The sequence below is a fragment of the Microtus pennsylvanicus genome, chromosome X (genome assembly GCF_037038515.1).
Source record: "Microtus pennsylvanicus isolate mMicPen1 chromosome X, mMicPen1.hap1, whole genome shotgun sequence".
Taxonomy (NCBI): Eukaryota; Metazoa; Chordata; class Mammalia; order Rodentia; family Cricetidae; genus Microtus; species Microtus pennsylvanicus.
In genome coordinates, this window is record NC_134601.1 from 126,528,632 (window position 1) to 126,600,720 (window position 72,089).

The 72,089-nt window shown below is 40.3% G+C and overlaps 1 protein-coding gene and 1 pseudogene across 1 annotated transcript; one reads left to right on the forward strand and one right to left on the reverse strand.

Annotated features, from left to right (window-relative positions):
• Positions 1–32,260: 32,260 nt before the first annotated feature.
• On the forward strand, positions 32,261–34,200 carry LOC142840533 (uncharacterized). Its single transcript, XM_075957009.1, has 2 exons — positions 32,261–32,289; positions 33,528–34,200. Exons 1-2 carry the CDS (start codon positions 32,261–32,263, stop codon positions 34,198–34,200), a joined length of 702 nt encoding a protein of 233 aa, XP_075813124.1.
• A 20,286-nt stretch (positions 34,201–54,486) lies between these two features.
• Positions 54,487–55,164, reverse strand: LOC142840782 (cytochrome c oxidase subunit 5A, mitochondrial pseudogene; annotated as a pseudogene).
• Between the last annotated feature and the right edge of the window lie 16,925 nt (positions 55,165–72,089).

Sequence of the window (72,089 nt, forward strand, 5' to 3'; positions counted from 1 at the left end):
ATTCAATAAAAATTTGATGGGTAACCTCCTTCAGCCAAAGGCCTTTGAAAGGCTGGACCAGGTTGAGGCAAGACTTTGTGTACAAAAAGGCCACAGTCCCACCCACTCACCCTCTTCTTCCCATGTGCCACACCTGGGTATTTCATTGCAGTTATCCATGAGTTCCCTTTTAGTAAACAAACACCTCAATACACCCTATTCAGAACTAGTGTGGGATTCCTTTATTTACTCCATCTGGTGCCCCCAATATGGGAACAAGTCTACACTTATTGGGACAGCCCCCACTCCTGTGGCACTCCTTGTTCACCAGCCTGTCTGCCGCTGCTTAGTTATCTGACTTTCCCTACCCATGGCTCACGACTCACATGCCATTCCTTTTATAGCCAGTGATCCCTGTGGTGTTTCTTCTGCCAGTAGTACATAGTTCATGACTCACAACTGAATGAAAGCTTTGGGCTTCCTTCTTATTCTGACCACTAAATCTCAGAATCACTTTAATTGTCCTTAATAACTGCTATTAATTTGTTAAACAAAGCATATTTATCAGTATCAAAGAAATGATGTCCCTCTACTAGATGGCTACAACCATGACACCTTCTGGTCAATACAGATTATTACACGTATTCCAATTCACCATAATTACCTAAGGCAGATTAAGATTTGAGAATTAAATGATGACTAACAATATTACTATTCACGAATTTACTAACCAAATTTTACTTATGCTATTCTGCAAGGCTTATGTGATTTTCGTGATACATCCATTTATTTGATTTTGGGAAATAGTTTTGTTTTTCGTATTATATCACTAAGAATATAGTTTCATAACAGAGCCAAGAATGAGACACTTTTAGAAATGGTAGAGTCTTTACATACTAATAATAAACGGCTAGTTGAAAAATTTATACTATCGAAAAGGATAACATTAATTTAACAGACAAAATCCAGTCAATGTTGAAGGGTGCTGAGATAATATCTGAAAGAAGTCATGATGTTGAACTTACCAATAGGAATCTGTTGAAAAGTTATCATAGGTTAATGGATAAGTTATCTCTCCAGGAGGGAAATACGTACACCATCACAATTACGTCCAAGGATGAGATGTTATCTTTACTGGACAAATTTCATAACTTGGATTCATCAATAAGAGCATTTAGAACAAAACACTGGACATGAGATTCAAACTTCACAAAAGGCACTGGTAAAATAATTTGTATACATTTTTTTGATATTTATTGATCACTACATTTTCTCTGCTCCCCTCCCTGCCTCTTCCCTCCCCCTTCAATCCTTCCCCAAGGTCCCATGCTCCCAATTTACTCAGGGGATCTTGTCTTTTTCTACTTTCTACTTCTCATGTAAATTATATCTATGTAAGTCTCTCTTAGTGTCCACATTGTTGTCTAACTTCTCTGGGATTGTGGTTGGTAGGCTGGCTTTCTTTGCTTTATGTTTAAAAACCACCTATGAGTGAGTACATGTGATAATTATCTTTCTGTGCCAAATAATTTGAAAATATTGAGGAATCAGGAACAAGACAGGCTGTCCACTCTCTCCATATCTTTTCAATATAGTTCTTGAGGTTTTAGCAATAGCAGTAAGACAACATAAGGAGATCAAGAGGATTCAAGTTGGAAAGGAAGAAGTCAAACTTTTGTTATTTGCAGATGATATGATAGTGTACATAAGTGACCCACAAAACTCTACCAGAGAACTCCTATAGCTGATAAATACCATCCCCACTGCCTGCCCTCGTGTCTCCAGGAATCTGCCCTCACGTACCCATGGTCCACCTCTGGCCTCTGTGCACACTTGAACTCCCATGAGCACAGCCCCTCTGTTCTTGGCAGGCACTTGTTCACTGCCTACTGACCATTACAGGCACTTGCATTCACATCCCACTTCCCCACTGTCCTCTGCAATTATCTGCACTCACATGCCAACTGCCTGTGGGCCTCTTTAGACCCCTGTCCTCACAAGTTCACTGGCACAGTCAGACCTCTTTAGGCACCTTCAGTCACTTGCCTACCACCCGAAGGGGTTAAGTTCTCCCACATTTTACAACTGAATTTAAGTTTCAGTTGTCTGAGAAGGACACACAGGTGTCTTTTCCAACAAAGGATCCTTTATCTTCAAGGCCCTTATACTCAGGGTTGAGAGAGAGAGCAAACACAGAGGGTCTAAGTCAGCCTCACAATATCTCAAGGACAAACACAGCAGCCCATTTCTGAGTGACCTCCAAGCTTGTGCAGATGTGTCCAAAAAAGATAAGACTAACATAACTGATGCTTGCTTAGTCAGTTAAGTTTGCGATGACCTAACTCCTCCTGAAATGCCCCTTAGCTATGCGTAAAAGGAGCCTATAAGTTTCTCTCAGGATTTCTTGCCATTTTGTACAGGTGAATGAGCCCATGTGCATGTGGTATAACTGACACTCTTTGCTGATACATACTATTTGAGTCTCGGGTCTTCCTTCAGCATTTTCTAGATCCTACATACCCTACTCTGTCTTCTGTAGGAGCATAGGAGCCCGCACTCACATGTCCACTGCATTCCTGGCCTCTGCAGATTTCAGCACTCACTTTCTCTCTTCTTCACTCTTTCCTCAGAAGGAATCTTCTCTAACATGCCAAATTTACCCATCTACCCTCTTCAAAGCCCTCTGCACTCATATCCATTGCTCTGCTCTTGCAACTTCAGGAAAATGTACTCACATGCTCGCTGACCTCCATGCTCTGCAGGCGAGTACACGTGCATGCCCCCTGACCTATGCAGGGATTCATAGACCCATTGCAACCTCTCTGTTCTCCTCAAGCACCTGCACTGTCATGCCAACCTCCCAACTCTGGCCTCTGTAGGCACCTTCATGCACATGCCCACTGCCCCAAACTGGTTTTGCAGGCACCTCCACTCACATGCCTGTTAGGGGTGTACTTTTGGGGGTGACTTCTGCCATGATCCTAGCTACAACCAGCTTGCAATTTCCAGATTAGAAGCTGAGGATTAGAAATGTTAGGTAGGAGGAACAGAGATAAGAAAGAATTACAGAGACACAGGATAGAAATGGGAGAGCAACTCAGCACTGAATGCTGAATTCTTTTTCTGACTTCTTATTTCTGAGTTTGCCCACATTTAATTTTCCATACATCTATATAGCCCAATACAATAAGAGGAAAGAAGGCAAAAGACTGCTTTAACATGACACAAAGGACTACCAGAACTGTTATTTGCCTCAACACTCGAGACATCAAGTCATTATTTCTTGAGAAAAACATTCTGTTGTTTAGGCAGTGAACCCACCCTTGATCAAATATCCTAAGAGCAGTCACTACCTAGGTCAAACCTCCTAACTCAAAAGAAGGAGCAGAACTAGGCTTGAATTCTCTGACTTTTGGTCAGGGTGGAGTGAATCTACCTCTTTGGGCCATCTTGATGTCCAAACACCAAATAAGCACACGCTAGGTCAGGGTGTGTAGTCACACTGGTTGTTAATAACTTTGAGAAAGCTGAAACTCTCTGACCTTCAGGTAAGTTGGAATAGGCTCACATTTTGGGGCCTCCACACATGCTCACTGCCGGACCATGAGTCTGCAAGAACCTGCACTCACATGTCAATGCTCTGGTCTATATGCGCCTGAACTCTTCAGCACCATTTTCACTGGCCGTGGTAGGCACTTACACTCATATGACAACTGTCCCTGGTCTCAGCAGGCAGCATCAATCGCATGGCCACTGCCCACTTGGTCTTTGTAGGAAGCTGTATATGCACCCTGTCAGCTTTTTGCCTTTGTGTGCACCTACACAAACATGTTTACTGCACCCTGGGCTCTGCATAAAACTGCACTCATATGTCAATTGCACCCCCAGAGTTGTAGTAATAAGGAGCGGAGGCGGGGCTGCGTCCCCAACACCCCAGCCGCCTGCTCGGCTAGCTTTTGCCCCAAAATAACAACACACAAACTGTATTCATTTAAACACTGCTTTGGCCCATTCCTATCTAGCCTCTTCTAGGCTAATTCTCACATCCCGATCAACCCATCTCTAATAATCTGTGAGCACCGGTCTTACCGGGAAGATTCTAGCCTAAGTCCATCCTGGGTCGGAGCTGGGGCATGGCGTCTCTCTGAAGCGTCTGCTCTGGAGAGGAGAGCTGCGGAGTCTGACCTCACTTCCTCTTCCTCCCAGAGTTTTGTTCTGTCTACTCCTCCCACCTATCTTCTAACCAATGAAATGGGCCGAGGCAGTTCCTTTATTGCTTAGCCAATGAAATCAACAGATTGATATATGACACTCCCACATCACAGAGTTTTAATTCTTGGTTTTTTTTTTTGAGCCATAGTTTCCCTGTGTAGTCCTGGCTGTCCTGGAAAATGCCCTGTAAATCAAGGTGTTTTCAAAATCAGAGACCAACATGCCTCTGCATCACAAGTTGAGGGACTGAAGGTGTGCAGTAAAAGTACATTCCAACTGTGTCCTTTGCAGGCATCTCACACATGTGACCACTGCCCCTTTGGGTTCTGCAGGCATCTGAATTCACATACCCACTGCCCAACTGATCATTGCTGACACCTGCATTCACATGACTACTTTCTTACTGACCCTCTCTGCCCTTTGGCGCCACCTGTACTCAGATGTTCCTGGTCCCCACTCGGCCTTTTGTAAACATGCCTACAAATCCCTTCTGATCTGCAGGGACCTGTACTCATAGCCACCCTCTCCTCTGGACTTGGCAGACACCAGCACTCACTTCTTGTCTGCCTCTCTCTTTCCTTCAGAGCAACCTTAAGTTAATATAACAAATTTACCAATATACACTCTTCATAACTCTACACTCAGATGCCCAAAGCCCTGCTCTGGCCTCTGCAGGCAAATACTCTCACATGCCGGCCACCATAATACACTCACATACCCACTGTCCTCTGGCCGATCCAGGCACTTGCATTCACCCTATCCACTGTCCCTGTCTGCTTTCTGCAGGCACCTGCACTCACAAGCCCGCTGCCCTACTTTGATATCTCCAAGCACCCGTATTCACATGCCAACAGTCCAACTCTGGCCTCTTTAGGCACCTTCACTCATGTGGACACACTTTGGTCTATGTGCACACCTTCACTCTAATGCATTAGCTCCACTGGACTTTGCAGGCACCTACAGGCACCTGCATTACCTGCACTCCTTTTACCTCTGCAGACAAAGGTACTCACATGCTGGCCTTCATAGGCAAGTACAGCCACATACTGTACCCTATAGTGGTACATTGTATTTTAATAGATAAGTTTGCCTGAAGATCAGAGGGCAAAGCAGCCACACTAGTCAGCCATACATTTCTATAGTCTGAGGACTCAGGAGACAGAGGCAGGTAAATCTCCATGAGTTCAAGAGTACCCAGAAACAAAATCAATTCAGAAACATATCCAGATGGTGATGGCTCACATCTTTAATGCCAGTATCCTATGGAGGTAGAGGAGCACTATCTAAGTGGAGACAAGAGCAATATGGCTGGTAGTGTGGAAGGACCTTCTGTGTCTGTGTTCCTTTTATTGGTTATTGAATAATGAAACTGCCTTGGCCTGTGGATAGGGCAGAACTTAAGTAGGCAGGGAAAACTGGACTGAATGCTGGAAGAAAGAAGGCAGAGAGAGAAACACCATGTAGCCCTGCTGGAAACAGACACTGCAACTTCAGCCAGTAAGCCACAGCTAAGTGGAGATACACAGATTAATAGAAATGCTTTAAATTAATATGTAAGAGTTAGCCAATAAGAAACTAGAGCTAACGAGTCAAGCAGTGATTTGATTAATATAGTGTCTGTGTGATTATTTCGGGTCTATGCTAGCCAGGTGGCCGGGAACCAACAAGCTTCCCTTCTCCAACAGGCTGGGTGAAAAGAAGAATATAAAGGGAACAGGAAAGGAACTCACTGGAGTATGGAGTCTATGAATTCGTGGACACAGGAAGACTTAGTAAAGGTAAAGAGTTTCTCTTGTATTTGGCTGATTTGTTTTTATAATCTTCCACTTGAACTGCAAAATCTCTCTCTGGGTTTTCATTAATTGTGCTGCATTTGGTGACCAGTGTTTGGTATACTAATTCATAAGAAAACCATTGGCCTGCTGCTTTACAGCCACTGTCATAGGTGAGAGCTACATGTGGCTAACGTCACTACCTTACCAGTTAGGTTTTGCTTTCTTCTCTCCTGAAGGGCTGCTGCCAAACTAAGTAGCTGCCTTGAAATTCAGTCATGTTTTTATTGTTCTATTCTGCAGCAATAAGCCTCACATCTTCATAAACATCAAAGGCAGATTTGTTAAGACAATGGGAGATTTATTTATTTATTTATTAAAGATTTCTGTCTCTTCCCTGCCACCGCCTCCCATTTCCCTCCCCCTCGCCCAATCAAGTCCCCCTCCCTCGTCAGCCCAAAGATCAATCAGGGTCCCTGCCCTGTGGGAAGGCCAAGGACCATCCACCTCCATCCAGGTCTAGTAAGGTGAGCATCCAAAATGCCTAGGCTCCCACAAAGCCAGTACGTGCAGTAGGATCAAAACCCATTGCCATTGTTCTTGAGTTCTCAGTAGTCCTCATTGTCCTCTATGTTCAGCGATGCCGGTTTTATCCCAGGCTTTTTCAGACCCAGGCCAGCTGGCCTTGGTGAATTCCCGAGAGAACATCCCCATTCTCTCAGTGTGTGGGTGCACCCCTCGCGGTCCTGAGTTCCTTGATCGTGCTCTCTCTCCTTCTGCTCCTCATTTGGACCTTGAGATTTCTGTCTGGTGCTCCAATGTGGGTCTCTGTCTCTATCTCCTTTCATTGCCAGATGAAGGTTAATATTCAGCAGGATGCCTATATATTTTTCTTTGGGTACACCTTCGTATTTGCTTCTCTAGGATCACAAATTACAGGTTCAATGTCCTTTATTTATGGCTAGAAACCAAATATGAGTGAGTACATCCCATGTTCCTCTTTTTGGTTCTGGATTATTTCACTCAGGATAGTGTTTTCTATTTCCATCCATTTGTATGCAAAATTCAAGAAGTCATTGTTTTTTTACTGCTGAGTAGTACTCTACTATGTATATATTCCATACTTTCTTCATCCATTCTTCCATTGAAGGGCATCTAGGTTGTTTCCAGGTTCTTGCTATTACAAACAATGCTGCTATGAACATAGTTGAGCATATACTTTTGTTATATGATAGGGCCTCTCTTGGGTATATTCCCAAGAGTGGTATTGCTGGGTACAGGGGTAGGTTGATCCCGAATTTCCTGAGAAACCGCCACACTGCTTTCCAAAGTGGTTGCACAAGTTTGCATTCCCACCAACAATGGATGAGTGTACCCCTTTCTCCACAACCTCTCCAGCAAAGGCTATCATTGGTGTTTTTGATTTTAGCCATTCTGAAAGGTGTAAGATGGTATCTTAAAGTTGTCTTGATTTGCATTTCCCTGATCGCTAAGGAAGTTGAGCATGACCTTAAGTGTCTTTGGGCCATTTGAACTTCTGTTGAGAGTTCTCTGTTCAGTTCAGTGCCCCATTTTATAATTGGGTTAATTAGCATTTTAAAGTCTAGTTTCTTGAGTTCTTTATATATTTTGGAGATCAGACCTTTGTCTGTTGCGGGGTTGGTGAAGATCTTCTTCCAGTCAGTGGGTTGCCTTTCTGTCTTAGTGACAGTGTCCTTTGCTTTACAGAAGCTTCTCAGTCTCAGGAGGTCCCATTTATTCAATGAGGCCCTTAATGTCTGTGCGGCTGGGGTTATATGTAGGAAGTGGTCTCCTGTGCGCACGTGTTGTAGGGTACTTCCCACTTTCTCTTCTATCAGGTTCAGTGAGTTCTGACTGATATTGGTTTCTTTAATCCACTTGGACTTGAGTTTTGTGCATGGTGATAGATATGGATCTATTTTCATTCTTCTACAGATTGACATCCAGTTTTGCCAGCACAATTTGTTGAAGATGCTCTCTTTTTTCCATTGTATATACTTTTAGCTCCTTTATCGAAAATCAGGTGTCCATAGGTTTGTGGGTTAAAGTCAGGGTCTTCTATTCGATTCCTTTGGTTGACTTCTCTGTTTTTATGCCAATACCACACTGTTTTCATTACTGTAGCTCTGTAATAGAGTTTGAAGCCAGGGATGGTAATGCCTCCAGAAGATCCTTTATTGTATAAGATTGTTTTGTCTATCCTGGGTTTTTTGTTTTTCCATATAAAGTTGATTATTGTCTTCTCCAGATCTGTGAAGAATTTTGATGGGACCTTGATGGGGATTGCATTGAATCTATAGATTGCTTTTGGTAGAATTGCCATTTTTACTATGTTGATCCTCCCAATCCAAGAGCAAGGGAGATCCTTCCATTTTCTGGTATCCTCTTCAATTTCTTTCTTCAATGCCTTAAAGTTCTTGTCAAATAGATCTTTTACTTCCTTGGTCAGAGTTACCCCAAGATATTTTATGCTATTTGTGGCTATCGTGAAAAGTGATTCTTCTCTGATTTCCCTCTCTGCTTCCTTATCCTTAGTGTATAGGAAGGCAACTGATTTTTTTGGAATTGATCTTGTATCCTGACACATTACTAAAGGTGTTTATAAGCTGTAGGAGTTCTTTTGTAGAGGTTTTGGGGTCGCTTATGTATACTATCATATCGTCTGCAAATAACGAAAGCTTAACTTCTTCCTTTCCAATACGAATCCCCTTGATCCCCTTATGTTGTCTTATTGCTATTGCTAGAACTTCAAGCACTATATTGAAGAGGTATGGAGAGAGTAGACATCCTTGTTGTGTTCTTGATTTTAGTGGGATGGCTTTGAGTTTTTCTCTGTTTAATTTAATGTTAGCTGTGGGCTTGCTTTAAATAGCTTTTATTATATTTAGATATGAACCTTGTATCCTTAATCTCTCCAAGACCTTTATCATAAAGGGGTGTTGAATTTTGTCAAATGCTTTTTAGCATCTAATGAAATGATCATATGGTTTTTTTCTTTCAGTTTATTTATATGGTGGATTACATGGAAAGATTTGCATATGTTGAACCAGTCCTGCATCTCTGGGATGAAGCCTACTTGATCATAATGGATAATTTTTTTTTTTGGTTTTTCGAGACAGGGTTTCTCTGTGGCTTTTTGGAGCCTGTCCTGGAACTAGCTCTGTAGACCAGGCTGGTCTCGAACTCACAGAGATCCGCGTGCCTCTGCCTCCCGAGTGCTGGGATTAAAGGCGTGCGCCACCACCGCCCGGCTTGGATAATTTTTTAATGTGTTCTTGGATTCGGTTTGCCAGTATTTTATTGAGAATTTTTGCGTCTATATTCATGAGTGATTTATGCCTGTAATTCTCTTTCTTGGTTGAGTCTTTGTGTGGTTTTGGTATCAGAGTAACTGTAGCTTCATAAAAGGAATTTGGCAATGACTCTTCTGTATCTATATTGTGAAATACATTAAGGAGTATAGGTATTAGGTCTTCGTGGAAGTTTTGGTAGAATTCCGCATTGAAACCATCTGGTCCTGGGCTTTTTTTGGTAGGGAGGTTTTTGATAACATCTTCTAATTCTTCACGACTATTTAGATTAGGTCTATTTAGATTGTTCACCTTGTCCTGGTTTAACTTTGGTATATGGTATTTATCTAAAAAAATGTCCATTTCTTTTGCATTTTCCAGTTTTGTGGCATACAGGCTTTTGTAGTAAGATCTAATGATTCTCTGATTTTCCTCTGTGTCTGTGGTTATGTCTCCCTTTTCATTTCTGATCTTATTTATTTGCATGTTCTCTCTCTGTTGTTTAATTAGTTTGAATAGGGGTTTGTCGATCTTGTTGATTTTCTCCAAGAACCAATTTTTTTGTTTCATTGATTCTTTGGATTGTTTTCTGTGTTTCTATTTTGTTGATTTCAGCCATCAGTTTGATTATTTCCAGTCTTCTACTCCTCCTGGGTGTGCCTGCTTCTTTTTTTTCTAGAGTTTTCAGGTGTGCTGTTAAGTCCCCAATGTATGCTTTCTCTGTTTTCTTTAAGTGGGCACTTAGTGCTATGAACTTTCCTCTTAGCACTGCTTTCATCGTGTTCCATAGGTTTGAGTATGTTGTCTCTTCGTTAAATTCAAGGAAGACTTTAATTTCTTTCTTAATTTCTTCCTTGACCCAGGTGTGGTTTAGTAGTTGACTGTTCAGTTTCCATGAGTTTGTCGGCTTTCTGTGGGTAGCATTGTTATTGCCTTCTAACTTTAATCCGTGGTGATCAGATAGGACACAGGTGGACACTGATATTTTTTTCTATCTGTGGAGGTTTCCTTTGTTTCCGAGTATGTGGTCAATTTTTGAGAAGGTTCCATGAGCTGCAGAGAAGAAGGTATATTCTTTCCTATTTGGGTGGAATGTTCTATAGATGTCTGTTAAGTCCATTTGCTTCATTACCTCCAATAATTCTCTTAATTCTCTATTAGGTTTCTGTCTGATTGACCTGTCCCTTGGAGAGAGAGATGTGTTGAAGTCTCTTACTACTAGTGTGTGTGGTTTGATGTCTGCCTTGAGTTCTAGTAATATTTCTTTTACATAAGTAGGTGCTTTTATATTGGGGGCATAGATATTCAGGATTGAGACGTCATCCTGATGAATTGTTCCTGTTATGAGTATAAAGTGACCATCTCGGTCTCTTCTGATTGATTTAAGTTTGAAGTCAACTTTGTTAGAGATTAGTATGGCCACACCTGCTTTTTCTTAGGACCATTTGCTTGAAAGACCTTTTCCCAACCCTTTACTCTGAGTAGGTGCCTGTCTTTGTGGTTGAGCTGTGTTTCTTGCAAACAGCAGAATGTTGGATCCTGTTTTTGTATCCAATCTGTGCCTGTGCCTTTTTATAGGTGAATTGAGACCACTAATATTAAATGATATTAATGACCGGTGGTTGTTTACTCCGGTCATTTTTTCTTTCCTTTTTTTTTGGTAGTAGATTAAATCTAACTTTCGAGAAGGAATGTGGCTCTTTCGTTCTATGTACCCAAGCACGCTTGTTAAGGTAAAACCCAAAATCTCTGTCTCATGTCAGAATATTCACCTGATATGGGACAGAAGAAAACAAAAATTTAAGGATTATTTAATTGCCGTTAATGTCATAATCTTTTGGTTTTATATTCAACCTTTATCAGCATTTATTAGGTTATAAATTTTATAAGATTAATAAATATATGTATTCAATTTTTTGTCATGATATTGATGATCTTACAGAGTACTAACTAATTCTAGAAAAAGGTTTCATCCACCTTCCTGTACATGATCTTGTGTTTGAGTCCCTATCAGTTTTCAACAGTGAACCATGAGCATGCCTAATAGGGATCTTTGAAGGATCCAAAAGGAGAATGGGACTCACAATGATGATTCCTCCAGGACTATGTTAACACCACTGAGCTGAAAAACACCACCTAAAGATTGGCTTTGGACTACAAATGCTCAGAACAATTTCTAGGTGGCTAGTTGCCATGATCCAGCCCAACAGACTACTCTAACTAGGACTTGAGACAAGCCCTGCGCTTTCCCATTATGCAGACATTTGGCAACAAATGACACTGCAACCTCTATCAGGACTTGCCAATTAACCCAAACTCTTTTTTCAGGATGCCCTAAAGATTCTGATGCCTCCAGACAGCAGGAATAAATTTAATAAAACAATGCTCACATTCCCAAGAGGTGGGGTGGGTAGTTTTTGTCTTTTATTGTGTTATGGATATTTGTCATTGCTTATGGTGATTGGCTCTTTTGTCTATGACAATGAGACACATCTGCCCCTCACAGGAGCAATCTACTTCAAAGAAGATGATGGGCATCAAGGAAATTCCATATGAACTTACTTTCTTTGTGGCAAAAGTAAGCCACTGGGAAAGAAAGTGCCCTTGTCTTGAGTACTGACAGTCTGCTTCCCTAATTGGACAAGCAGGACATACAAAAACGTGTCTACTAAACATTTTCAAGACAAGGTGGGACAGCCATTTAGAGTATCCTGCTTCCCAGAAATGTCTGTTAAATATTGTAGGTCTGTAGGCCAAAGATGAATGCCTCAACATTGAAGAGGAACTTTGGGTGACTGTCCAGGCAACCAGTCGTTTCTGTCATTTCTCACATTTTTTGGAAGTTGCTTGCTTGACCTTCCTGCTTATTTAATTAATGTTATTTCCTTCTTGACCTCTGAAGGAGTTGAAGACTAGATAATTATAGTTTTCCTTGTTTACCAGACACAGAAAGTAAGCCATATTAGAAAGTAAATTAAAAACAATACATTGGATTCACCAGATAGGATAGATAATGGAGTATTTTCTCTGAATTTTCAAATACAAATGGAATAGACACTGTTGATGTATTTATTCCCTTATTTATTGTTTGTAGTTATAGTACTTATTGTATATATAGTTTTCTTAAATTAATTATAGACTTCTTTTTTATTTTAGATCAAAGGGGAAATATAGTGGTATATTATTTGTATATTGATGAATAAAACTTGCCTGAAGATCTGAGGACAAAGGATCCACCCTAGCCCACTCTACATGTCAGGGAGTGGTGGCACACTTCTTTAATGCCTGGACTCAGAAGAGAGATGCAAATGGATCTCTGTGAGTTTAGGGATACCCTGGGCTACACAACATCAATCCAGAAACAATTCCAGGTGGTGGTGACTCACCACTTTAATCCCAGCATTCTAGAACTAAGGAGCTGGAGATGGTAGTGATATGGTTGGGCAGAGAGGGAATTATAAAGGGGAAGAGGCAGGAATTCACTGGAATCTAGAGTCTGAGGAATTGTGGAGACAAACTCTTGCCCTTTCTATCTGAAGATTTGGTAGAGGTAAAATGTCTCTCTAGTGGTTGGCTGCTTTTCTTTTTCTGATCTTCTGTTTGAACCCCAGTTTCTGTCTCTGAATTTTTATTATTCATGTTACAGCCCTCTGGCCTATGCAGGCAAGGACACTCACATGCCAACTGCCCCATTATGGCTAATGCAGGAATTTCCATACCCTCTGAAGGCACCTGCAGTCACAAGTCTACTGCCTCCCTCTGGCCTCCTCAAGCACCTGAACTCACATGTCAACTTTCCAACTCAAGCTTCTGTAGGCACCTGCACGCACATGCCCACTGCCCAAGTCTAGTTTTGCAGGTGCCTCTACTCACATGCTCACTGCCCAAACATGACTCCGAAGAACCTAAATTCACATGCCTGCACTCTTTTCTTTGTGCACACCTGAACTCTCATGGGCACAGTCCCACTGAAGGCACTTGCACTCAGATGCTCACTGACTACTGTCCTAGACATCAACAATCATCACATGCTCACCACCACCTTGGTCTCTGTGGGAAAGTTCATGTCCATGCAATCTGTCATTTCCTTGCCTTTGTGTACCTTGTACTCACATTTCCACTGCCGCCTTGGCTCTGCAGCCACTGGCATTAGCTGCATACTACCCAACTCTGGCCTCTGCAGGCACCTTCAATCACATACCTGCTGGCCCCATCAGACCTCTGCACTCATATGCTCACTGCCTTCCTGGCCTCTGCAGGCCCCTGCAGGCCCATGCACTCATGGCCACCCCTCATCTCTGGCATCTACAGATACCAGTACTCATTTGTTCAATGTCTCTGTTTCCTCACAACAACATGCCATAACATGCCAATAATTTATCAAACGATACACTCCATATCTCTTATTTTCATGCTCAATGCCCTTCTCTTGCCTCTTCAGTCAATGTACTCACATACTCACTGACCTCATAGACAAGTATACTCACATGGCCACTTTCCCCTGGCCCATTTGAGTACTCCCATTCATATATCCTCTCTCCCTGTATGCTCTGCCGAGACAAATGAACTCACAAGCCCACTGCCCTTACTGACCTTTTAAAACACCTGCCCTCAAGGGACAATACCGAATTCTGGCCTCTGTAGGCAACTTCTTGCACATGCCCACTGCCCATATCTGGTTTTGAAGGCATCTTTAGTCACATGCTAAATCTCAGTCCTTGTGCCTGCAAGAACATGTTGTCAGAAGCTACTTCTTCATTCCCAGCTGCTCAGATTTGAAATAATCACACAGAAAATATACTGTTTGCAATACTATTTGTCCAATAGCTTCTGTATATTTTTGGCTAACTCTTATATCTTAAATTAACCTATTTCTATTAATCTTTGTATTGCCACACGGCTGTGACCTTACTGGCAAGGTTCTGGTGTATCTGTCTCCTACAGGTGGCTACATGGCTTCCCTCTGACTCTGCCTACTCTCTCTCTATACATATATCTCTTCTAGTCTAGCTATATTCTGTTAAGCCATTGGCCCAAAGCAGCTTCTTTATTGACCAATAAAAGCAACAAATATACAGAAGGACTTCCCACATCATTCCCCCTTTTTTGTTTAAATGAAAAGAAAGGTTTTAACTTTAACATAGCAAAATTACATATGAAAACGGCGTCAAGCAAGAATTATAGCTACAATATTTATATCTACTTTATCTTTTATTATGACTAAGGAAAACTATAATTATAACTATCTATTTTTCAACTCCATCAAAGCCTCCAGAAGGATATAATAAACTTGAAGTACATTGTAAGCTAATTCCAAAATACTAGAATTTACAGAGACATCTAGGTGCCTGGATATTCACCCAAAAATCTTCTCTAATATTGCAGGCACCTATATTAGGCCTATTGGCCCATAGTATCTGGTAGAATTTTCCATGAAGCAGAAAATTTAATAGACAGTTCCACTTATATTGACAGTTTGTCAGTCACTTTTTTCTGTGTCCTGCAGAATGTCTGGCAAATTATTTCATGAAGTAGGAACCCTAAAGGCCAGTACTACCTTCGTTAGGCAGTTCCAGCAGTCATTTTTCTGTGGGTCCTGAACGCCCAGTCAAATAATTCAGGCATGCTGTGGGATGATGGCCTTTTATCCTGGCATTTGTAATATTTTTAATAAAATGATGATTGGTCAGTAGCCAGGCAGGAAGTATAGGCAGGGTAATGATAACAGGAGAATTCTTGGTATAGGAAAGCTCAGTCTGCAGTTGTTACCCAGATACAGAGTCTGCAAGATCTGACTGTCTCACCATAAAAGGTACCAAGCTATGTGGCTAACACAGACAAGAATTATGGGTTGATGGAAGTTATAATAATTAATTAATAAGAAGCCAAAGCTACTGGGCCAATCAGATTATAATTAATGTAGACCTCTGTGTGATTTCTTTGGGACTTAATGACTGCGGGAACTGGGCAGGACAGAAACCTCAGTCAACTGAGTGGTGACAAACATGAGGCCAACTGCATCCATATAAAGCATTAGAGAGTTTGAAAGGTTATTCCAGATAGAAAAGCATAGAATTAAGCATGGCTTATTGATGGCAGCACTTTCTCGGGTGGGCTCTGCTTGCTAGAGTCAAGCCCCCTCATTAAAGAGAATCTTCCTGACTCAACTTTAGATGCATAAACTTGCAGCTCTTTTAAGAGGCCCTGCCACCAAACACTTAAATGGTGTTTATGAAGAGCCAAAAGCATGCTTCTTGGTGGTGTCGGGGACCTTGAAACTCCATAGATTTTTGTCATTACAGATGGCTCCTGCAAGTACCTCTCCCATGAAGCTGGACTCTCAGAAAGTTATGGAATGGGGTGGATCCAGCCATCAAGGCCATGGCTTTAATCTTACCCATATTACTTAGAAAATTAAAGACTCATATGGTCAGAAAAAGAAAGATATACAGTAAAGATAGATTCAGATGAAAAAAAAACCTCTAAATGTTTTATGGTGTGTTTAAAAATATATGCAGGCTTGGAAGAGAAAAGAAAAAGGATTACGTCCTTTAAAAGGGAGAGAGTGGGATTAGTTGGGTGTGTTGGAACACACCTTTAATCGCAGTACTTGGGGGGAAGTGGCAGAGGCAGATGGAAATAGGTGAGTTCAAGGACAGCCTGCTCTACAGAGTGAGTTCCAGAACAGCCAAAGATAAAGAGAAAAACCCTGTCTCACAAAACCAAAATTAAAAATAAAAATGAAAGAAATAGAGTTTAAAATAAATCCAAGTAAAGATGGAAAATACACAGAGAACCTGGATACTGTAGGCTTTTAAGTTGTCTTTGAATTGTTTGATGACTGAGGAAGGAGCAACAGCTGCTAACAGTTATTTACTTACAAATGCTGCTGGGTTAATCCAACACATAATATTATGAAAATACCTTGACTTCAATATTTAAGTCAAAAGATATGTTACTTTGGAGAAGAAGTTTGGCTTTTCTTTCCACAGGAAATGAGAGGCTGTGGATTCATTCTGGGTTAAGAAAAATCAGGTTTGATCAAGGAAGACTCCCTGAAAAAATCTCCAATGGGAAAGGGTAGTCCAGATAATCTAACATTTCAGAGAACCTCTGTTAGAGTTTCTTCTGAGTTCTACATCCAGAACAGCCTCAAGAGTGCTGGTTGAAATGATCAAGACACATAGAATATTCTAATCAGGACTTGAACATAATCTTAAATTTTCTTTAGGTCCCCATAAGATTATCAGTGCCCCAGTCACCAGGAAGTAGCCTAGAAATTTATACCCACATACCCTAAAATTATTTATGTATGTTTGTCCTTGTTTAGAGTGTTGGTTACAAGTTGTTATGTAAAATGGTTAGGAAAATAAAGCTAAACAAAGGAGGTCAGATTCAGAGTTATTGTCTTGAAAGGAAAAAAAATGGGGAAGTGTTATGGAACAGTGGTCTTGTCCCTGTAAAGATTTGTCACTTGAATTGGTTTAATAAAATGCTTATAGGCCAGTAGCCAGGCTGGGAGTATAGGTTGGGTGACCAAAATAGGAGAATTCTGGGAAGGGGAAAGGCTTAGTCAGCAGACATCATCCAGATGCAGAGGACACAAGATGAGAATGCCTTGCTAATAAAAGGTACCAAGTCACATGGCTGAAACAACCAAAAATTATGAGATAAGATGTAAGAGTTAATAAGAAGCTTGAGGTAATAGGCCAATCAGTTTATAATTAATGTAGGCCTCTGTGTGTTTCTTTGGGAATGAATGGATGCAGGACTGGAAGGAACAGAAACCTCTATCAACAAGAACCCACACTCAAATGCTCATAGACATCCTCTGACCTATGTGTACATGTAAAATCTCATGTGAACAATACTCCTGGATTCTGCAGGCACTTGCCCTCATCTGTTATATGCCCCCTAGTCTGATTCTGATACTCATCTTTCACTATGCAGCTTACTTGGACTGTCCTAACCCAGGGGTTCTGGAACAGCCCACACCTATTTAGCCAGACCCTGGCCTCTACTCTACTCTCTTTGTCTCTCCCAAAATCTAAACTCATGCAGTAAGTAGATGACCTGCTTGTCTGCAGTCCTTCCCTACAAATTCATCAACCTGACACCTCTGTTCTTCCAAACTTCTTGTCTAACTGGGGCTAAAGAGTCATATTCTATGGTCCAACTGTCCACCCCTCAAGTCACCCACTTGGGACTAACCATTACCCCAAGCCACAAAGTCATGACCTTGGATACAAAACACCAAATCCAGTCTCTCACAGTCCACTCTACTAAAGAGGAGATTTTATCACTCCTAGGAATAGCTGGCTTCTTATGTTCCTGGACTCCCTCTTTTTCTGTTCTTGCTCACCCCTTGACCCCTCACATGAACCCCTTCTCACGCCATTACTAAGCCCTTTCAGGAGCTTCAACAGGCCCTACTTCAGGCCCTAGCACTACACTTCTCAGACTTCACCCTTAAATAGATAAAGATTGATATAACCTTGGGGTCCTAGGCCGGCAAACAGGACTTTCCTTTGCATCTTACATACCTTATTGAGGGTTATATCAGCAGCTATTACTGGGGAGCGCTGGCATATCGTGAGCAAGATGAAGCTGGCCTCTCCATCTCTGACACCCACATTGCAAAAAAAATAGACAGGGCATTTATAAAGTTTAGAGAGGGAGAGCAGGCACAAGCAAGTAGGTCTTGGAACAAAGGAAAAGAGTAGAGAATTCTTTGTCAGTTCCCTGACTACCTGGTCCACAGTATACTGGGGCCAGGTTTGATTTGACAGCATTGGTCAGTGCGTCTCCAAAAGACATCCCAGTAGGAGCGAGGAGGTGTGTGACACAGTACCCAAGGATGAGGTAGAGGAAGAAGGTCCAAAGCCTGAATGTCCTGGTGTCCTGGGGATACAGAAAAGATCAGATTCAGTGGGCACAAGCTGTTTAGTACCTCCATCATCAAGCAAGAACAGGTCCCAAGCACACTTGATTGGGGACAATTCTGTATTCTGTCAATTATATTTTAAATAAATGCTGATAGGCCAGTAGCCAGGCAGGAAATATAGGTGGGATAACCAGATGGGAAGTAGAGCCGGCCCAGTGAGAACAGGAGTATTCTGGCAAGAAGGAAGCTCTTTCTGTAGTCCTGTCCAGACACCAAAGAAGCAGGATGCAATCTGCCCCACTGAAAAAGGTACTGAGCTATATGGCAAAATAGATAGTAATAAGCTGTTAATATATGTTATAAGAGGTAATAAGAAGCCTGAGCTAATGGGCCAATCAGTTTATAACTTTTGGAGATCTCTGTGTAATTTTCTTTGGGGTTCAAAAGCTGTAGGACCTGGACAGGACAGAAATCCCAACAAGCAGGCCCTCATGTTACAAATGGAGGCAACGTGTGCAAAACTGCATCCACACAAAGCCTGAGACAGCTTGGGAAGTAATTCTAGACACAAAATAACAGCATTATGCATGAAAAGCCAGAAGGTGAAGAGAGGACTATGCTCAAGAAATGAAGCCTCACATCCAATGTGACGTGGGCAACCTCACCAGAGATACAATCACTGGTATTGAATGGAAGGCAAAATCTTTCAGTGACCAAGAAAGCAGATTTGTTGCAGGAATACAACAGATCTGTTGCAAGTAGATTGTGCAGGTAGTATACCAGCATGGCCAGAGCAAACACCAGGAGAACCTGTTAAGTTTCAGCACCAATAAAAGGATATATAAAAAGAAAGGTGATAGTGAGTGTCTTTCAGTGGGCCCTGCCAAGGTATGCCACTAAGGAAATGCGACACATGCAACAGAGTCAGTGAAAGAGGTTTATTGGGGGCGTGGGAGAGCAGAAGAGTGAAAGGCCTTATTGGAGTAGGGACTTGAGAGAGACAGACAGACAAGAGGAAGAAGAGAAGCAAGAGAGAAAAGAAGAGGCAAGAGAGGGAAGAAGAAGAGTAACAGACAAGAGAGACGAGAGACAAGAGAGGTGAAGAGTTATGAAGAGGCTGAGCTGTGCTTCATGGACTCCTACAAAGGGTACACATGTTGCATAGCTGATTGTGGAAAGGCACCTGGTGACAGGTGATGACGGAACTGCTTTGACAGCAGAGACAAGCAGCTGTGATGGCGGGAACTAACAAATACCCTTTTCCATTTTTAACTCTATCACTTTAGCTCAGAATGTGGGGGACAGAATGTAGGCAATGCACCTTAAAACCTTTCTGTGTACAAGGACCTCTAAATTAATCAGACACATTACAAGAGCAAGCCTTATTTGGTACACACACCATTTGAACACTCACATGAATTTCAATATATGACAACCTTTGAATTAGCTATCCATTGGTTCATTACTTAAAGTTTATTTCTCAACTCTCAGCAATTCTAACATAATTCTCTGGAGTATTTCAAGGCAGGTAAAAATAAAACAAAAGAATTATTATTTTTTGGATAATTTTCTCATTATCCATTAGACATTTCATTACTATGCACACCCAATCTGGGAAGTAAGCATAAATTGTTAAGTATCATTCTCCTTGGAGGATTCATCTGAAGAAAATCAAACAACCCAGAAAACGGAGAATGCTTCCATTTCAGTGCACATAATCTCTAATAGCAAATTAAGGGCATACTTTGAAAATACACAAGAAATTCAACTAAATTTAACTATAATCAATGGCAGCATGTGTGTATAAAAATACTTATATACATCTTCATGTATTAGCGTAATAATAAGACAGTTCTTAACCAATTCAAATGAATCAGATGGCCAAAACTCTGCAAGTGAAAATGGTGACATTTCAAAGTCTCTTCTGAGGTTCATGCAATTTTCTCTGTGGGACAGTCCTGACACAGAGGTCTACCTGCCTCTGCATACCAAGTGCTGGGATTAGAGATATGTGCCACCACTGCACAGTCTCTTCAATTTTTTCTTTTGTTTGGTTTTTGTAGTAATAAACCTACAGTTTCGAAGAGTTTCTCTGTGAAGTCCTGGATGTTCTGAAATACATACAGTAGACAAGGTTGGCTTTAAACTCAGGTATCCTCCTGCCTCTGACTCCCAAGTGCCGGAATTAAAGGCATGGCCTACCACAGCCCAGCATCATGCAGTCTCTTAACTGCAATACCCAGCGAAATCAGTATCAAAAAGCATACTACCAACATAAATTCGCACATGATATACATGTGATATTTAAATATGAATGTGGTACTTTAAATGCTTCCCATATATGTCACACATTTGAATATTGGGTCCTTATTTGGTAGACTTAAGAGGTGTGGCCTTGCTAAAGAAGTGTGCTGGGCTCTCAGGTTCTTTGCAGTTCATGACATGAGCCCTCAGCTGCTACTTCAGTTGTCTACTACCACCACTTCAGCGCCATGGAAAATTAACTCCCTGGAACCAGAAGCTCAAAATAAACTCTTTCTTCCTATGAGTTACTTTGATCAGGATGTATGATCACAGCAAGAGGTAAGTCACTAAGACACGAGTTACACCTTTGGAAGTCATATCAAAATATAAATTCATGACCACGTTAGCATCAATGACTATGATATGTATCCAGAGTTGTCTTGATCGATTGGATCAACGACACTCATCTGAAAAAATTTTAGTGGTAGTAAAGCTCAACCAGCAAGCACTAAAGGATATAAGATAAAATCTAGTACAACCAATGTGTTAGTAACCGTGGGAGAGAAAATGCCCCATGCAGTGTGACAACGCTCACTTATAGACAGAGTTTGGAAACATTAATAAGCCTGGCGTCTTGTAGTAAACTTCAGCAGGAGTAGAAGTGTACACTTTAATCTCTGTTTTGACAGTATGTTACCATATACAGTACAGAGATGGATCCTGCCACAAATTATAACAATTTAGATAGTGCAAACTAATTCTGGGACATTATTTCAGTCTCATCAGAAAGTGTTTTATTAGTGTGGTGATCACATGCATGAAAACTCAGATTTGGCAGTAGCAGCAGCAGAAATTTCTTTAATAGATTTTTCAGCCCCAGATGGCAGACCTAATAACTAGTCCATTTCCAATATTCTGTGAGTCAGCCAAAGAATACAAAACTTCATTTAGCACAGTGGTTTCCAACCTTCCTGTTGCTGTGATCCATTAATGCAATTCTTCATGTAGTGGTGACCTCCTGCTGTAAAATGATTTCCATTGCTACCTCATCACAGTAATTATGCTAATGTTATGAATCATAACGTAAATATCTGATATGCAGGCTAGAAGATATGCAATACCTGTGAAAACACTGTTTCACTCCCAAGAGTCGTTTCCCAAACATTGAAAACCTCTGATCTAGTGGAATATAAATGAGACATGACAAAATGGCCTTAAGTTGTAGAAACTGAGAATACTCAGTTCTGAAAATGTTTTGACTCTACATACATTATCCCAGTGAGATTTACCATGCCTGACAAGCCAACAGACAATCTCAGATTGCAGTTATACTGCATATCAATGAACCAGGCTCAAGTACTTAGTCCAAGTTTTGGGAATCAATGACTTTCATCTAGCCAGTAATTTTTTTTTTATTGAAAAAAAATTTCCGCCTCCTCCCAGCCTCCCATTTTCCTCCCCCTCCCCTCAATCGTCTCCCCCTCCCTCTCCAGTCTGAAGAGCAGTCAGGGTTCCCTGCCCTGTGGAAAGTCCAAAGTCCTCCCCACTCCATCCTGGTCTAGGAAGGTGAACATCCAAACTGGGTAGGCTCCCACAAAGCCAGAACATGAAGTAGGATCAAAACCTAGTGCCATTGTCCTTGCTTTCTCATCAGCCCTCATTGTTCGCCATATTCAGAGAGTCCGGTTTTATCCCCTGGGAGCCCCTCAAGGTCCATGTCTCTTGCCAACCCTAAGATGGCTCCCTTAATTAAGATATGTGCTTCCCTGCTCCCCTATCCAACCTTCCTTTATCCCAATCATCCCGTTGCCCCAAGTTCTCCTCATCCTACCCTTCTCACTTTTCTCTCCCCATCTCCCCTTACCCCCCTCCCACCCCACCCTTAAGATCCCTACTTTTTGCCTGGCAATCTTGTCTACTTCCCCTACCCAGGAGGATAGCTATATGTTTTTCTTTGGGTTCACATTCTTATTTAGCTTCTTTAGGATATCCAATTATAGACTCACTGACCTTTATTTAAGGCTAGAAACCAATTATGAGTGAGTACATCCCATGTTCATCTTTTTGGGTCTGGGTTACCTCACTCAGGATAGTATTTTCTATTTCCATCCATTTGCATGCAAAATTTGAGAAGTCATTGTTTTTTACCGCTGAGTAGTACTCTAATGTGTATATATTCCATACTTTCTTCATCCATTCTTCCATTGAAGGGCATCTAGGTTGTTTCCAGATTCTGGCTATTACAAATAATGCTGCTATGAACATAGTTGAACAAATGCCCGTGTCATATGATCGGGCATCTCTTGGGTATATTCCCAAGAGTGGTATTGCTGGGTACAGGGGTAGGTTGATCCCGAATTTCCTGAGAAACCGAAACACTGCTTTCCAAAGTGGTTGCACAAGTTTGCATTCCCACCAGCAATGGATGAGGGAACCCCTTCCTCCACAACCTTTCCAGCAGAGGCTATCATTGGTGTTTTTGATTTTAGCCAATCTGACAGGTGTAAGATGATATCTCAAAGTTGTTTTGATTTGCATTTCCCTGATCGCTAAGGAGGTTGAGCATGACCTTAAGTGTCTTTTGGCCATTTGAACTTCTTCTGTTGAGAATTCTCTGTTCAGATCAGTGCCCCATTTTTTAATTGGGTTAATTAGCATTTTAAAGTCTAGTTTCTTGAGTTCTTTATATATTTTGGAGATCAGACCTTTGTCTGTTGCGGGGTTGGTGAAGATCTTCTCCCAGTCCGTGGGTTGCCTTTCTGTCTTAGTGACAGTGTCCTTTGCTTTACAGAAGCTTCTCAGTTTCAGTAGGTCCAATTTATTCAGTGTTGCCCTTAATGTCTGTGCTGCTGGGGTTATACCTAGGAAGCGATCGCTTGTGCCCACATAAAGATACTTTAGAATGGTTGTTTGAAGAGGTAAAGAAAGTCTTGCCTAGGTGGGGATTACAAATTGCCCCTGAAAAGATTCAAAGAGGAAATTCTATTAATTACCTAAGTTACAGAATAGGGTTAGAGAAAATTAAAACACAAAAGGCACAAATTAGGAGAGACCGGTTAAAGACTCTTAATGACTTCCAAAGATTGTTAGGAGACATTTTAAGTCTACAACCAGCTGTTGGGATAACACCTGATCTAATAGTTCATTTAAACAAAACCTTAGATGGTGATAAAGATTTGAATAGTCTAAGAAAACTGACAGCTGAAGCAGAAAAGGAACTGACAATGATTGAGGAAAAATTACAGGAGGCACATGTGGATAGGGTGAACCCAAATCTTAGCTGCATCCTAGTCATATTGCCTTCCAGAATTTCTCCTACAGGGATTCTAATGCAGAGGGAAGATATTATTTTAGAGTGGATATTTATACCTAATAAACCAAGTAAAATATTAAAAACTTATGTGGAAAAAGTCTCTGAATTATTTATAAAAGGTAAGCTGAGACTTCGTCAACTAGCAGGTATAGACCCAGCAGAAATTATCTTGCCTTTTACTACTGAAGAAATAAAAAAGTTATGGGAAGACAATGAACCGTGGCAAAGAGCTTGTGCTAATTTTTTGGGAGAAATTAATAGCAACTATCCCAAAAGTGGTAGACTTAACCTCATAAAAAGAACTTCTTGGATTCTTCCTAGAATTGTATATGATGCTCCAATAACTGGAGTCCGTTCTATACTGATGCAAATAAATCAGGGAAACCAGGTTACAAGTCAGATGAATTGAGTAAGGTGGAACAAAGCCCTTATAATTCTGTCCAGAAGGCAGAATTATATGCCATTCTTATGGTGCTAAGGGATTTTAAAGAACCTCTTAATATAGTTACAGATTCACAATATACAGAAAGAGTTATCTTGCATATTGAAACCGCTGAATTTATACCAGATGACACAGAATTGACTTCATTGTTTATCCAGGTACAAGACATAATCAGGAACAGGCTTTGTCCGATGTACATAACACACATCCGGTCCCATATAGGTCTTCCTGGTCCTCTAGCCCAAGGCAACGCTGAGATTGATCAATTATTGATTGGAAGTGTGTTGCAGGCCTCAGAATTTCATAAGAAGCATCATGTCAATAGTAAAGGCCTAAAGAAAGAATTTTCCATTACTTGGCAATAAGCTAAGGACATTATAAAGAGATGTCCTACTTGTTCTTTCTATAATCAAATACCGTTGCCTGCAGGGAGTAACCCAAAGGGTACTAAGAGAAATGAAATCTGGCAGATGGATGTGTTCCACTTTATGGAATTTGGTAAATTAAAATATGTACACCACACCATAGACACGTATTCAGGTTTTTAATGGGCTACTGCCCTGAGCTCAGAAAAGGCTGATTCAGTAATCACACATTTATTGGAAGTTCTGGCCATCATGGGTATACCTGCACAAATAAAGACAGATAATGGTCCAGCATATGTATCTAAGAAAATGAAACGCTTTTTTGATTATTATAATATAAAACACATTACAGGTATACCAAATAATCCTACAGGTCAAGCAGTTATAGAAAGATCAAATCGTACTATAAAGGATATGCTGAACAAACAGAAAGGGACCAAAAATACCCCCAAAAATAGATTACATAATGCTTTATTAACCTTGAATTTTCTTAATGCTAATGAGAAAGGAATGACAGCAGCAGAAAGACATTGGATAATGGAAAAGTCTGCTGAACTAAATCAACCGATTTATTTCAAAGATGTGCTGACCTCTCAGTGGAAGCCAGGAGATGTGCTACGTTGGGGAAGGGGTTTTGCTCTTGTTTCCACAGGAGAAGGAAAATTGTGGATACCATCAAAATTAATAAAGTTTCGATTTGAAGAGGAGAAACCTCTTGGAAAGGAGAAATGGCAACTCATCCACAATGATGATATTCATACAGGTGGTAAGAAAAACATATACAATGGGGGCAGGGTTCTGTTCTTACCTCCACAGGAAAACACTCATCTTTGAAAAATTCAAGGGACCCTGGATGTTTTGATGCTGACAGATGGAAAAATACCTGCCCAATAGGAAATATCAAGAAAACTGAATGGATTGTGTAAGTAATATTAAACCATATTTCTAAATTTATGAAGCTGGTTTTGAAGTTGGACTCTGGCTCAGTCCCTCTCCAATTCCAAGCCTCTTAGTAAGAGAAAAACCCAGAGTTTCTGGAGTTTCTGTCTCATGTCAAGAGCCATGATATGGGACAGAAAGAAATATGAGTTTAGAATACATCTTTGCTTTTCTTCATATCTATCATACTTTTCATTGAATATATCTATCATGCCTTTCATTGAATATATATATATATATGTATGTCTATATATGTCTATATGATTAATGTTTAACTTTTTCACAATGAACAATGAGTTTTTCCTGAAGTGACATTTGAAGTTTCCAGGAAGAAGATGGGGCCCCATAGCAACAACTCCACCTGGTTGATATGACGTCATGATACTGATAGCGCTACTACAAGACCTGCTTTGGGTACCAGCTGCACAAGACAGTTCCAACTTGGTTAGCTGAAATGGTGCACATCTTATACAACATTTTGGCCAGACCTGCACAAAATACTCAGAGACTATTTGCAATTTTAAAAGACATTGATCTTGAAATTTAACCATCATTTTACTTTCACAGAATCCCCCAGAAAGAACGTCACCTCCATGACAGCTAGAAGTAATTCTAGAGGATGACGTCCCCTCTCCCAGTAAAGTTTGCCCTTGCGTTAGGGACATCGTTTAGGGGTTGATTATAATTAGTATACGATTGAGGGTTGGGGGAGGAATTTTATAAGCTCAGGGATCATTTTGAAAAAAAAAAGAGGGATGATGGAATAATAGATTTATAATTGTGAGTTACTGTTTTTAGACAAATATATTGGTATTGATTCTTGTATATTGATACAAAATTAAATTATATTGACTATTGTATGCATGCATGTTTCTACCTCTGTTTAAAACATTTTTTATGTATTGACATATATTGTATTGATATATATATGTATATTTACCATATTGCAGTGTACATTTCTACCTCTGATTAAGATACTTATATAATGTTTGTGTATTGATATATATTTACCTACTGCAATGTATATTTGTACATTGTTTATATTTGGAGGTCATTGTCCTCATTTGTTTCACAGTCGTTTATTTTCTTAGTCTTTAAGTTAGATAGATATTGAGAATTATATAGATTAATAGTCATCTATGTTTGTCATTTATAATTAGACTAATCAGGTTCTTTAGATATATAGAGATTATACTCAGTATAGATAGATAATCTTCAACTTCTTCAAAGAGCTGTAGAAAATGGCCTTTAATCTAACTCAGAGTTTTGTGGTAGTGAGACACAATTGCTCCTGGCAACACCACTCTATTCCCAAGAGAATGTTGAGCACCAAAGACACTCCACCTGGAGCCTTTCTTTTTGGCTGAACTGGCCTTGGGGCAAAGAAATGCCCATACCTCAACCACTGACAGAGATATAGAGCATGCATCAATGGATAAAACAGGACTGTCATATCCTGCCAAGACAGGGTAAGATAGTTTTGAAAAGTTGCTTGCCTTTGAAAATGGTATGTCAGTTATGTTAGGCCTTAGCCAAAGTTGGTCGCTTCAACGCTGCTAACGTGACTTTGGGTGATTGCCCAGGTAGCTAGTTGTCTCTGTGATTTGTTGCATGTTTTGGAAGTTGTTTTACTGAACTTCCTAATTACCCAGGTAACATTATTTCCCTTCTCAGATCTTCAATGGGGTTGAAGACTATATAAATGTAGTTACTTTCTCTCATGACTTGGCCAAGTTATTTATTATACAAGACCTAAGCTAGTTAGAATAGGATATTTGTACTTATTGTATATAATTTCATAATAGGTTTAGAACTCTCTTATTTAGACAAAAGGGGGAAGTGTTGCGGGAGGTCCTCCCACTCCTCCAGCCTATAGCCGTTGAGATACCAGCCCAATGGGGCATGGTCTCTCTCCCTTTAAAAAAGCGGCCACTTCCCTCTCCTCTCTCTCTTCACTTCCTGCTCCGCCAGCGACTAGACTCCCTTCGTGGTTGTGTAGAGGGCTGTTGGACGGTGATCTGTAAGTTTTTTTCCCCTTTAAATAAATACCACCCTATTAATCATAATTCCAAACTGGTGTGGCATTGTTTGTGACTTATGCCTTCAGTTGGTGACCTTTGCTCACAGTACTTTGTAATATTTATCCCAGAAACATGAGTTTCTGGGACTGTGGGAATGGTAATCTGGGTATTCCATTGCTGTAACTGGTCACAACCCCATAAATTCACTGCAATACTAGCTACATATGGACTCAGCCTTCCTCTCGGCCGTTCTGGCCCTATTCATTCAACCCATCTTCTGTTTTGTTTCACTTGAGATAGAGTTCCAAGTTCTAAACATCTGCTTCTGAAAGAGGCCAATCTGGATGCCAAGATTCTGGAGTAATTCTACTTTCACATGCACCTATGTTTAGTAATTCCTCAATGACAATGTTATTTATATGCACTCTTAGCTTTGGTCCTAGATAATTTTATTTATTTATTTATTATTTATTTATTTAAGATTTCTGCCTCCTCCCCGCCACTGCCTCCCATTTCCCTCCCCCACCCGCAATCAAGTCCCCCTCCCTCGTCAGCCCGAAGAGCACTCAGGATTCCCTGCCCTGTGGGAAATCCAAGGACCACCCATCTCCATCCAGGTCTGAAAAAGCATGGGATAAAACCGGACTCGCTGAACATAGGGGGCAATGAGGACTACTGAGAACTCAAGAACAATGGCAATGGGTTTTGATCCTACTGCACATACTGGCTTCGTGGGAGCCTAGGCAGTTTGGAGGTCCTAGATCATTTATAGAAGTCTGCCAAAATATAAGTTTCCTATTTCCTACTGATGTTTTTGACTCATCCTCCATGTTAAAGATGCTTTCTTTTTTCCATTGTATAATTTTGTCAAAAATCAGGTGTTTATGTGAGTGTGGATTAAAATTCAGGTCTTCCATATGATTACATTTTTCAGTGTCTCTGTTTTTATGCCAGAACCAAGCTGTTTTCAATACAGTAGCTAGGTAATAGATGTTAATGTCAGAGATGGTAATGCCTCTGTAAGTTCCTTTATTGTATAGGATTGCTTTGGCTATCCTAGGTTTTTTGCTTTTCCATGTGAAGTTGATTATTGTTCTTTCAAGATATTTGAAGAATTTTGTTGGGATTTTGATGGGGATTGCATTGAATCTATAAATTGCCTTTGGTAGGATGGCCATTTTTCCAATGTTAATCCTTCCTATCCAAGAGCATGGGCGATTGCTCCATTTTCTGGTAACTTCTTCAATTTCTTTCTTCAAAGACTTAAAATTCTTGTCAAATAGGTCTTTCACTTCCTTGGTTAGTGTTACCCCAAGATATTTTATGTTATATGTCGTTATTGTGAAAGGTGATGTTTCTCTGATATCCCTCTCTGCTTATTTATTTTTTGTGTATAGGAGGGCTTCTGTTTTTTGTTGTTGTTGTTGTTGTTGATATTGCATCCTACCACTGAAGGTATTTATCAGCTATAGGAGTTCTCTGGTAGAGTTTTGTGGGTCACTTATGTACACTATCATATCATCTGCAAATAAAAAAAGTTTGACTTCTTCCTTTCCAACTTGAATCCCCTTGATCTCCTTATGTTGTCTTACTGCTATTGCTAAAACCTCAAGAACTATATTGAAAAGATATGGAGAGAGTGGACAGCCTGTCTTGTTCCTGATTCCTCAATATTTTCAAATTATTTGGCACAGAAAGATAATTATCACACGTACTCACTCATGGGTGGTTTTTAAACATAAAGCAAAGAAAGCCAGCCTACCAACAACAATCCCAGAGAAGTTAGACAACAATGTGGACACTAAGAGAGACTTACATAGATATAATCTACATGAGAAGTAGAAAGTAGAAAAAGACAAGATCCCCTGAGTAAATTGGGAGCATGGGACCTTGGGGAAGGATTGAAGGGGGAGGGAAGAGGCAGGGAGGGGAGCAGAGAAAATGTAGTGATCAATAAATATCAATAAAAATGTATACAAATTATTTTACCAGTGCCTTTTGTGATGTTTGAATCTCATGTCCCGTGTTTTGTTCTAAATGCTCTTATTGATGAATCCAAGTTATGAAATTTGTCCAGTAAAGATAACATCTCATCCTTGGACGTAATTGTGATGGTGTACGTATTTCCCTCCTGGAGAGATACCTTATCCATTAACCTATGATAACTTTTCAACAGATTCCTATTGGTAAGTTCAACATCATGACTTCTTTCAGATATTATCTCAGCACCCTTCAACATTGACTGGATTTTGTCTGTTAAATTAATGTTATCCTTTTTGATAGTATAAATTTTTCAACTAGCCGTTTATTATTAGTATGTAAAGACTCTACCATTTCTAAAGGTGTCTCATTCTTGGTTCTGTTATGAAACTATATTCTTAGTGATATAATACGAAAAACAAAACTATTTCCCAAAATCAAATAAATGGATGTATCACGAAAATCACATAAGCCTTGCAGAATAGCATAAGTAAAATTTGGTTAGTAAATTCGTGAATAGTAATATTGTTAGTCATCATTTAATTCTCAAATCTTAATCTGCCTTAGGTAATTATGGTGAATTGGAATACGTGTAATAATCTGTATTGACCAGAAGGTGTCATGGTTGTAGCCATCTAGTAGAGGGACATCATTTCTTTGATACTGATAAATATGCTTTGTTTAACAAATTAATAGCAGTTATTAAGGACAATTAAAGTGATTCTGAGATTTAGTGGTCAGAATAAGAAGGAAGCCCAAAGCTTTCATTCAGTTGTGAGTCATGAACTATGTACTACTGGCAGAAGAAACACCACAGGGATCACTGGCTATAAAAGGAATGGCATGTGAGTCGTGAGCCATGGGTAGGGAAAGTCAGATAACTAAGCAGCGGCAGACAGGCTGGTGAACAAGGAGTGCCACAGGAGTGGGGGCTGTCCCAATAAGTGTAGACTTGTTCCCATATTGGGGGCACCAGATGGAGTAAATAAAGGAATCCCACACTAGTTCTGAATAGGGTGTATTGAGGTGTTTGTTTACTAAAAGGGAACTCATGGATAACTGCAATGAAATACCCAGGTGTGGCACATGGGAAGAAGAGGGTGAGTGGGTGGGACTGTGGCCTTTTTGTACACAAAGTCTTGCCTCAACCTGGTCCAGCCTTTCAAAGGCCTTTGGCTGAAGGAGGTTACCCATCAAATTTTTATTGAATTTATGATCCACTGCATGAGATGGAACCTATAGAAGACACCACTGAAGTGGAAAGGAATCTGGAATTAGATAGGTCATATTAAATCTCCTATTATTATTATTCAGAAAAGGAATACTGAAATAAAATGACTTCTAAAGAACTATTCCCATAGATTTGTGCCCCACTATACCCCACACATATCATGGAAACTTCTGTACTAGATGGTAATTAACACAGAGGCCCACAACTGGACAATCTGCAGAATATGAGACATATTGAAATACTCAGTCCTCAATGGAATGTCCTCATCAGATTTCCCCGTTCAAGGCTTAGGGATGTGTACAGTAGAAGAGAGGGAAAGATTGTAGGAGTCAGAGTTAGTGGATGACTCTTAGGAAACAGTGTCCTGGAGACACAAGACAGATACCACATGAGAACTGAAGGAGACTTTGAAAGGACAAACAAGACCCATACTCATTCAAACCAGACCATATGCCAGTATTATTAACTGTGTAGTAGACACAAAAAATCTCCACTAACCAAGAAGATATTTGCAATTGATATGTGCTGGAAAAAGAAGATCAGTTTTGTTCAAAGGAATATAACTGGGAAAACTCAATACATTCCAGCATAGGCCTCATAACTAGCAGTAGTTGGCGAAGGCAAACCTTATGCCATGTGTTCATTTTGTAGTTTTGTCTTTCCAGTATTAAGATTTTTTTTTCAGAGAGATAGAGAAAGCAAAGACTGAACAAGTGGGCAGGTAGAGATGTGGGAAACAAAGGGAGTAGAAAACGTTGTGGAAGGGAGAAATCATGATAAATTTATATTTTATGATAATTTTTTCAAATTAATTCTAGATTCATTTGTACCTTTAATAGATTAACTATATCCAGAAGGGTTTATACATATGAGAGGGACATTAGCCACCCTGGCCCTTTAAGACTATATGTCTTCACTCTGGTTCTTTGCTCATAATGTGACATTCATCTCTGGTAGCTACGGAAACAAGAATTTTTAAAGTCACTCTCATACTGGGCAGTCACTAGCATTTGGCCTTCATAGAAGGGAAGAGAGGCAAGTATTTTATGTTTTCTACATGGTTTCTGTTAAAAGCTTTCAATTTCAGGGGACATAGAAGGTCAAAGAAGTCAATGACCTAAGATTCAACTCTTTGTTGATATCATGTCTATGTCAGTAAATCCTACTGAATATAAGTACTGGGAATCCCTGTGTAGCCGTGAAGGCTCTGTAGCCTGTATTGACCTTTATACATTTGTAGTTTCCTGAAACCGAGTATGTGAATTAGACTTTCTGTGTTTTTTTCTGTTTATATAATGGGGTAATGATTGCGTGAATCTCATTGGAGGGTCAGGACTATCAGATGGGCTAATATCCCTGAAGAGTATAAATGAGGCTTCAACTAAGCAAAGCAGAGGAAGGGGTTGGTTTGTGTGAACCAGGGGTTGATGGTGAGACACCATTCTGAGCTGAAATATCTGCCTAACAGAACTTCTTTTACTGAAGGTGATTCAACTCTTGTGCGACTCCCTGTCTGTTCAACATTTCCTGCTACTTGGAAGATATTTATGATCGCGACATTCCTCAAATGGATCTCTTCCTCCTGGATAAACAAAGGTAAAAGCTTAAGATGAGCTTCATGGAGGGTTTCAAATTGGATCTTTATGAAGCATAAGCACCTCCTCCATGGGTTTCAGACATGGGCAAAACTAAATCTTGCCATGCTAGCTCATTTGTCTTGCACAACAGAATTTCCCACCCTGATTCTGGTTGTGCTCCAAAACTCACTAATTCTGACATCAAAAGGCTCAGATCTGCCTTAACAAGGAAGAGGGCATGGGTAGGGTGTTACTCAATTCATACTAGATTTTAAAGTCACCTTGCTGATGTGACTTCCCAATTTAGTAGAGCTACTGCCTTTACCCTGTTAGGAAGTACATTCCACAGAGAATGTGGAGTAATGGGGAGCTGGTAAGGAAATTTTCCTGGCAAAGAGATACAGTTTGTAGGCCACTCAAACCTTCTGCATCAGAGGTGGCAATGCTTTCATGTACATGCCTGAACTTGCTTTCTGCTCATGAACACAGTGACATCTTTCAGGGCATAGTTATTCATGAACATTGACCCTGCATCCAAAGATATGAACCAAGAAGTTATCTAAATATGTTGGTAAGTACAGTAAATGTAGAGTATTAATTTGGTGCTGGAGAAGATAGTTGCTCACATAAGACAGTTGGGATACTTCATATTCAGCAATGAAATGAAGATCATTTTCTAATGTGTATGTTTGAGTAATTTATGAGAAATGATTGAAATATCCATGAGGGCTCATGTTTCACATACGGATTTTAATTTTGGTCACATAATAAGAATTTAGGTTTTCAAATATGTTTTCCCATGACATGTACACTAGCATACACATTTACAAATATAGCAGACAATATAGGTGAATTAAATTTGTATAAGTTCACTACCATAATTTATAGATATTAGTGCTTTCTTCTGCCTATACCTCTCATTTAAGCTATTTTTTCTTTTTTATGTATTGTAAAGACTGATTAGTTAAACATCATTGTGTTGTAAACTTTGTAATCTTTATTCACTATTAATTCTGAGCATTAAATATTTAGTTAAAAAAACTGCACATTTCAGCATTTGATAGATACAGTGAAATTGCTAATCAAAACCTCTTATAGAGGGAACTTTGGCCATAAGTATATTATTTAAATACAACTTTATGTGACAGCAAGGACAAGGTATGAGAACTTATTACTGTGTAAACCATGTCTCATTTTGTTTTCCACTGTCCCTTGTGTTCCTGACTTGACCATATACTTGTTGAATTTCATCTTCAGATTTGCCAATGCGAAGGAGTGCTTCTTCAAGTTGAGTGGCCTCCTTTGCAGCCTATCAGCTTTGGTGTTTGAAACAATCATTGCAAGAAGCCAATTCTGGCGCCTGTGGGAATTCGATGACAAGATTGTACAATTTGTGTCCCTAGGATTGTGGGAAGCTTATTACCCTCAAGAGTTTAATGTCTCAGGGACTGTAACCAAGATTCTGGTGCACACCCCTATCAATTCCACGTGGACCATTTCACCCGAATTTCAGTACGCACAGACCCTGATAATGTGGACTGTTTTGATGAAGCCTGTAGTTCTGATTTTCGGGTCAATTGCCAATAAGATTGGCTGTATGAAAGACCCATTTATTGAGATGCAGATATATTGCTACAAGGTTGCTGCCTTAGTTTTGTATGTTAGCAGCATCTTCACATTTGTTTCTGTGAGCTGGAACCACTTTGTAGATCATTATGGCCAAACCACTCTTGACTTTCCACCTGACTTTCCGGTTAAAAAAGAAGCCTTAATAAGCAAACACTATACTGCTGTGTTCCCAGTAGGGGTACTGATGACCACCATTTCACTCATTGGTGTGATATTCTTTCTATCTGAGATGAAATCTTTGAAACTACAGAATCAAGTGAAGGCCAAGTGTGCTTCTATTGTGGCTGATCGGGAAATCTGAAGTGAGGACTCCTACATTTACAACATCTGTCAGAAGGTTCCTAGAAAGAGTTTCCTATTGATATACAAAACTCCTGTAGTTCTCAACTTGTTCTAATTAAAGCATCAAATGGATTCTCTTGGTCTGTCTAAATGACTTCTTCCTCTGTCTAACTTGTTTCTTTCTTTGGATATTTTCATATCCCAATCTCTGAAGGCCATGATCATGCGTTCAGATATTTCTGACAAGCAGTAGCAAGCAAAAGTAATGGTGAAATGCATGTTGCAAAAACATTTATCACAAGATAAATATCAAGTGAAAGAAGGTTGTAAGGAAACTGACACATAAACAGAAAAGTAAACACCATTTTATCTGGAGACCCTCTGAATCTCTGGTCTCCTGAAGGCAGAGCTGGACTTCATAGTGTTGGCTCTGCAGACAGTGTGTGCCTTTGTCATGGAGTATGAAGACTATACTGAACGCTGGACAGTCAGACATATCTTCCTGTTTGTTAATATTCCAAATTGCCGAGCATTCCCAGTGTGCTCTCACAGAAAATGGGGTGTGAAGATCAGAGGGCTGCTTGCCCGAGTTGTATTTCTTGTTTTTACCTTCTGAAACACTGGGTTCAAACTCATATTAAGCTTGATGGCAAGCTTACATAGCCACTGGGCAATCTCACTAACTTCAAATATACCCCACTTCACATAAGGATATCCCATGTTTGGCATCCATAGAATGTAGGCCATTTCATAAAGTAAAAGAAATTTGCTTGCAAATGGGTAGAACTAGAAAAGGCCATCCTGAGTGAGGTAACCCAGACCCAGAAAGACAATCATTGTATGTACTCACGTATAAGTGAATATTAGCTGTAAGGTAATCATGATGCAATCACAGGCCCAGAGAGGATAACCACGCTACAATCACAGGTTCAGAGAGAAGCTAATTGACAAGGGGTTACAATAGGGCTTGAGAATCTCCCTGTGAAAGGGTAATAGAAAAGACATCACTGATGGATGGGAGAGGGGTCTAGATGCAGGTAAGGAATGGGAACAAGAGGGATCAGGTGAAGGGAAGATGGAGGGAGAGTACTGAGAGAGACAGCTGGCTCCTGGGACATCTCTGGCATGAGCTATAAACCTAGGCAAATGGAAACTCCCAGCAATCTATGAGGTAACCCATTCCTCTCCATCATGCCTTGTACTCCATCCACTCTTCCTCCTCTGTTTCTCTTCAGAAAAAGGTGGGCCTCCCATGGATTTCAGTCAATCACGGAATATCAAGTTGCAGTGAGACTAGGCATCTCCTGTTTTATTTAGGCTGGATGAGGTAATCTGGTAGGCAGAAAGGGTCCAAAAAGTAGGCAACAGCTTCAGCGATAGCCCCTCTTGCCATTGATAGGAGTCCCAAAAGAAGACCAGTCTACACGGCTGTAATACACACACACACACACACACACACACACACACACACAGAAGGCCTAGGGCTTCTGATTTTCCTTGTTAGATTTACATAACTTTATTCACCAGGGCAATGTCTAAGCACAAAGACCTATTTCTTGCATCTCTGCTTCTACATGGATTCCCTGCTTAATCCCATTAAAGCCAGGCCTACCAGAATAATCTGCAATCCTCAATTCTTGACTGTGCATGAATATATTATACATTGGATTTCCCTGTTGCTCTTGACCATATCTTACTCTTCTGTTTAATCCTAAAGCTCTTAATAGTACTTCTCATCATATAGTTTCTATACCAGCTTTCCCTGATGGATCCATAAGACATAAACTCATGTTCTTGTCCTCTTCATAGTCCCAAGTCCTATCTGTGGGAACACAGATTAAGCACTAATTTCCATGATGATTTTCCCCATAACCTCTTCTGCTCTGTGCCATTTCCACACTCCTTGGCTTTGCTCTGGTAACACAAGTTCATTCACTGGCTCTCTCTGCCATGTACCATAAGAACAGATCTCGCTCCAGTGCCTTGATATGATACCTACTTCTCAATACACACATTGCTTAGCCATTTTCCTACTGCAAAAACCTCAGCTGTCAGTTATCCCCATGTCCCCAGTCCTACTTGTGATCACACCATTATATAATTGCTTTACCTGGTGAGTGCCCCTATTACACATACACCTGCTTTATCTCCACACACAAAGCCCTAGACCTGAACGCAGAATCAGTCATCAGCTTTCCTCATGACACTCAACTCACCTCTGCTATCTCTGGACTAGCCAACTGTACACTGACTTTGCATGTGGATTTTCCAAGAATGGCATTTCACAGCCTCAAAACCAGACTTCTAACACAACGAGTAGTCATGCAACTTCTACATCAGATTTCATGTTGAGTTTCACCAAATCCAAATTCATCGGATCCATCTCTACACTTCAGTTTGACCCCGTGTTTGCAGGAATCTAAAACATGGTTGTTTTGGTGTGCTCTCTAAGTTCTTCTGCACCAGTGACTCCCCAACACTCTCAGATCTGTCTGTGGAGATGCAGCTCCTGCAACAGATTTCCCTGATAAGTTCTGCAAAAAGACATCCTATATGATATCCACTATCCAATGCCTGCCATCAGATGCACAGTAGGCATATTAGCTATGCCTGATGGAATTACCCTCAGTCTGTCACACTTTCTTGTTTAATACCTAGCTGTGTGTTTTCAGATTGCATGACATATTTGCTCTCTGAGTTTCAAAAAAAAAAACCAACATTGTCTGGAAGCAGCTTTTAAAACTGTGGAGTAATTCCAACTAATGCATATCCCACAGTGGTCATACATTATAAACATCCCCAGTACAGGGATTGCTCATGTCAAATCCACAACCCAACGAGTAATTTGGGATTGCCAATTTAGATATACATATACAGAATTCTCAGATTCCTTGAACCCTTCCAGCCTCTGTGACTTCCATCCTCTTAGGTTTAGATCTGCTAATTCATATCTTGTTTCTTTCCATGCCACATTACCACAGAATCAAAAAGATCTGTACTATGTGCACTATTAGGCTTCTCTGTAGTCACACAGCTCTGGCACTTTCTCTTCCTGGTGATTCCCTCTCGGACAACAGCTGGCATGTCCCAAATTAAAAAGCTGATTCCTGGCTAAAGAATGAGTAAATGGTCGGGACCACTAGGGGTGCACCCACCCACTGAGACAGTGGAGCTGATCTATTGGGAGCTCACCAAGGCCAGCTGGACTGTGACTGAAAAAGCATGGGATAAAACTGGACTCTCTGAACATGGCGAACAATGAGGGCTGATGAGAAGCCAAGGACAATGGCATGGGGTTTTGATCCTACGTAATGTGCTGGCTTTGTGGGAGCCTAGCCAGTTTGGATGTTCACCTTCCTAGATATGGACGGAGGGGGGAGGACCTAGGACTTACCACAGGGCAGGGAACTCTGACTGCTCTTTGGACTGAAGAGGGAGGAGGAAAGGAGTGGGGGGAGGGGGAGAAGGGTGGGAGGAGGGGTAGAAGGGTGGGAGGAGGGGGAGGGAAATGGGAGGCTGGGAGGCGGTGGAAACTTGTTTTCTTTTTTCTCATTTTCTCAATAAAAAAAGATTTAAAAAAAAAGAATGAGTAAATGGCTTTTTGTTTTCACTGGATGAGAGTCACAGAACTTGCTCCTACAGGACCATTCAGAATTTTCACTTCTAGCTCTGGCCACCCAACTGTTGCTCTGGATTTATCTAAGAAGTACCTTCAGAAACCTTTCTGTTTGGGATGTATTAACATTATCATGTTTAGCTCTGGAAACATAGATCCTCTCCTAGGTCTGTTTGGTGGGATCCTATGAGCCCTACCACAGCATGTCAAAGCCTAGAACTACCCATTTAGTTCCTGCACCATGTTTCCCTGATTCTTTTCCAGAACCCAGGTTGTGTAGACCACATCTACTCTTTTAGGAATAACTCCCTTTCATTACCTATGCCAAATTTGCAACATAATTTCAACAGAAGTTTGTGTGCCAGCTTCATCCCCACAGTCCCAGGCATAGCTTGGTTTGCAGCTCTTTAGTTTAATTCTCCTTCACCATCCCCCAGAGCCATGCGTACCTGTATCATCTGCACACTCCAAGTGTTGATATGCAGGTCATGCATCAGACTATTCTGGTGATCTTTACCTATTTTCACTGGCCAGTGTTATCCATTTACTCCCAACAGTGTCTGCGACAAAACATTTGCTGTATCATCTTTCCCTGGTCTTGTCTTCAGAAACAGGCCTGCCTGTATCATCTCCACACTGACAAATACTAGTGCAATAAGTTCAGATTATGTACCAGTTTGTATTGGTGCATACATCCCCTGCCAGTACCCATACTCCCTGGTCTATAGTTCCAACACAGTTAAATGCACAGAACACATACCTGGCTTGCCTAGTTTACTAGTACCATCCCTCCCGACTCCCATACATTGCTCCTTTGTAGCAGATTCTGTGAGATCTTCCCCTGCAGCATCCTCCACTCAGAACTAAGCCTCCTTCAACTGTCTGTCCAGTCCAGGGCCTCTCTGGAATTTCATCTATTATGCATCAAGTTTTCCTGGTGATCTCCACATAACCTCACCTGCTTTTGCCATTCCCACTCTCCCAGAAGAAGCTCCAAGGCAACTGCACCCAAATTTCCTAGTGAGTTCTGCTTGAATCCAGAACTCTTGGATCTCTCTGTATTCCCAGGCCTACTTGCAGTTGCTTTCATTACTCACCAAACTTTCCTTTTGAGTTCTCCTTAAGGTTGACTGCCAGTGCCACCCGTACACTTTGAGATCTTATCTAGTCTTGAGGCTGCAGCACTCACATTCCTTGGTCAGTTCTGATCGAAACAACACCACCTGGACCATCTCCGTAATCCAGATTCTAACATTCTCACTTGCACAGTTCATGAAAATGTTTGCCTGATAATGGTCATCAGAAAGTTTTCCCTAGCATATAACTGCCTCCCTTTCTGATGGGATGAAATAATATGATCAACAACCACTTTGGAGGAAAAGGTTTATTTCAGCTTAGACATTCCAACTCCAGTCAGGAACCTCAAGGCAAGATCTGACACTGAGGTCATAGAGGGGAGTTGGTTACTAGTTTTAAATCCATGGCTCACAAAACTTGCTTTTTAAAATATAATTCAATATAACCCGAACAGCTGTGATAGGAAGTCTAATTGGCTGGGCTCTGAAATATCAAACATTAATCAAGAAAATGTTTCACAATCTCCATTACAGGCCAATCAGATAGAAACATATTTTTCAATTAAGTTTACTTTCTTACAGATGACCCTAGTTTATGTTAAGTTGGCAAATTATTAATCAACCCCACTGAGTACTTACCCTTCACATACGTGCTTCATTATTAAGCCATAATATTTCCTTTCATGGTTATCCCCGAGGTCTCGGTTAATATTGTGATACTTAAATATATATATATATATATATATATATATATATATATATATTTGTAAAAGCCCTTCAGTTTTAACAAATTAAAATACTGAAAAATTTAATGTTCTTTAAAATAATTAAAGACTCTTCAAAAGTCCATAGACTCTTATCTCTTGGCTCCTGTAAGACAAAAATAAAACTAAAACCAAAATCAAAATAAATGCACTCTTAATCTAAAGGTGAAGAATAAGGGAGAAGTTTGAACAAACTAAAGTCTAAAAAAACTGTAGAAGGGTAAACCACTTAGTTTTCAATGTATGGGACTCAATCACATCTTTCTGGACTTCACAGAGATTAGGTAACTCTGGCTCTGTCATCAAAAGCCAAAAACGTAATCTCACTGTTGGGTCCAGGTCCACTCTAGACCTGCCACTGCCCTTGGTCATATCCTGTCCTTGCATCTCCACCACACTGGGGTCTAAAATACAAGTAGGTTGTACCTTTTCCAATAGCCTCTCCTCAGGTTTTTTCAGGGCTTCCGATCTTACATAATAGTGCCAAGGCTCAGCTTCTATCCATGTCTTCTTTAACACTTCTTCCTTCACTGCAGGTAAGGTTGCTCCTTCAAAAACTGGCCTCTTCTAGGACCCCAAAAGAGACATACATGGATCTAATCTACATTGGAAGTAGGAAAAGCTTAGATCTCCTGAGTAAATTGGGAGCATGGGGTTCACAGGAGAAGGCAAAAGGGGAGGAAGAAGGAAGGGACAGGATCAGAGAAAAATATATCTCAACTAAAACAAGAAAAAGAAACAAAAAAACCTTCTGACCTCACACAGAGTCAAACTTCGGATGCTCTCTGTACAGTAAGATCCAAAGAATCACACCCACCAGATCCACTTCCACACTCCCACAATCAGTTCAGAACACACAGATCATGAAAGAATTTGCATGATGAGCTTCCCAGAACTTTGGACACTTTATAATCTCCACTGTCATAGACCTGGATCCTGATAAGCAACTCTTGCTCTACTGTTGACTTACTTCATCATTCACACAGAATACGAAATAGGAACATAAAAGAAATTGCCCCTAGCACAGAATAATAAAAACATTAAATGCAGACTGAAGAATGAGATAAAACTCTCAAGAGAAATTCTATAAGACATATATGAGTGTGTTTTATAAACCAATCAGAATAATATCTGCTTTCCTATTGGAAACTTTAAAAATAAGAACATGGAGTCATGTGTCTCATATTCTAAAACAACATGAATGCCAACCTAGAGTACTGTACCCAACAAAACAATATGACAATGTGCTGCAGTTATAGGAGAAACAAAAATTTAACATTATATAATCATGCCGTTATTCTTCATGCCCATCAAAACAGACTCATGGGGAAATCTGGACTGAAGACAGGAATAATAAAAGCAAAGAGATTATAATAAGAAAACAAATCTTGTTCTAACTACAGAAACCTCAAAATAAGTCTAAGAAAACCATGGGAAAAAACAAATAACAAGATGACAGCATCAGCACAGACCTTGTCATAATAACTTTAAATATTAATGACCTTATTACCCCAACCAAAAACACATATAAATTGAACAGGTTAAGAAACAAAATCCATCTTACTTTTATCTACACGAAACTCATCTTACTGTCAAATATAGATGACACCTTAAATAAAGTTTGGAAAACATATTCTAAGCAAATCACATCAAGAAACAAGTAGGTATTGATAGTTTAATGTTTAACAACATAGATTTCAAAAAGAGACTAATGACAAGACACAAAGAAGTGCTGTTGTAAGGACCAGCCTCCAATAGCTCAGGAATTGAAGAGGAACCTTGGAGTTGGCAGACAAATCACTCTACTGACTTTCCTATTTGAGAGAATAAAACTTAATTCTTCGGGGTTGGTGAGTGGGGAAAAAGTAAATTTCCTGAGGCTGGTGAAAAAGAGAAACACACACACACACCTCAACAGGGCAGGAGCTCACCTAGGGTGTTGATGAATGTCAAGTCTTCAGTAGGCCAGAGAGACTGAAGTGGGAAGCAGAGTAGGTGAACAACTAGACAGACATATATATGACACCATTTCCAAGGACCAAAGCATAGTTCTTCATTTTATTATTCCTTCTGTTGCTTATTATACTCTATTCTTTTTCTTTTCTATTCATATACATTGGTGTTTTCCTTATTCTGTGTCTTTATTTTTTCTTTTGTACAAAAATTTTTTAAACAGTAAAAAAGTCACAATATGGTTACATTCTATTTTTTAAGAGAATGATTACAATGAGTACAAGTAAAAAATATTTCCCATTTTTCTTACATGATTAAATATTTACATATTATACAAGGAAAACCAAATTTTTCCCATGAACCCACATAGAGCTACACATTTATCTTTTATACTTTTCACTGATCAGGAACCTTTCAGCCATAACTATTTATGTAGGCAGTAGATTTTTTTTTTAGAAAAGGGGAATGATGTGGGAGTGTCATATCAATCTGTTGATTTCTTTGGCTAAGCAATAAAGAAACTGCTAGGCCCATTTGATAGGCCCACCCTTAGGTGGGTGGAGTAAACAGAACAGAACGCTGGGAGGAAGAGGAAGTGAGGTCAGACTCGACAGCTCTGCTCTCTGGAGCAGCCGCTTCAGAGAGACGCCATGCTACCTGCTCCAGGGAAGACGCACGCCATGCCCCAGCTCCGACCCAGGATGGACTTAGGCTAGAATCTTCCCGGTAAGACCGGTGCTCACAGATTATTAGAGATGGGTTGATCGGGATGTGAGAATTAGCCTAGAAGAGGCTAGATAGGAATGGGCCAAAGCAGTGTTTAAAAGAATACAGTGTCTGTGTAATTATTTCGGTGCATAAGCTAGCCAGGCAGGCGGCTGGGGTTTTGGGGACGCAGCCCTGCCGCTCCCATATTACTACAGGGGAATCCCCTTTTTATTTCAATTTTTTAATTTTTTTTAAATTTTTGATTGAGGAAAAGAAAAAAAAAGTTTCCGCCTCCTCCCAGCCTCCCATTTCCCTCCCTCTCCTCCCGCCCCTCTCCCCCTCCTCCCAGGTGTAAGTCTGAATTTCCTCTGTGTCTGTGGTTATGTCCCCCTTTTCATTTCTGATCTTATTAATTTGCGTACTGCCGTTTGAATAGTTTGGAGAGCGGTTTATCAATCTTGTTGATTTTCTCCAGGAACCAGCTTTTTGTTTCATTGATTCTTTGGATTGTTTTCTGTGTTTCTATTTTGTTGAATTCAGCCCTCAGTTTGATTATTTCCAATCTTCTACTCCTCCTAGGTGAGTCTGCTTTTTTTTCTAGAGCATTCAGGTGTGCTGTTAAGTCTCCAATGTGTGCTTTCTCCATTTTCTTTAAGTGGGCACTTAGTGCTAAGAACTTTCCTCTTAGGACTGATTTCATAGTGTCCCATAAGTTTGAGTATGTTGTTTCTTTATTTTCCTTGAATTTAAGGAAGACTTTAATTTCTTTCTTTCTTCCTTCCTTAATCCAGGTATGGTTCAGTAGTTGACTGTTCAGTTTCCATGAGTTGGTAGGCTTTCTGGGGGTAGCATTGTTGTTGAATTCTAACTTTAATCCATGGTGATCTGATAAGACACAGGTGGTTACTAATATTTTTTGTAACTGTGGATGTTTGCTTTGTTACCGAGTATGTGGTCAATTTTCGAGAAGGTTCCATGAGCTGCAGAGAAGAAGGTATATTCTTTCCTATTTGGGTGGAATATTATATAGATGTCTGTTAAGTCCAATTGATTTCATTACCTCCATTAATTCTCTTATTTCTCTCTTAGGTTTCTGTCTGATTGACCTGTCCATTGGTGAGAGAGGAGTGTTGAAGTCTCCTACTATTAGTGTGTGCGGTTTGATGGCTGCCTTGAGTTTTAGTAATGTTTCTTTTACATAAGTGGGTGCTTTTATATTAGGGGCATAGATATTCAGGATTGAGACTTCATCCTGATGAATTGTTCCTGTTATGAGTATAAAATGTCCCTCTCCATCTCTTCTGATTGATTTAAGTTTTAAGTCAACTTTGTTAGAAATTAGTATGGCCACTCCTGCTTGTTTCTTAGGTCCATTTGCTTGATAAGCATTTTCCCAGGCCTTTACTCTGAGTAGGTGCCTGTCTTTGTGGTTGTGGTGTGTTTCTTGTAAACAGCAGAATGTTGGATCCTGTTTTCTTATCCAATCTCTTAGCCTGTGCCTTCTTATAGGTGAGTTGAATCCATTGACATTAAGTGATATTAATGACCAGTGGTTGTTAACTCCGGTCACTTTTTTAGTAATAGAGTTTGTGTGTTTCCCTTCTTTGAGTTGCGCTGGTGAAGGGTCTCTAGATGTCTGAGTTATTTGGTCATTGTTGGACTCCTTGGTTAGTGATTTTCCTTCTATAACTTTCTGTAAGGCTGGATTTTTGGCTACGTATTGTTTAAATTTGTTTTTATCCTGGAAAATTTTGTTTTCTCCATTTATAGAGAGTGAAAGCCTAGCAGGATATAGTAGTCTGGGCTTGCATCCATGGTCTCTTAGTTTCTGAAGTACATCTATCCAGGACCTTCTGGCTTTCATGGTTTCCATGGAGAAGTCAGGTGTAAGTCTGATAGGTTTACATTTATAAGTAACTTGGCCTTTTTCCTTTGCAGCTCTTAATATTCTTTCTTTATTCTATATGCTTTGTGTTTTGATTATTATATGGCGAGGGGATTTTTTTTTGATCCAGCCAATTTGTGTTCTGTATGCTTCTTTAATCTTCATAGATACATCTTTCTTTAGGTTGGGAAAGTTTTGGGTTTTTTTTATTTTATTTTATTTTTTTATTGAAAAAAATTTACGCCTCCTCCCATCCTCCCATTTCCCTCCCCCTCCTCCCGCCCTTCTCCCCCTCCTCCCACTTCTCTCCCCCGCCCTCTCCAGTCCAAATTGCAGTCAAGATTCCCTGCCCTGTGGAAGGTCCAAGGTCCTTCCCCCTCCATCCAGGTCTAGGAAGGTGAACATCCAAACTGGCTAGGCTCCCACAAAGCCAGAACATGAAGTAGGAACAAAACCCCATGCCATTGTCCTTGAGTTCTCATCAGCCCTCATTGTCTGCCATGTTCAGAGAGTCCGGGTTTATCCCATGCTTTTTCAGTCACAGTCCAGCTGGCCTTGTTGAGCTCTCAATAGATCAGCCCCACTGTTTCAGTGGGTGGGTGCACCTCTCGTGGTCCCGACTTCCTTGCTCATGTTCTCCCTCCTTCTGCTCCTCATTGGGACCTAGGGAGCTTAGCTGGATGCTCCAGTGTGGGTCTTTGTCTCTATCTCCATCCATCGCTAGATGAAGGTTCTATGGTGATATGCAAGATATTTATCAGTATGGCTATAGGATAGGGTCATTTCAGGATCCCTATCCACAGCTGCCAAAGGAACTAACTGGGGACATTGCCCTGGGTACATGGGAGACACTCTACGTTCAAGTCTCTTACCAACCCTAAGGTGGTCCCCTTGATTAAGTTATGTGATTCCCTGCTCCTCTATCCAACCTTGTTTTATCCCAATTCATCTGGTTTCCCCAAGTTCCCCCCTCCTCCCCTTCTCACTTTTCTCTCCTCTTCTCCCCTTATGCCCATCGCACCCCACACCCAAGACCCCAATTTTTTGCCCAGCAATCTTGTCTATTTCCCATAGCAGAGATAATAACTATGTTTTTCCTTGGGTTCACCTTCTTATTTAGCTTCTTTAGGATCACAAATTATAGACTCAGTGACCTTTATTTATTGCTAGAAACCAATTATGAGTGAGTACATCACATGATCCTCTTTTTGGGTCTGGGTTACCTCACTGAGGATAGTGTTTTCTATTTCCATCCATTTGCATGCAAAATTTGAGAAGTCATTGTTTTTTATGGCAGAGTAGTACTATAATGTATATTCCACACTTTCTTCATCCATTCTTCCATTGAAGGACATCTAGGTTGTTTCCAGGTTCTGGCTATTACAAATAATGCTGCTATGAACATAGCTGAACAAATGCTTTTGTCATATGATAGGGCATCTCTTGGGTATATTCCCAAGAGTGGTATTGCTGGGTCCAGGGGTAGGTTGATCCCGAATTTCCTGAGAAAACACCACACTGCTTTCCAAAGTGGTTGCACAAGTTTGCATTCCCACCAGCAATGGATAAGGGTACGACTTTCTCCACAACCTCTCCAGCAAAGGCTATCACTGGTGTTTTTGATTTTAGCCATTCTGACAGGTGTAAGATGGTATCTCAAAGTTGTCTTGATTTGCATTTCCCTGATCGCTAAGGAGGTTGAGCATGACCTTAAGTATCTTTTGGCCATTTGAACTTCTTCTGTTGAGAATTCTCTGTTCAGTTCAGTGCCCCATTTTTTAATTGGGTTAATTAGCATTTTAAAGTCTAGTTTCTTGAGTTCTTTATATATTTTCGAGATCAGACCGTTTTCTGTTGCGGGGTTGTTGAAGATCTTCTCCCAGTCAGTAGGTTGCCTTTCTGTCTTAGTGACAGTGTCTTTTGCTTTACAGAAGCATTTCAATTTTAGTAGGTCCCATTTATTCAATGTTGCACTTAATGTCTGTGCTGCTGGGGTTATACCTAGGAAGCGATCTCCTGTGCCCATATGTTGTAGGGTACTTCCCACTTTCTCTTCTATCAGGTTCAGTAGGTTCAGATTGATATTGAGGTCTTTGAGCCATTTGGACTTGAGTTTTGTGCATGGTGATAGATATGGGTCTATTTTCATTCTTCTACAGGTTGACATCCAGTTGTTCCAGCACCATTTGTTGAAGATGCTTTCTTTCTTCCATTGTATGCTTTTAGCTCCTTTATCGAAAATGAGGTGTTTATAGGTTTGTGGGCTAAAATCTGGGTCTTCTATACGATTCCATTGGTCGACTTCTCTGCTTTTATGCCAGTACCATACTGTTTTCATTACTGTAGCCCTATAATAGTGTTTGAAGTCAGGGATTGTAATGCCTCCCAAAGTTCGTTTATTGTATGAAATTGTTTTGGCTATCCTGGGTTTTTTTGTTTTTCCATATAAAGTTGATTATTGTCCTCTCAAGATCTGTGAAGAATTTTGATGGGACCTTGATAAGGATTGCATTGAATCTATAAATTGCCTTTGGTAATATTGCCATTTTTACTATGTTGATCCTCCCAATCCAAGAGCAAGGGAGATCCTTCCATTTTCTGGTATCCTCTTCAATTTCTTTCTTCAATGCCTTAAAGTTCTTGTCAAATAGATCTTTTACTTCCTTGGTTAGAGTTACCCCAAGATATTTTATGCTGTTTGTGGCTATCGTGAAAGGTGATGATTCTCTGATTTCCCTCTCTGCTTCCATATCTTTTGTGTATAAGAGGGCGACTGATTTTTTGGAGTTGATCTTGTATCCTGCCACATTACTAAAGGTGTTTATCAGATGTAGGAGTTCTTTGGTGGAGTTTTTGGGGTCCCTTATGTACACTATCATATCATCTGCAAATAACGAAAGTTTAACTTCTTCCTTTCCAATTCCAATCCCCTTGATCCCCTTATGCTGTCTTATTGCAATTTCTGAAACTTCAAGCACTATATTGAAGAGGTATGGAGAGAGTGGACAACCTTGTCGTGTTCCTGATTTTAGTGGGATAGCTTTGAGTTTCTCTCCGTTTAATTTGTTATTAGCTGTCGGTTGCTGTAAATAGCTTTAATTATATTTAGGTATGACCCTTGTATCCCTAATCTCTCCAAGACTTTTATCATAAAGGGATGTTGAATTTTGTCAAATGGTTTTTCAGCATCTAATCAAACGATCATATGGTTTTTTTCTTTCAGTTTATTTATGTGATGGATTACATTGATAGATTTTCATATGTTGAACCAGCCCTGCATCTCTGGGAAGAAGCCTACTTGATCATAATGGATAATTTTTCTAATGTTTTCTTGGATTCGGTTTGCCAGTATTTTGTAGAGGATTTTTGCGTCAATGTTCATGAGTGAGATTGGCCTGTAATTCTCTTTCTTGGTTGAGTCTTTGTGTGGTTTTTGTATCAGAGTAACTGTAGCTTCATAAAAGGAATTTGGCAATGACTCTTCTGTTTCTATATTGTGAAATTCATTAAGGAGTATAGGTATTAGGTCTTCTTGGACGTTCTGGTAGAATTCCACATTGAAACCATCTGGTCCTGGGCTTTTTTTGGTAGGGAGGTTTTTAATAACCGCTTCTAGTTCTTCGCGACTAACAGGTCTATTTAGATTGTTCACCTGGTCCAGGTTTAACTTTGGTATATGGTATTTATCTAAAAAGATGTCCATTTCTTTTGCATTTTCCAGTTTTGTGGCATATAGGCTTTTGTAGTAAGATCAAAAGATTCTCTGAATTTTTCGGTGTCTGTGGTTATGTCCCCCTTTTCATTTCTGATCTTATTAATTTGTGTGTTCTCTCTCTGCCATTTGATTTGTTTGGATAGAGGTTAGTTGATCTTTTTGATTTTCTCCAAGAAACAACTTTTTGTTTCATTGATTCTTTGGATTGTTTTCTGTGTTTCTATTTTGTTGATTTCAGCCCTCAGTTTGATTATTTCCAGTCTTCTACTCCTCCTTGGTGAGTCTGCTTTTTTTTTCTAGAGCATTCAGGTGTGCTGTTAAGTCTCCAATGTGTGCTTTCTGTTTTCTCTAAATGGGCACTTAGTGCTATGAACGTTCCTCTTAGCACTGCTTTCATTGTGTTCCATAGCTTTGAGTATGTTGTCTCTTTATTTTCATTAAATTCAAGGAAGAATTTAATTTCTTTATTTTTTCCTTGACCCAGGTGTGTTTCAGCAGTTGACTGTTCAGTTTCCATGAGTTTGTAGGCTTTCTGGGGGTAGCCTCATTGTTGAATTCTAACTTTTTAATCCATGGTGATCCGATAATACACATGTGATCACAAAAATTTTTTTGTATCTGTGAAGGTTTGCTTTGTTACCGAGTATGTGGTCAATTTTCGAGAAGGTTCCTTGAGCTGCAGAGAAGAAGGTATATTTTGTTTTGTTTTGGTACTTATTGTAGCAATAAGGAGCAGTGGCGGGGCTGCGTCCCCAACAACCCAGCTGCCTGCCCGGCTAGCTTATGCCCCGAAATAATTACACAGACACTGTATTCTTTTAAACACTGCTTTGGCCCATTCCTATCTAGCCTCTTCTAGGCTAATTCTCACATTCCGATCAACCCATCTCTAATAATCTGTGAGCACCGGACTTACCGGGAAGATTCTAGCCTTAGTCCATCCTGGGTCGGAGCTGGGGCATGGCGTCTCTCTGAGGCGTCTGCTCTGGAGAGGAGAGCTGTGAAGTCTGACCTCACTTCCTCTTCCTCCCAGCGTTCTGTTCTGTTTACTCCACCTACCTATGTCCTAACCAATAACATGGGCCAAAGCAGTTCCTTTATTAGCCAATGACCTTCCTCCATCAGTTCCCCTTTTCCGGTTTAAACAAAAAAAAAGGCTTTAACTTTAACATAGCAAAATTACATATAACAGAACAGTTATCAAGTAAAAGTTACAATAATCTTTATCATAACTAAGGAAAATTATAACTATAACTAACTATTCTTAACTCCATCAAAGACTCCAGAAAGATACAATAAGCAAACAAGAAAAAAGCAACTTTTAAAACTCGAGAAATGACAGAGACATCTCACTGCCTGGACAGTCACCCAAAGTTCCTCTGTACCGTTGGGGCATCCATCTTCAGCCTTCAGGCCCATGGTATCCAGCAGACATTTCCATAAAGCAGGAAAATTCAAAGTCAGTTCAGTCACTATCTGTTGTGTCCTCCAGAATGTCTCGCAGACTCTTTCATGAATCAGGAACCCCAAAAGATCATCTCACCTTAGGCAAATTCAGTAGTCCTCTCTCTGCGGGTTCTCTGTTTCCAGTTTATGCAATAGTCCAGGCAAGAGCAGTTTCTTGCCCAAATGGCTATCAAACTCCATAAGGATCCTCTTCGATGCCCATCTTCCTCTTGAAGTAGATTGGTGCTGCCAGGAGCAGAGTGTCTCATTCTCATGAAAAGTCCTAAGTTATTGAAACATTAAAGGCCATATTCTGCAGTCTTTGAAAGATATGAAGAATGTCTATCTAACTGAAATATATCTCTATATATCTAGAAAATCTAACTAACATGACTACAAGCTTGACTATTACTGATGATTATCCACTAATCTATATTTGTAATTATACAGTACATATTTAAATGAACTACACATTCACAATACCTTAATCAAAATCAGAAACACTTATACATATAACAAAATTGACCTTAAATCTCTATCAATAAAGCAAAATCTATACTAATGCAAATTATTCATGTCTATATCATATCCCCCTTTAAATGTAAAAGAATTTATAAACCATATTTGGGAACATGGGCACAGTTTTTTTCTCTCCAAACTGCTTCCTGCTGAATGGGGGCGTTGTTAATTAGGTCTTTTATGGTATAACCTGTGTGCCAGGGTCATCTCAGTTGGCAGTTGAGCGAAGCAATTTTCTGAAGATGTTCACAGCAACCCTTCAGGAGGACGTGGTCCATCATACCAAATCGGAATAGAAGAAATGAACAGGGTCTCATCCTCTGTGAAAACAAAATAAGAAACTCCTTTCCAAAGCATCATGTCCTTAGACCCAAATTCTGAAATCATAATACCCTTATCATATCCGTTCTGGTTCCATATGGCAGTCCATATAATGAAATGTCTGTCTGTACTTAGCTCCTTTACAGTCAAAAATTTTAAAGAAAACACAATGTACATAATCCAGACTCTCTGTGAATTTTCCATTTTTACATGGCTTATTTTTATTTATTTCTTTTAATCTCTTAACTATCTGTACTCTGTCTCTTTAAAGACTTTACCATTTTTTAACATTAACTTTATTTTCTATATTCTTTTTCTTCTCTCTCCCAAGCCTGCATATATTCATCCAACAGTGTGACTCATTTAGTGGTCTGAATCTGTCCTATTGTGAATCTCCAATTTTTTACTATCCAGGAGCACTTTTGATTTGAGCCTTTAAATCACTAGGTGCTTAAGAATCTAAGCTGTGACATTCCTAGGTTAACTTTTTGCTTTTTGAGCGTCTATCTTTGACCTGTAGACCAGGCTGTCTTTGAACTCTCAGAGATCCGCCTGTCTCTGCCTCCCAGGCATTGGGATTAAAGGTGTTTGCTACTACACCTTGAACTCACAGAGATCTGTTCGTCTCTGCCTTCTAGGCACTGGGATTAAAGGCGTGTGCTACCACACCTTGAAGTCACAGAGGTTTACTTTAAGAATTTTAACTTTTAGTCTGCATATATTTTTAACACACTTTAAACCATTCAGAAATTTTCTCTGTCTTTGAATCTCTCTTTACTGTATATCTCTCTTTTTCTGACCACATAAGTCTTTAATTTACCAAGCAATCTCAGTAGGACTAAAGGCGTGGCTTTGCCGGCTAGATGTAGCCCATTCCTTAGCTTTCCAGCCTCATGGCTGAGGTACTGGCTGTAGCCATGTTTATAGCCACACCTCTATGGCATTTCAAGGTCCCTGCCAGCCAGCAAGCTACAACAGACAACACTCAAGTCCTCTCTCGGTAGCTGGCCCTCCTGCCTCAAACAGTCAGAGTTTGCCCTGGCAGGATGGCCCAGAAAGCCGGCATTTTTAAACAGCGCAGCTTTTTTCCTGCTCTGGCTGAAAACCGAAAAGCATGCGTTCAGCTTTTCGTCAACACCGTTTAAGTGTTTCGTGGCAGGACCTCTTAATGAGCTACAGGCTTTGCAGCTAAAGCTGAGTCAGGAAGCCTCTCTTAGATGAGAGTGCTTGCTTGCCTCTAGCAAGCAGAGTAGACCCAAGAAACTGCCATAACAAACATGCTTTACTCTATTCTTTTCCAAGCTTTCTCAGGCTTTCTGTGGACTCAGTTTGCCACACGTCTGGGCGTCATTTGTAGTAATAAGGAGCTGCGGCAGGGCTGCGTCCCCAACACCCCAGCTGCCTGCCCGGCTAGCTTATGCCCCGAAATAATTACAAAGACACTGTATTCTTTTAAACACTGCTTTGGCCCATTCCTATCTAGCCTCTTCTAGGCTAATTCTCACATTCCGATCAACCCATCTCTAATAATCTGTGAGCACCGGTCTTACCGGGAAGATTCTAGCCTAAGTCCATCCTGGGTCGGAGCTGGGGCATGGCGTCTCTCTGAGGCGTCTGCTCTGGAGAGGAGAGCTGTGAAGTCTGACTTCACTTCCTCTTCCTCCCAGCGTTCTGTTCTGTTTACTCCACCTACCTATGTCCTAACCAATAACATGGGCCAAAGCAGTTCCTTTATTAGCCAATGACCTTCCTCCATCAACTTATACTTGCAAGTGAAATCCTTTTAAATAAATATCAAAGACAGGGTTTGAGCCCACTACTAAATTTCCCAAGTCAAGATATTACAAGGTAACATCCATTTTTTCTTCAGTCTCTTCTTATGCAAACCATGCATGTCAGTCAGTGTAACCCTTTAACAATTCCAATCTATCTCCTGGGGGGACATCTGTTTATTATATAGCCAAGATATCGTGAGAAAGACTTTTGAGATTTCTAGGCCACAAACAAGAACAGAGTAGCAATTTCTTTTACAGATAACTGAGTATGAAAGCCCAACCAACTTGAGATCCTGTACAGTACTGAGCACAACTCCTATTCAGTCATTCAGAAGCACTGCTGTCAGTCTCCCAGTCAATAACTTCAACCTGGGTTTGACAACACCTTATACATGAACATTAGACTTACACAAATGAATGATGGCCTCTGTGAACCTCATGGAATGTAAACTGGAGCCATTCATGTCTGTGAAGGCCCCACTTGGGTTACAAAGCCTAATTAGAAATCCTTTCTGAGAATTCTCTGAGATACCAACAGTGGAAGCAAGAAACAAGGCTCCACGATTAGAATCAACTTATTTTGTTTCTTAAAAGTAAGATTTTGTTTAAAGGAGTGGTGTGGCCATAAGATACTACTGACACATACTCCATTCTTGTATTTACAGAATTATTTTTATGTATTTGTTAATATATAATTCATGGTTTGATGATTTAGAATCATAACACAGAAAAGACAAGTTCAAATAATCCTCTAACCAAGGAAGTGAAAGATCTATTTGACAAGAACTTTAAGCCATTGAAGAAAGAAATTGAAGAGGATACCGGAAAATGGAAGGATCTCCCTTGCTCTTGGATTGGGAGGATCAACAAAGTAAAAATGGCAATTCTACCAAAGGCAATCTATAGAATCAATGAATCCCTATCAAAATCCTAACTAAATTCTTCACAGATCTTGAGAGAACAATAATCAACTTTAGATGGAAAAACAAAAAATTCAGAATAGCCAAAACAATCCTATACAATAAACGTACTTACAGATGTATTACCATCCTTGACTTCAAACTCTATTACACAGCTACAGTAATGAAAACACTCTGGTATTGGCATAAAAACAGAGATGTTGACAAATGGAATTGAATTGAAGCCCCGGATATTAACCCACAAACCTATGAACACCTGATTTTCGACAAAGGAGCTAAATTTATACAATGGAAGAAAGAAAGCATCTTTAACAAATAGTGCTGGCATAACGGAATGTCAACCTGTAGAAGAATAAAAATAGATCCATATCTATCACCATGCACAAAACTCAAGTCCAAATGGATTAAAGACATCAATATTAATCGGAACACAGTGAACCTGATAGAAGAGAAAGTGGGAAGTACTCTACAACACATAGTCACAGGAGACCACTTCCTATGCATAATCCCAGTAGCACAGACAATAAGAGCAACAATGAATAAATGGACCTTCTGAAATGGAGAAGCTTCTGTAATGCAAAGGACACTGACATTAAGACAAAAAAGGCAACCTAGTGAATGGGAGAAGATCTTCAACAACCCCACATCAGACAATGGTCTGAATTCTAAAATATATAAAGAACTCAAGAAACTAGATATTAAAACTCTAATTAACCCAATTAAAAATGGGGTACTGAACTGAACAGAGAATTCTCAACAAAAGAAGTTCAAATGGCTAAAAGACACTTAAGGTCATGCTCAACCTCCTTAGTGATCAGGGAAATGCAAATATAAACAAATTTGAGATACCATTTTATACCTGACAGAATGGCTAAAATCAAGAACACTGATGATAGCCTATGCTGGAGAGGTTGTGGAGTAAGGGGAACACTCATCCATTGTTGGTGGGAATGCAAACTTGTGCAACCACTTTGGAAATCAGTGTTGTGGTTTCTCAGGAAACTGGGAGTCAACCTACCTCAGAATCCAGAAACGCCACTCTTGGGAATATACCCAAGAGATGCCCAATCATACTACAAAAACATTTGTTCAACTATGTTCATAGCAGCACTATTTATAATAGCCAGAACCTGGAAACAACCTACATGCACGTCAATAGAAGAATGGATAAAGAAGGTGTGGCATATATACATTTTAGAGTTGTACTCAGCAGTAAAAAAAAATGACATCTTGAATTTTGCATGCAAATGGATGGAAAGAGAGAACACTTTACTGAGTGAGGTAACCCAGACCCAAAAAGAGTAATATGGTATGTACTCACACATAAGTGGATTCTAGCCATAAACAAAGGACATTGAGCCTATAGTTCATGATCCCAGAGACACTAAATAAGAAGGTGAACCCAAAGAAAAACATAGAGTTATCCTCCTGGATATTGGAATTTGACAAGATCGCAGGGCAAAAGTTGGGAGCAGAGGGGTGGGTAGGTTGGGGGAAGGGGAGAGAGAAGGGAGAAGGGGATGATGGGGGAAAGCTTGGGGGAATAGGATGGTTGAGATGGAGGAAGGGTCGATATGGGAGCAGGGAAGAAGATATCTTTTTTTTTCAGTTCAAACTCATTTCCCTTTATTAAAGTCCAAGTTACTATTACATGGTTTGATACTCAAAAGAAAATTTGTTCAAATAAAACATTTCCAGGCGACTATTTTAATCAAGTAGCAATAGCAGTGAGTCCTTGGGAAGCCCATAGACGGGAGTTTACACTTTGTCGAGGCGAGGCCCAGTTCCTCTGGAGTGGAAATTCCCAGTTCATTTAAAGTTGGTCTAAGTTCCTGAATGACATAGGGATAGATTTCCTTATGAGGTCCTGCTTTGTCCTTAACAACCTCCAATATGCGAACAGCACTAGCAAAATCATTTAACCGTCTACATGCACGCAAAGCAGCATCAATGATTTTGGGCTCAGGAACCAAATCATAACCAACAAGTGTGTTCATCCCTTTACACAATTCCCAGGCGTCGATGTCTGGCTTGTTGAAGTATGTCACCCAGCGAGCATCAAACTCCTCATCTGTCTCATGTGATCCATGAGAATAGCAGCGAATGGACTGGACAGCGGCGGCGGGGCTGGGGGCCGAGACGGGGTGCAGAAAGCCTTGGGTGGCCTTGGCTGCAGTACAGCTACGAAGGGCATCGGCAAGCATGACGGCGACCGCAGCGCACTGGCTGAGGCTGAAGAGAAGCCGGTGTGAGCTCGCGGGCGGCTCAGCAGCTCATGGGGGCCGGACTCACCGGAAGAAGATATCTAAGGGAGCCATTTTACGGTTGGCAAGAGACTTGGCACAACAAGGGTTTCCTGGTGCCCAAGAGACCATGGATGTTTGGATGCTGGCAGAATAAAAAATAACTGTCCTATAAGGATCATCAAGAAATACGAGCATGACTCATAAGTACAGGTGATTTATATACACATATATATATACATATATACATTAAATGGGTGTAAATATATGTGTGTGTGTATGTATATAAAACTGGGTTTGGATTTAGACACTGGCTCTGTTACTCTCTAAATCAAAGCATGTTGTTAAAATAAAAATTCAGAGTTTCAATCTCACATCAGCAGCCATGACTTGGGAAAAACAGAAAAAAGAGTTTAGAAAAATTTACAACTTCACCTTGTTGATATGATGTCATGATGATGATAGCACTACTTTAAGACCTGTTTTGGGTACCAGCTGTTCAAGATGGTTCCAAATTAGTTAGCTGAAATGGTGCTTTTTTTTTTACAATGTTCTGGCCAGACTTTCAAATAGGAACCTCAGAAAAATCCTACCAAATACTCAGAGACTAGTTGCAATTATACCAGACAGTAATCTTGTAACTTAAGCATCATTTTCACTCCCATGACAGCTAGAAGTAATTCTAGAAGATAACGTCCACTCTCTCAACAAAGTTTGTCCTCAGAGTTAGGGACATCATTTAGGGGTTCATTATAATTGGTATAGGGTTGGGGGTTGGTGGAAAATTTAGTAGGCTCAGGGATCTCTTTTGGGAAAAATGAATTTTAGATGGGATAATAGATTAGTGTGAGCTTACTCACACAAATAATAAAAGTGAGTAATAGAGTGAATACTTGTGAGTTATTATTTATAGGCAATTTACATTGGTTAGATTCTTGTATATTGATACAAAGTTAAATTATATTGAATATTGTATGCATGCATGCTTCTACCTCTGCTTAAAACATCTTTATATATTGATATATATTTATCATATTGCAATGTAAATTTCTCTGATCAAGATGCTTATACACTGCTTACATTTTGGGGTCATTGTCCTCATTTATTGCACAGTTGTTTATTGTCTTAAAGATATATAGGTATTAAGAATTATAGATCAATAGTCATCTATGTTTGTTATACTTAATAGACAAATCAGGTTCTTTAGATACATACAGATTATATTCTGCATAGAGAGATAATCTTTAACCACTTTAAAGAGCTGTAGAATATGGCATTTAAATAACTTAGGGTTCTGTTGAAGTGAGACCTGATTGCTCCTGGAAGCACCGATCTATTCCTGAGAGAATGTTGAACACCAAAGACACTCCACTCGGAGTTTGTTTTCTTCTTGGCAAAACTGGCCTTTGAGCAAGGAACTGCCCATGCAACAACCAATGACAAGATACACGGTATCCAGAAATGGATAAGCAGGACGGTCAAATCTTGCCAAGACAGAGTAAGATGGTTTTGAAAAAAATTCCTGACTCTGAAAATGGTCTGTCAGTTACTCTAGGCCATAGCCAAAGTTGGTTGCTTCAACATTGCAAATAAGATCTTGGGCGATTGCCCAGGTAGTCAGTTGTCTCTGTCATTTGTTGCAGATTTTGGAAGTTGCTTGATTACACTACCTGCTTACTCAAGTAATATTATATCCTTTTTTGGATCTTTGATGAGGTTGAAGACTAGATAATTGTAGTTACTTTCCTTTCATGACTTAGCCAAGTTATTTATTATACAAGACTTAAACTCATTAGGATAAGATAATTATTGAATATATTTGTTCTTATTGTATATAATTTTATATTAGGCGTAGAACTCTTTTATTTAAACAAAAGGGGGAGGTGTTTTAGCAAATCCTACAGTCAGTAGTTACCCCGCTCACTGGGGCATGGCCTCTTACACTATTTATGCTGCTGTAGAGCATGCGACCTGCCTCTTTTCCAGCTGCAGGATTTGGTTTCTGATCTTCTTTCCAGGGGAGGATTCTTATTTGTGAGTCTATCCCTAAATAAATAATCATCTATCTCTCAATTCTGAGCTAGTGTGGGATTTTTTAAGTGTCCTTCTTCATCCTCTGAGTCAGGAAAACCTCTCTTAAAAGAGCTCCGGCATGCTGCAAGCAAACAGCAAGAAGCTGTGTTAAACTCTGCATCTTTGTGTCTAGAAGTCCTTTTCAAGCTTTCTTAGGTTTTTAAGTGGATTTTAGTTGGCCACATAGGTGCCAATTTGTTTGAGGAGGCTGCTTGTTTTACCTGGCCACCCTGAACTGAAACAATCACAGAGAAACTCTATCACTTAAATCACTGCTTGGCCCATTAGCTCTAGCTTATTATTGACTAACACATCTTAATTTAATTAATTTCTATTAAACTGTGTATTGCAAAGTGGCTATGGCTAACCAGCTAAAGTTGTAGCATCTGTCTCTGGCAGGGCCTCGTGGCTTTTCTCTAACTCTGCCTTTCTTTTTCCCAGCATTCAGTTTAGATTTCCCCGCCTACCTCTATTCCCTATGCAGGCCCAAGTCAGTTTCTTTATTAAGCAATGGTATTCATAAGATACAGAGGTGAATCCCACATCAATAGGACACCAAGCATGAGCAAGGATAGAGATACCTTGAAAGAGGTAGCCATTTGGGGGTTAGCCAAAAAACAGGTACTAGGGAAACTCACAGAAAAATCACAAGGATGAACCCAACTAAGAATCTCAGCAATATTGGAGAAGGTATCTAAACTACCCTTGCTGGGTAATCAAATTCATGACTACCTTAATTGTCATCACAGAAACTTCATCCAGTAACTTATGGAAGCAGATGCAGAGATCCCCAGCTAAGCACTAGGCTAAACTCCTGTAGGACAGTCACAGACAGGGAAGAGTGATATTATGAGCAAAGGGGCCAAGGCCATGATGGGGTTGCCCACAGAAACAGCTGACTCAAGCTTGTTGAGAGTTCACTGACTCTGCATTGACAGCTGGCAAACCAGCATAAAACAATCTAGGCCTTGTGGGTGGTGACAGTTCTGTGGCAAGGATGGTTTGTGGGGCCACTAGCAGTACTACCAGTATTTATCCCTAGGGCACAATATGGCTCTCTAGGTCCCATTCCGGTACCGTGCTCAGCTTATATACATGAAAGGGACCTTGTTTCAGCCTCAAGTGATAGCACAGAATTTTTTGACACCCCATGGGAGATTTCATCATCTCTAATGAGTGAGTGAGGGTAGACTGGGTAGAAGCTGGAAGGAGTGGGAGGAGGAGGAGAGGGAGAGAAAACTGTTGTTGTTGGCATGCAAAATAATATTGCTTCAAATATATGTGTGTGTGTATGTATGTATATGTATATGCATAGGGTGCCCAATGATAGATCCTACTACATACATTCAGTGGCAGGAAGAATAGTTTTCCTACTAGAAAACAGGTCAATGTCCTATATAAATAAAACTTGTAGACAACTCTAATATTATGCTTCAATCCTTTGATTCCAAAAATTTTCAAATTGGTTAAATTTCAGATTGTTATAACTCAGGTATAACTTTTAACAGCAGCTTAATGTTCAATAACGACCTTTTGAATCTGCATTATGATTCCAAATCATTACCCTATGGAATATGTATTAACAAATACATGTAAATGATTCTGTAAATAGAAGAATGGAGTAGGTGTCTGAAGTATCTTATTAGCACCCTACTCCTTTAAATAAAACTCATTTGTAAGAAACAAAATGAATTGATTCCATGCAGGGAGCTTTACTGCTTCCTTTCACTGTTGCTTTCTAAGAGAATTCACAGAAAGGATTTCTATTAGGATTTGTATGGCCAAGTGGGCCCTTCACAGACATGAATGGCTCCAGTTGACATTTCATGAGGTTCATGCAGACCATCCTTCATTTCTGCAAGGCTAATGTTCATGTATAAGATGTGGGCAAACCCTGGTTGAAGGTATTGACTGGGAGACTGACAGAAGTGCTTCCCAATGACCAAATAGGAGTTGGTCTCAGTAGTTGGGGGGGGGGAGAGGTCTTGAGTTGGATGGTCTTTTATACTCAATTATCTCTAAAAGAAATTACTACTCTGGTTTTGTTTGGGGCAAAAAAAAATCTGCAAAATCTGTCTCATGATAATTTAGCTATAACAATGAACAGATATTCCCCCAGTAGATTTATATAGGAATGTGTTTAAGTGTAACAGTGACTGACATACACGTTTTGCAGAAGCACAGACTGAGGGAAATAATGGATGTCACCTTGTATCATCTTGGCTTGGAAATTTCAGAAGTAGCCTCAAACCCTGTTTTTGATCTTTATTTAAAAGCACTTTACTTGCAAATTTCAGTATCAAAACAAAACATAGAAACAAAAAGCAAACCACATTTTTAGAACAGTGTATACTTGAAATACCCATAAGTTCCCAAAGCTATGTGGAAGAGGAAAAGATTAACATGGATCCAGAGAGAGACAGAGTAGACTGCTATGAGAGAAATGAAGGAAGAAAAGAGATTCATTCTTAGAGTGAAAATGTTAATTTTAGATATTTATAAACATTGAATTGATTTTTGTAAATGTCACCGTTGGGAAAACATAACACTAACTGTATAAGCAGGGAATTTTAAAACAAGATTCTGATACCACAGGAAATACTCTAATGATCAATAAATGAAACTATAAGAAATTAAAATATTTCACAAGAAATGGAAGAGAGAATATCAGGTGCTGAAGATACTATAGAAGAAATCAATTCTTTGGTCAACAAAGAAATTTTTAACACACAACATCCAGAAAATCTGGGACACCATGAAAAGACTAAATCTAAGAAACATGGGGATAGGATAAGTTGAAGAACTCCAGCACAAAGGCAGGTCCTGGCCGTATGTGTTGCAGATACCAAGAGACTATGAATGCAAGCCCAGATGACTATACACAGCAAAGCCCTCAATCACAATCAATGGAGAAAAAAATATATTCAATGACATAACCAGATTTAAACAATATGTTTCCACAATCCCATCCATACAGAAAGTACTAGAAGGAAAACCCCAACTCAAGGAAGCTAACTGCACCCACAAAAATACAGAAAACAGATAGCTTCCCACTAGCAAAACTCAAAAAAAAAAAGAAAGAAAAACACAACCACTACCACTGTAAATTGACAGGAACTAACAACTATGGATAATTAATATCTCTTAAAATCAGTGGAATCAATTCACCTATAAAATGACACAGGCTAAGAAAATGTATACTGATGGAGGAAGGTCATTGGCTAATAAAGGAACTGCCTTGGCCCATTTTATTGGTTAGAACATAGGTAGGTGGAGTAAACAGAACAGAACGCTGGGAGGAAGAGGAAGTGAGCTGAGACTCCACAGCTCTCCTCTCCTGAGCAGACGCCTCAGAGAGATGCCATGCCCCAGCTCCGACCCAGGATGGACTTAGGCTAGAATCTTCCCGGTAAGACCGGAGCTCACAGATTATTAGAGATGGGTTGATCGGGATATCAGAATTAGCCAGTAAGGGCTAGAGCTAAAGGGCCAAGCAGTGATTAAATGAATACAGTTTGTGTGTTGTTATTTCGGGCATAAGCTAGCCAGGCAGCCAGGGTGCTGGGGATGCAGCCCCGCCGCCCTTATTACTACAGTATACAAAAACAGGATCCAGCCTTCTGCTGTATACAAGAAACACACCTCAACCTCAAAGACAGATGTTACCTCAGAGTAAAAAGGTGAAGAAAGTTTTTTTTCCAACAAATAGACCTACTAATCAAGTGGGCGCAGCTATCCTAATATCTAGCAAAATAGATTTCAAACAGAAATCAATCAGAAGAGATGGAGGACACTTTATACTCATAACAGGAACAATCAAGATAAAGTCTCATTTCTGAACATCTATGGCCCAAATGCAAGAGCACCCACATATGTTAAAGAAACACTGCTACAGTTTAAGCCACACAGCAAACCTCACACACTAATAGTAGGAGACTTCAACTCTCCATGCTTGCCAGTTGACAGGTCAGCCAGACAGAAACTTAACAGAGAAATAAGAGAACTAACAGATGTCATGACTCAAATTGACTTTACACACATCTATAGATTATTCTACCCAAACAAACAAAAGTGTATACCTTCTTCTCAGCACCTCATGGAACCTCCTCTAAAACTGACCACATACTTGATAACAAAACAAACCACAATAGATACAAAAAACTAGAGCAACCCTGTATTATATTGTATCACCATGGTTTAACGTTAGAGTTTAATAAAAACACTACTATAAGAAAGCATAAAACCTCATGGAAATGGAATAGTGTTCTGTTGATCCACCCCTGGGTCAAGGAAGAAAGAAAGAAATTAAAAACTTCCTTGAATACAATGAAAATGAAGGCACAACATACTCAAACCTATGGGACAATATGAAAGCAACACTAAGGAAATTTCATAGCACTAAGTGTCCACATAAAGAAAATACAAAAAACTGACACTAGTGACTTAACAACACACCTGAGAGCTCTTGAACAAAAAGAAGCAGATGTACCCAGCAGGAGTAGAAGACAGGAAATCATCAAATTGAGGGCTGAAATCAATAAAATAGAAACCAAGAAAATAATAAAAAGAATAAATGAAACAAAGAGCTGGTTCTTTGAGAAAATTAACAAGACAGACAAACCCTTATCCAAACTAATCAAAAGGCAAATAGAGAACATCCAAATTAACAAAATCAGAAAGGAAAAGGGCAACATAACAACAGACACTTAAAAAATCCAGAAAATCATTAGGTCATATTACAAAACTCTGTACTCCACATAATTGGAAAACAAAATAGAAATGGATAATTTTCTGGATAGATACCATATCCCAAAATTAAATTAGGAACAGGCAAACAATTTAAATAGACTTATAAAATGAAAACAGAAGCTGTCATCCAAAAGCTTCCCAATCAAAAAAACCCCAGAGCCAGATGACTTTAGTGCAGAATTCTATCAGAGCATCCCAACAGAGCTAATACTTTTCCTCCTCAAAGTATTCCATATGAGAGAAAGTGAAGAAACATTGTCAAACACTTTTCATGAGGCTACAGTTTCCTTGATACTGAAACAACACAAAACCTCAACCAAGAAAGAGAATAACTGATTGATCTCACTCATGAACATAGAGGCAAAAATACTCTATAAAATAAAGGAAAACTGAATCCCAGAATACACAAAAAAAATTCATCATGATCAAGTCGGCTTCATCCAAGTGATACAGAGATGGTTCAACATATGAAAATCTATCAAGGTATTCCATCATATAAATAAAATGAAAGAAAAAAGCCATATGATCATCTCATTACATGATGAAAAATCATTCACCAAAATCCAAACCCCTTCATGATAAAGGCCTTGAGGACATCAGTAATACAAGTAACATATCTAAACTAAATAGATAGAAACTCAAGGCAATTCCACTAAAATCAGGAACAAGGCAAGGCTGCCACTCTCTTTATATCTCTTCAACACAGTTCCTGAAGTTCTGGATAGGACAACAGGGTTCCTGAAGTTCTGGATAAGACAAACAAAAGGAAATCAAGGGCATTAAATATTGGAAAGGAAGAAGTCAAACATTTGTTATTTTCAGATGATAAGACAGTATATATATATATATAAGTGACCCCAAAATCCCTTTGAGGGAACTCCTACAGCTGATAAATACCTTCAGTAAAGTGACAGGATACAAGATCAACTCAAAAAAATTAATATCCCTTCTATATACAAATCATAAGAGACTGAGAAAGAAAACAGAGAAACATCACCCTTCATATTAGCCATAAATAGCATAAGATATCTTGGGGTAACAACAACCAAACAAGTGAAAGACCTATTCGACAAAAACATTAAGTCTTTGAAGAAAGAAATTGAAGAATACACCAGAAGATGGAAAGATCTCCCATCTTCTTGGATAGGGAGGATCAACATAATAAAAATGCCAATCCTACCAAAAGTAATCTATAGATTCAATGAAATCCTCATCAAATTCCAAACATAATTCTTCATAGACCTTGAAAGAACAATACTAAACTTCATATGGAAAAACAAAAAACACATAATCGCCAAAACATTCCTGTACAATAAAGGAACTTCCAGAGTCATCACCATCAATGACATCAGGCTCTATTTCAGAGCTACTGTAATGAAAACAGCTTGATATTGACATTAAAACGGTGGTTGACCAATGGAATCCAATTAATTTCCCACATATTAATCAAGCTCAGCGATCTGCCTGCCTCTGACTCCCAGTGGCTGGAATTTAAGGTGTGAGTCATCTCAACCCAGCAATAATTTCTTTTTTTCTCTTTTTTTTTATTGATAAAAGAAGAATAAAGAAAAAAAAAACAAATTTCCACCTCCTCCCAGCCTCCCCTTTCCCTCCCCCTCCTCCCACTCTTCTCCCCCTCCTCCCACTCTTCTCCCCTCCTCCCACCCCTCTCCCCTTCCCCCCACTCCTCTCCCCCTCTCTCTCCAGTCCAAAGAGCAGTCAGGGTTCCCTGCCCTGTGGTAAGTCCTAGGTCCTCCCCCCTCCGTCCATATCTAGGAAGGTGAACATCCAAACTGGCTAGGCTCCCACCAAGCCAGCAGATTGCGTAGGATCAAAACTGCATGCCATTGTCCTTGGCGTCTCATTAGCCCTCATTGTTCGTCATGATCAGAGAGTTCAGTTTTATCCCATGCTTTTTTTGGTAATAGTCCAGCTGGCCTTGGTGAGCTCCCAGTAGATCAGCTCCACTGTCTCAGTGGGTGGGTGCACCCCTCGTGGTCCCGACTTCTTTGCTCATGTTCTCCCTCCTCTGCTCCTCATTGGGACCTTGGGAGCTCAGTCCAGTGCTCCAGTGTGGGTCTCTGTCTCTATCTCCATCCATCGCCAGATGAGAGTTCTAGGATGATATGCAAGATATTCGTCAGTATTGTTATAGGATAGGGTCATTTCAGGTTCCCTATCCTCAGCTGCCCAAAGAAACTAACTGGGGACCTCAGCTTGGGCACCTGGGAGCCCCTCTAGGGTCAATTCTCCTGCCCACCCTAAAGTGGGTCCCTTAACTAAGAATTGTGGTTCCGTGCTCCCCTATCCAACCTTCCTTTATCCCGATCCTCCTATTTCCCCAAGTCCCCCCTCCTTCCCTTCTACCTTTTCTCTCCCCATCTCCCCTTACCCCCTTCCCACCCCACCCCCAAGATCCCACTTTTCTCCCCCGCAATTTTGTCTACTTCCCTTATCCAAGAGGATAACGATATGTTTTTCCTTGTGTTCACCTTCTTACTTAGCTTCTTTAGGTTCGCCAATTGTAGATTCTGTGACCCCTATTTATGGCTAGAAACCAATTATGAGTGAGTACATCCCATGTTCTTCTTTTTGGGTCTGGGATACCTCACTCAGAATAGTGTTTTCTATTTCCATCCGTTTGCATACAAAATTCGAGAAGTCATTGTTTTTTACCGCAGCGTAGTACTCTAGTGTGTATATATTCCATACTTTCTTCATCCATTCTTCCATTGAAGGACATCTAGGTTGTTTCCAGGTTCTGGCTATTACAAATAATACTGCTATGAACATAGTTGAACAAATGCTTTTGACATGTGATAGAACATCTCTTGGGTAAATTCCCAAGAGTGGTATTGCTGGGTCCAGGGGTAGGTTGATCCCGAATTTCCTGAGAAACCGAAACACTGACTTCCACAGTGGTTGCACAAGATTGCATTGCCACCAGCAATGGATGAGGGTACCCCTTCCTCCACAGCCTCTCCAGCAAAGGCTATCCTTGGTGTTTTTGACTTTAGCCAATCTGACAGGTGTAAGATGATATCTCAAAGTTGTTTTGATTTGCATTTCCCTGATCGCTAAGGAGGTTGAGCATGACCTTAAGAGTCTTTTGGCCATTTGAACTTCTTCTGTTGAGAATTCTCTGTTCAGTTCAGTGCCCCATTTTTTAATTGGGTTAATTAGCATTTTAAAGTCTAGTTTCTTGAGTTCTCTATATATTTTGGAGATCAGACCTTTGTCTGTTGCGGGGTTGGTGAAGATCTTCTCCCAGTCAGTAGGTTGCCTTTGTGTCTTAGTGACAGTGTCCTTTGCTTTACAGAAGCTTCTCAGTTTTAGTAGGTCCCATTTATTCAATGTTGCCCTTAATGTCTGTGCTTCTGGGGTTATACCTAAGAAGCGATCACCTGTGCCCATCTGTTGTAGGGTATTTCCCACTTTCTCTTCTATCAGGTTCAGTGTTTTCGGGCTGATAATGAGGTCTTTAATCCATTTGGACTTGAGTTTTGTGCACGGTGATAGATATGGGTCTATTTTCATTCTTCTACAGGTTGACATCCAGTTGTGCCAGCACCATTTGTTGAAGATGCTTTCTTTCTTCCATTGTATACTTTTAGCTCCTTTATCGAAAATGAGGTGTTCATAGGTTTGTGGGGTAAAATCCGGGTCTTCTCTACGATTCCATTGGTCGACTTCTCTGTTTTTATGCCAGTACCACCCTGTTTTCATTACTGTAGCTCTGTAATAGAGTTTGAAGTCAGGGATGGTAATGCCTCCAGAAGATCCTTTATTGTATAGGATTGTTTTGGCTATCCTGGGTTTTTTGTTTTTCCATATAAAGTTGATTATTGTCCTCTCCAGATCTGTGAAGAATTTTGATGGGATCTTGATGGGGATTGCATTGAATCTATACATTGCCTTTGGTAGAATTGCCATTTTTACTATGTTGATCCTCCCAATCCAAGAGCAAGGGATGTCCATCCATTTTTTGGTATCCTCATCAATTTCTTTCTTCAATGCCTTAAAGTTCTTGTCAAATAGATCTTTCACTTCCTTGGTTAGATTTACCCCAAGATATTTTATGCTGTTTGTGGCTATCGTGAATGGAGAAGCTTCTCTGATTTCCCTCTCTGCTTCCATATCCTTTGTGTATAAGAGGGCAACTGATTTTTTGGAGTTGATCTTGTATCCTGCCACATTACTAAAGCTGTTTATCAGCTTTAAAAGTTCTTTGGTGGAATTTTGGGGGTCGCTTATGTACACTATCATATCATCTGCGAATAACGAAAGTTTAACTTCTTCCTTTCCAATTCGAATCCCCTTGATCCCATTATGTTGTCTTATTGCTATTGCTAGAACTTCCAGCACTATATTGAAGAGGTATGGCGAAAGTGGACAGCCTTGTCGTGTTCCTGAGTTAAGCGGGATGGCTTTGAATTTCTCTCCGTTTAATTTGATGTTAGCTGTCGGCTTGCTGTATATAGCTTTTATTATATTTAGGTATGACCCTTGTATCCCTAATCTCTCCAAGACTTTTAACATAAATGGATGTTGAATTTTGTCGAATGCTTTTTCAGCATCTAATGAAATGATCATATGGTTTTTTTCATTCAGTTTATTTATATGGTGGATTACATTGATAGATTTGCGTATGTTGAACCAGCCCTGCATCTCAGGAATGAAGCCTACTTGATCATAGTGGATAATTTTTCAGATGTGTTCTTGGATTCGGTTTGCCAGTATTTTGTTGAGGATTTTTGCATCGATATTCATGAGTGAGATCGGCCTGTAATTCTCTTTCCTGGTTGAGTCTTTGTGTGGTTTTGTATCAGAGTAACTGTAGCTTCATAAAAGGAATTTGGTAATGACCCTTCTGTTTCTATATTGTGAAATACATTAAGGAGTATAGGTATTAGGTCTTCTTGGAAGTTCTGGTAGAATTCCGCATTGAAACCATCTGGTCCTGGGCTTTTTTTGGTAGGGAGGTTTTTGATAACCTCTTCTAATTCTTCGCGACTAACAGGTCTATTTAGATTGTTCACCTGGTTCTGATTTAACTTTGGTAAATGATATTTATCTAAGAAAGTATCCATTTCCTTTACATTTTCCAGTTTTGTGGCATACAGGCTTTTGTAGTAAGATCTAATGATTCTCTGAATTTCCTCTGTGTCTGTGGTTATGTCCCCCTTTTCATTTCTGATCTTATTAATTTGCAAATTCTCTCTCTGCCGTTTGATTAGTTTGGATAGGGGTTTGTCAATCTTGTTGATTTTCTCCAGGAACCAGCTTTTTGTTTCATTGATTCTTTGGATTGTTCTCTGTGTTTCTATTTTATTGATTTCAGCCCTCAGTTTGATTATTTCCAGTCTCCTACTCCTCCTAGGTGAGTCTGCTTCTTTTTTTCTAGAGCTTTCAGGTGGGCTGTTAAGTCTCCAATGTGAGCTTTCTCTGTTTTCTTTAAGTGGGCACTTAGTGCTATGAACTTTCCTCTCAGGACTGCTTTCATAGTGTCCCATAAGTTTGAGTATGTTGTTTCTTTATTTTCATTGAATTCCAGGAAGACTTTAATTTCTTTCTTTATTTCTTCCTTAATCCAGGTATGGTTCAGTAGTTGGCTGTTCAGTTTCCATGACTTTGTGGGCTTTCCGGGGGTAGCCTTGTTGTTGAATTCTAACTTTAATCCATGGTGATCTGATAAGACACAGGTGGTTAGTAATACTTTTTTGTAACTGTGGATGTTTGCTTTGTTACCGACTATGTGGTCGATTTTCGAGAAGGTTCCATGAGCTGCAGAGAAGAAGGTGTATTCTTTCCTATTTGGGTGGAATGTTCTATAGATGTCTGTTAAGTCCATTTGTTTCATTACCTCCATTAATTGTCTTATTTCTCTGTTAGGTTTCTGTCTGATTGACCTGTCCATTGGTGAGAGAGGAGTGTTGAAGTCTCCTACAATTAGTGTGTGCGGTTTGATGGCTGCCTTGAATTTTAGCAATGTTTCTTTTATGTACGTGGGTGCTTTTATATTAGGGGCATAGATGTTCAGGATTGAGACTTCATCCTGATGAACTGTTCCTGTTATGAATATAAAACGCCCCTCTCCATCTCTTCTGATTGATTTAAGTTTGAAGTCAACTTTGTTAGAGATTAGTATGGCCACACCTGCTTGTTTCTTAGGTCCATTTGCTTGATAGGCCTTTTCCCAACCCTTTACTCTGAGTAGGTGCCTGTCTTTGTGGTTGAGGTGTGTTTCTTGTAAACAGCAGAATGTTGGATCCTGTTTTCTTATCCAATCTCTTAGCCTGTGCCTTTTTATAGGTGAGTTGAGACCATTGACATTAAGTGATATTAATGACTAGTGGTTGTTAACTCCGGTCATTTTTTTTTTAGTCGTAGAGTTTGTGTGTATCCCTTCTTTGGTTTGTGTTGATGAATGGTCTCTAGATGCCTGAGTTATTGTGGTCATTATTGGACTCCTTGGTTAGTGATTTTCCTTCTATTACTTTCTGTAAGGCTGGATTTGTGGCTGCATATTGTTTGAATTTGTTTTTATCCTGGAAAATTTTATTTTCTCCATTTATAGTGAACGAAAGCTTGGCTGGGTATAGTAATCTGGGCTTGCATCCATGGTCTCTCAGTTTCTGAAGTACATCTATCCAGGACCTTCTGGCTTTCATGGTTTCCATGGAAAAGTCAGGTGTAAGTCTGATAGGTTTACCTTTGTGAGTAATTTGGCCTTTTTCCTTTGCCGCTCTTAATATTTTTTCCTTATTCTGAATGCTTTGTGTTTTGATAATTATATGGCGAGGGGATTTTTTTTTTGATCCAGCCTATTCGGTGTTCTGTATGCTTCTTGCACCTTCATAGGTATATCTTTCTTTAGGTTGGGAAAGTTTTCTTCTATAATTTTATTAAATATATTTTCTGGACCATTGAGCTGCACTTCTTCTCCTTCTTCTTCTACTCCTATTATTCTTAGGTTTGGTCTTTTTATTGTGTCCCATATTTCCTGAATGTTTTGTGATGAGAGTTTGTTGGACTTGCTGTTTTCTTTGATCATAGTGTTTATTTTCTCTATGGTATCTTCAGAATCTGAGAGTCTTTCTTCTATCTCTTGTATTCTGCTGGTTATGCTTGTTTCTGTAGTCTCTATTCGTTTACCTAGATTTTCCATGTCCAGCCGGCCCTCTGTTTGTGTTTTCTTCTTTGCCTCTATTTCAGTTTTCAAGTCTTGAACTGTTTCTATTATCTGTTTGATTGTTTTTCCTTGGTTTTCTAGGGTATCATTCACTGATTTATTCAATTCTTCAAACTTTCTGTTATATTTCTCATCCATTTCTATAAGGGCGTTTTTTACATGCTGTTTAAGGGCGTCAATCACTTTCATGAAGTCAATCTTTTCTCCTTCTTGATTAAGGTGTTCATGTCCTTCCGTTGTGAGGTCGCTGGTTTCTGGTGGCTTCATGTTGCTCTTCAGTTTGTTGGGCGAATTCTTGCCTTGGCGTCTGCCCATCTCTTCTTCCAAATACTCCCTTATGGATCTTCTTTTACAAGATCAGGTCTCCTTGACTACCCAACGCGGCCTCCCCAATGTTGGCTCTCCTGGCACCAAGGGATCAGGTCTCCGTGCCCAACCCTGGCTCGTCCCAATGCTGGTTCTCCCCAATGCTGGTTCTCCTGGGGCCGAGAGATCAGGCCTCCGTGCTGGTTGGGCAGCTCGCCAACAAAGCGCCTACCCTGGTTGGTGGAGGCAAGCCACAGAAACAAAGGAACTGCAGCCCGCCTGGACGCAAAAGAGGGTGGGGGGGCGAAGTGGGGGGGGGCTCTGGACGGAAGCTGGGTGTGCCAGGAAGAAAGAGGCAGTACCCAGGGAGTAGAGGTCCTGCAGAGAGCCCAAGAAAGACAGGAGGCCAAGGGACCCCCGAGATCCCCGTCCCTGGCTGGCGCCGCGGGCCAGATACTCACCCCAATGCTGGTTCTCCTAGGGCCGAGAGATCAGGCCTCCGTGCTGGTTGGGCAGCTCGCAAACAAAGCGCCTACCCTCCTTGGTGCAGGCAGGCCACAGGAACAAAGGAACTGCAGCCCGCCCGGGCGCCCCGAGGACTGGGACCCAGCTCCCAATGCCACGCGCCAAAAGAGGGTGGGGGGGCCCAAGTGGGGAGGGCTCTGGACAGAAGCTGGGTGGGCCAGGAAGAAAGAGTCAGTAACCAGGGAATAGAGGTCCTGCAGAGAGCCCAAGAAAGACAGGAGGCCAAGGGACCCCCGAGATCCCCGTCCCCTGGCTGGCGCCGCGGGCCAGAAACTCACCCCAACGCTGGTTCTCCTAGGGCCGAGAGATCAGGCCTCCGTGCTGGTTGGGCAGCTCGCAAACAAAGCGCCTACCCTCCTTGGTGCAGGCAGGCCACAGGAACAAAGGAACTGCAGCCCGCCCGGGCGCCCCGAGGACTGGGACCCCGCTCCCAATGCCACGCGCCAAAAGAGGGCGGGGGGGGGGGGGGGCAAGTGGGGAGGGCTCTGGACGGAAGCTGGGTGGGCCAGGAAGAAAGAGGCAGTAACCAGGGAATAGAGGTCCTGCAGAGAGCCCAAGAAAGACAGGAGGCCAAGGGACCCCCGAGATCCCCGTCCCTGGCTGGCGCCGCGGGCCAGAAACTCACCCCAACGCTCCAGCAATAATTTCTAATTTAATAAAATTCAGGAATGATAAACCTCATTGATAGACTTGTAATGTATTAATATTAACATTAGTTCAGAGTTCCAAACAGTTTTGGATGTGTTAACCATATAGTTTAATGTATATGTGCTTGTTAGCACACTGTGATCTACTGACTAAAGATAATACATAGAAAAATAATTCATTCTCATTGCATGCCAGTTATGAATGCATTTCTAAAGGCATGTGACAACACGGTCTGGTGTGTACTGACTTTATCTGCCTTCATTGTCTTTCTTTGTCTCGCTCTCTCCCAACTTGATGGAAACATTAAGTAGGGAAATTGGAGCAAGTTGGGTAAAATAGATTATAGGGTCAATTGTTATTTAACAATATTCTTTGCATTTGGGTTGATAGAAGGTAGTGATGTGTTGCTTCATTCCAAAAGGATTTCACATGATATTGAAAGGGACGTTAGTTCAGACAGAGCGGTGGCAATAGGTGGCTCTTAAAGATAGCCCAAGATAATCCATTATCAGGATGTGAAACATTCGTAGTCTTCATCACCACCAGAAGCTTCAAAAAAAATTAACTTCCTAGAATCTTTAACAAAGGTTTACACGCACACGCACATACACACACACCCTGCCTAGAGCTTAGAATGTCAGTTCACTTCAAACTGTCATTTGTCACTTATAATAGAGGATTTACCCAGTACAACTGCATCAAGGACGAACATCTTGCTTTGGCACAAGTGTTTCTGGCATATACCTACCCAATTTGTATTAGACATTTCTAAACAGACCAATTAGTTTCCAGAAAGTTTGATATGTAGCCCTTACTCCTGCAAATATGACAGCTGTCACTGTGTTTCCATCCCTCACTTATATTGAAACCTTTGCAGCATGGTGAGAACTCCTCATTTCCCTTTGGCCAGGAAAGTGCTGTTGGTCTTTCCACTGTGCATCCTGTGTGGGACTTTGTGTTGTTTACACAAGTAGACCGTATCTCAGTTACTCCAATGGTATTTGGTCTGAATCATCTGTCCACACAGTCCTACTGTTTGTCAGCAAGTGACTGTCAGGTGGTTCAAATTCTTTATCAATGATCTTTAGATAAATCTATGTAAGGTAGACCTGGTGACCCACATTTATGACTCCAGCCCACAGAAGGCAGAGGCAGCAGACACCAGCTTATCCTATATACCCAGATGTTGTCTGCAAACAAAAGCGAACACACAAGAATTTCTCAAGGGCCTTGTTCCATATTGGGTGTAGCTAGAGTACTTGCATAGCATGCAGAAGGCTCTGGGTTCCATCCTAGCACTGCCAATCCTTTAAAAAGTGAACAAGGGATACTAGTGTTTGCCTACTAGGTCTGGATGCATGATTTCATTCCTTGGCCAGGAGTGAGTAATGTTAAAATATCCTCATGGTCAATTTGACAGGCCAGAAATACAGAAGCCATAAGACTTCACTCTTGTCCTTTCATTTACCTCATG

Coding starts and splice junctions, on each gene's coding strand:
- LOC142840533 (XM_075957009.1), top strand. CDS start 32,261: ATGGATCTCTTCCTCCTGGATAAACAAAG. Junction 32,290..33,527: donor TTCCTCCTGGATAAACAAAG/GTAAAAGCTTAA, acceptor TTTCATCTTCAG/ATTTGCCAATGCGAAGGAGT.